The sequence below is a fragment of the Hippopotamus amphibius genome, chromosome 1 (assembly GCF_030028045.1).
Source record: "Hippopotamus amphibius kiboko isolate mHipAmp2 chromosome 1, mHipAmp2.hap2, whole genome shotgun sequence".
Taxonomy (NCBI): domain Eukaryota; kingdom Metazoa; phylum Chordata; class Mammalia; order Artiodactyla; family Hippopotamidae; genus Hippopotamus; species Hippopotamus amphibius.
The window spans coordinates 94,891,886-94,958,114 of record NC_080186.1 but is presented as its reverse complement, the minus strand read 5'-3'; the positions used below and the strand labels follow the sequence as shown (position 1 = coordinate 94,958,114).

The 66,229-nt window shown below is 38.5% G+C and overlaps 1 pseudogene; it reads left to right on the top strand.

Annotated features, from left to right (window-relative positions):
• The first annotated feature begins 19,269 nt into the window (after positions 1-19,269).
• LOC130831653 (mitochondrial adenyl nucleotide antiporter SLC25A24-like) lies at positions 19,270-63,071 on the top strand (annotated as a pseudogene).
• Positions 63,072-66,229: the final 3,158 nt, after the last annotated feature.

Sequence of the window (66,229 nt, the reverse complement as noted above, 5' to 3'; positions counted from 1 at the left end):
GTGGCAGAACCCCTGTCCACTGGGGTTTCCTAGATGAGGTTCACAACTATAATTGAGTCAAACTTGGAAGGCTTTCATGCCTGGAAGTGGTCTTTTTCTGCCTACATTCCATTGGCTAGAACTTAGTCACATGGCTGCCTCTAACTGCAGGGGAGGCTGGGAAATGCAGTCCAATTGTATCCCAGGAGGAAAGTAGAAATGCTTGGTAAATAGGTAAGCAGTCTCTGGACATATGGCAACAAACTAGTAAACACACAATTATGTAACTTGCGAGAAATGCTGTAAAGTAAAAATAATATACAAGGGTGAGTCAAAAGTTATCTGCACTCTGGCTGTAGAATTTATTTTAATTAACTTTTAGAAAAGACAAATATATCATTTTTTGACACAATCTCCTTGCTTTTCAATACACTTTGTCCATCTGTCAGCAAGCTTTCACTTCATCAGAAGTGAATCTTCGTTCTCGTAGGGCTGCTTTCAGGGGACCAAACAGGTGAAAGTCTGATGGAGCAAGATCAGAGCTATAGGGAAGATGCTTTAACACCTCAAAAGGAAGTTTTTGCAGTGTTGACAGCATGGGCAGAAATGTGGGGGCAAAGTCTTTGATAAATTACAGCACCAGGTATGCCCTCAGACCACAAAAAATGAATCACTGCACACTGCTCTTCTTTCATGCAAATCACAAGCGGGGCATCTATTTTTGCTCGCACCACAGTTACAAATGAACTGATGTAACAAACAGGTGAAAGTCTGATGGAGCAAGATCAGAACTATAGGGAAGATGCTTTAACACCTCAAAAGGAAGTTTTTGCAGAGTGTCGACAGCATGGGCAGAAGTGTGGGGGCCAAGTCTTCGATAAATTATGGCACCAGGTACACCCTCAGACCACAAAAAACAAATCACTGCATGCTGCTCTTCTTTCATGCAAATCACAAGTGGGGCATCCATTTTTGCTTGCGCCACAGTTACAAATGAACTGATGTAACATGTTCACACCTGCACAGCAGTGACTGGGGAGACAGTAGCCTTGAACAGAAAGCACTGATAAGACAGTGCGGCCAACAGAAGTTTTAATATAACTGGAGTGCGGATAATTTTTGACTCACTCTCGTTTGTGAGTGAGAATAATGGATTGGGGGTGGGAAGCTATTTCAGGAAAGTCCTTTGTAATGAGGTAATAATTAAACTCAGACCTGAAAAGTGAGAAAACAAAGAATGGTAGGAGAAAGAACATTCTAGGCATTTATGAAGGCTCTGAGGTAGGAAAGAGCTTAGAGAACCTAAGGACCTGCAAGCCCAGTGTGGCTGAGCCCAGGGAAGAGTGACAGGAGACAAGGCTGGAGAGGTAGGCAGGGGCCACATCACACAGCGCTCCATATAAAACGTTAAGGAGTTAGCATTTCATCCGAATAGCAATGCAAAGACAATAATATTTTACCAGATGTTAAAATGGGACTCTTTCTAACCCACTTTAAGCTGAAAGCCCCACTTATCACCATAGTTCAAAGTTCAGTGTTAGTTAGTATCAGATCATCCATGCCAGAATTACAAGAAGGTCTAAAAACCAGTTCTGTGGATACGTACTCCCCTGCCTATCTTAAGGCTATCCAAGGGCTAAAACTGGAGGGGTTAAGGAGCTAGTTGAGATTTGGAAGATTCTCATGGAGAGAATCTTCAGCATGTAACGAGTCTTCCCTACACCGCCAGGAGACTGGTAGGACAGGTTTTTTTACTTCGCCTCAGGCTTAGTGAGGAAGGCTTTAGGGAGACAACATGGAGAATCCGACTTGCATCCTCTGGATTCCATGGAACACAGAAATACCTGGAAAAGTTTGCCGGCATTAGAATAAAGAACTGTATTTGGAAAGTGACTTTAATCCTTTCGTTGGCATCTTAAAGGTAGAAACCCTTGGTGGGAATTTATGCCTGGGGTCATTTAAAAAGGATCATGCCTGAGACGCCTTCTGCCTAAACCAGCCAACCTTAGCAGAAAGAGGCTGGAGACGTGCAATCAGATTCAGAGGCTGAAGGTGAGGCTGGGGGTGGGGTGGGGGTAGAAGTGTCCAGCTTAGGTGGACACCTTGCCTGCTTCAAGGAAGCTGTGCTCAGAGTTCACAGCGGAATATCCAAGGTGCTCATAAAAACAACACTTAGAGCAAGAGTCAATTGTAAACATCTGCCTCAGCGAGAGTATACCAATGCTAGGTTATATCTGTGCCGGTCAAAGAAGAGCTTTCCTTATCTCTCTTCCTTCTCTGGCTCCTCTACCCCTGGCTGGCCTAAGGCCAGCTGAGAGAATGAAGAGGAAAAGGGCAAGAAGATAGGAGCTGATCCCCACAACCAAGGCCTCCAGCCCAAGCAGTTTGGGGGGTTGGTGGGAGGAAGCATTAACCGTAATGAAATTCAGGCTTTGACAAACACACTGGACTAGGTATTTTTATTATTGAAACGGGACTACTTTGTGACTAAAAAGAAGAATTTGTATTAACTGAGAGCACCAAAAAAGTCAAGGCACTTCTCCTAGGTACTAGGAAAGAACCTGTCCTGCAGAGCTGGTTTGATCAGGCTTTCAGGAAGAAAAGAATAAAGCTGTTTTCTGTTCTCACCTTAAGGGAGTTTCTGGTTCTGGTGAGAGTTAAGTGTTTCAGATAATCACACTGGCTGCTGACTGGACATCAGATCGATGGATGACAGGTGTGAATGGAACGTGTGACTTAGGAGGTGATTGCTGGCTTCTTAACTTTGCAGATGTGTGACTTTGGGCAAGTCACTGAACTTCTCTGTGCATGTTTCTTCATCCTGAAGTGGTTGGTGTACTAGAACATCTTATAGGGTTGTGAGAGGAATAAATGAGCTAATATATGTAAAGTGCTTAGAGGGGTGCTTGACCCATAGTAAGTATTATGAAATGTTTGTTACTATTTTCACTTCAAAAACTATTATTGTAACAGTGCAACTGAGAGATAGTGGTGAGCAGGTATATGTTTAACTAGAGAGCATGAAAAGGTTCACGATGTATGTTAGAATTACAGGCTAGGACTCTGTAGGGGGTGATCACACAGGAAGAGTAAGGTAGAGAGAGAGGGCAAGAATTGCTCCCAGGGTTCTAGTTTGGACACCTGGATAGAATTGAGATCACTGAGATTGAGGGCAGGAATTGCAAATAGGCTTCGTAGGGATTCCTGGTTACTGACGCTTTAAAAGGCTACATTTTAACAGCATTGAAAGATTTGGGCGTCACAGGAATAGGTAAATAATTATGTGATAATACGGTTTTTCTTTCAAGAACCAAGACTGACCTCAATCGGCAATCAATCCTTGTATAATAAACATTGTTAGGGGAAAAATGGCATAATATTAACACTTCTGAAACGAACATTGTTGTCTTTGACAGATGTCCTCCAAAATGTAATTGTGCCATGCGTAATAAACTTAATAAACTACATAATAAATTTACCCAGTGGGGGCTGCAATATGGTCTTCAGACCTTTTCTCAAAGCACACACAGAAATGCACAGATACAATATTAGCACTTACTGGTTTAAATGCCTTGAGTGGCGTGTCACCTTACCTTTGCTGCAGTAAGTTAATCTTTAACCAGGGTTAACAGCAAGATTCCCATTCTAAAGGCAAACTGTGGAGATAAAGGAACACTTTGTTCTTTGGTATTAACTCCTCGTGTTCTCTCCACCCCCACTTACCCCACCTCCAACCCCACCCCCGCCCTCTGGTGATACAATCAGTGCTGAGAACCAGAATTTCTCTTTTGCCTGAGGTCTGGCCAGGAACTGTCTTTATCTCCCCCTCCAGGCCTGCTAGGGATTGGGAGAATATTGGTATCAGATTCTAGGGCTGACCATAAGGGCCATTTTTCGTTTCAGCCCTTGAGTTTTGTAGAACCCTGTGTAGGTGTGTATATCCCCTCATCATCAGAACCTTCGTCCCAGTTCTCCTTCTTGACAGCACTCCAGAAGGAGAGGCTGCGTCCTTCAGGGCTCTGTGAGAGTGGGAAGAAGCAGGTTGTTCCCTGAGACCTTGGTGTCTAGGGTTACAACATCGGTCCGGGCTGGGCCTCATCTTGGTTTAATGATTACTCTATTTCTGTTCTAACAAACACTCTTTTAGGTAAAAGTAATAAATCTCCTGCTGCTAGTGACAAATGTTTGGTTTGGCGTGTTACTTTTGCTTTCGGCAAGGCAAAGCCAACCCACATGCTCCAGAAAGGAGAAAATAAGGTCAAATGCTAAAATACTGGACTAATTTCTCTAGCAGCTGTCAGGTGGATATGAGAGGAAGCCGTTGCTTTCAAATAGAGATTAATTAATTAATTAATTAATTAAAAAGTGAGAGAGTAGCATAGACATATATATACTACCAACTGTAAAATAGCCAGTGGGAAGTTGCTGTATAACAAAGGCAGATCAACTCGATGATGGGTGATGCCTTAGAGGGCCGGGTCGGGGAGGGTGGGGGGTAGTCACGGGAGGGAGGGGATACGGGGGTATGTGTATAAATACAGCTGACTGACTTTGGTGTACCTCATAAGCTGGTACAAGAGTGTAAAGCAATTATATTTCAATAAAGAGCTAAAAAATATATATATTTATTTATTTATTTGGCTGCATCGGGTCTTAGTTGCAGTACTCGGGGCCTTCACTGTGGCACGTTGGCTCTTTGTTATGGCGGCGGGCTTCTCTCTAGTTGTGGCACATGGGCTCCAGAGCACACTGGCTCCGTAGTTGAGGCATGCGGGCTCTTTAGTTGTGGTGTGAGGGCTCCAGAGTGTGCGGGCTCCAGAGTGTATGGGCTCAGTAGTTGCAGCATGTGGGCTGTCTGGTTGTGGGCTTTACAGTGCATGGGCTTAGTTGTCCCGTGCATGTGGGATCTTAGTTACCTGACCAGGGATTGAACCTGTGTCCCCTGCATTGAAAGGAGGATTCTTAACCACTGGATCACCAGGGAAGTCCCAAATAGAGACTATTTTAGATGAACATTTTAAAATCTATACAGGTATTATCAGAAAGTCAAAGTGCTGAAAATCAAATGTTTAGTGTTATTTCATCTCATTTTATTTTCTATAACCATGGTGACCAATTGGTAACATCTACTTTGAAAATTTCCAAGCCAGCCTTATCTTGGCCATGATGGTATTTGGGGAATCTACTGGGTATTTGTTTATGTGTTAGAGTGAACCTAGACCTGTTTATTCTTTTCCTTCTTTTTAAAATTAATTTCCTCTTTCAATTTTATCACAGTAATACATGTACATGGTAAAAGTAAAATATTATTGAAGAATTTATACTGAAAAACAATAGTTCTTTGCCCCACTTCTCAGTCCCACTTTTCAGAGGCAAACAACCCTCCTTTATTTGGTAAAAGGATTAAAACCATTTTTTAGTAATTACTGATTTTTACCCTTTTATTCCTTTTTATTTTATATCCCTTTATGTCCTGAGAGGTTACAATGGCTAGTAATCTGGTGTGTATCCTTCAACTCTTTGTTTCTGTGTTTGTACCAGACATATATATACACACATGGAGGTAGCAGCCACTTCTTAGTAACTTTTTATTTTTAGTATGCTAGTAATCATTTCCAAGCTTTTAATTATATGCTGTTGCTGCCACTTAGTTTCTCAATTTAAAAAACATTATCTATTCACTGCATGTAATAAAAATAAGAATTTAGCTATCCCTTCTGGATTTTGATTGTTACCATCACAGTTTTCTTTTCTGTTGCTTTTATATTTCTAAATAAAATACTTAAACCTTCAGGTTTTGTCCCGTCAGCCTTATATAATCTCTTGACTCCTATTTACTCATTTAAGGATTTACAGAACACCCACTATGGTAATAGGCACTATTCTAAGTGCTCAGTGGACAAAACAAAGATCCCAGCCTCATTGGCGCTGACATTCAAATGAGGAGAGGGATATTGAGACAAACTATACTGTAGATGTTAAGTTCAATGAAAAAGAAAAGTAGAACAAGGTAAAAAGGGATCAGGAATCAGGGAGGTGGGAGTGACAATTTTAAATAGGGTGGTCAGATTTGGCCTCATTGAGAGGTTACGTTTGAGCAAAGATTTAAAGGCAGAGAGGAAGTTATCCACGTGAATTGTTTTACAGAAGAGCGTTTCAGGCAGATGAAATAACAGAAGCCCCAAAGCTGGACTGTGCCCGGCACATTCAGGGCTTTGCATGGAGGCTAGTATGGCTGGAATGGAGTGAGCAAAGGCCCATGTGGCAGGCAATGAGGTCTGAGAGATAACAGCAGGTAAGATGATGTAGGGCCACATAGACCAATGTAAGGCGTTTCTCTGTGCTCTGAGTGCGATGGGAAGCCATTGCAAGGTTTTGAGCAGAGAAGTATACATGGTCTGACTTGTATTTAGAAGGATTTGTATAGCTTCTATGTGGAGAATAAGTGTAGGAAGGCATTGGTGGAAGTAGGAAGGTATTGGTGGAAGTAGGGAGGCTAGTTGGGAGGCTATTGCAGTAACCCAGACAGAGGTGATGGGAGTTCTGAGCAGGGAGAGCTCATGGAATTTGTGAGAAGCAGTCACATTCTGGACATACTTTGATGAGACCAGTAGCTCCTTTTTTCCCACCTTCCACTCTTCTACATACCATGTTTTGTCAACTATACTTTTGTTTTTACATTTTTAAGGTTAATGCCGAATTCATTCTTGTTTATAGGTTGATTCTGAAAGTTAAAAATCAACCTTTTCCCCAATTTATATTATTATGATTATTTAATTATTGTTCACTGCATTGCCAAATAATGTATACAAATTGTTTCTTTTTTTAGAGGTCCAAGGTCATAACCTCTGGGCTCTTTGAAGAAGAATGTTCTAGTATCCAAATTACATTCTCTTATAATTTCATAAATTGCTTAAAATTATGCCACATTTTAGCTGGCTTCATATTTGGTTATGAGTTTTTAGAAATGCAATTCTTGTTTGTCTCTCCTGGAATTTCCAATTGTCTTTTTTTTATCTTGTTGAAAAAAAATGTTTTCTTTACCGTATTGCTGATATCATCCATTTCCACAGTCATTCTATCTTTTGCAAAGACTAAATTTCATTTTCCTTCTTGAAGATATTGTACTCGAGGCCCATTAACTTCTTACTCTGATTTAGCTTGTTTTGTAAACTCAATGCACAGCCTCACCCTGGAATTGTTTTGCATTAGACTCCTGGGTTCATTCCACTCTTTTTTACATTCCATATCTTCCTCTTTGTTGGTTTGCACCTCACTTCTCTGGAACATATTTTTAAAAACCTGCATCATAAAAAACAGATGGGAGATGAAATTTCCGAGTGCTTGTAAATCTGAAAATGTCTTTAGTATGACTTCACGTCGATTTATAGTTTGGCAGAGCATGGAATTCTATATTCAAACACTTTCCCCCCATCAGAACTGTGAAGGTATTGCTCCACTGCCTTCTAGCGAAGACAATTACGGATAAGAAGTTAGATGTAAGTTTACTCCTGTTCTTTGGTTAGTGACCTTTTTTTCTCTTCCTCTCTAAAGGCTTTATAAAATCGTCTCCTCTCATGTTCATTGCAGCATTATTCACAATAGCCAAGATGTGGAAAGAACCTAAATGTACATCAATGGATTAATGGATTAAAAAAAAAAAAAAAAGAATACAATGGAATATTATTAAGCCATAAAAAAGAAGGAAATCCTGCCATATGTAACAATGTGAATGAACCTTGAGGACGTTATGCTAAGGGAAATAAGCCAGTCACAAAAGTTTAAAGTTTTTGTGATTTTAATGCTGTGTGATTCCACTTGCATTAGGTATCTAAAATAGTCAAATTCATAGAAGCAGAGAGTAAGATGGTGGTTACCAGGGGCTGGAGGGAGAGGAAAATGGGGAGTTGCTGTTCAGTGAGTATAAAGTTTCAGTTACTAAGATGAATGAATTCTAGAGATCTGCCTACAAGTGTGCCTATAAGTTTACAATTTGCCAAGAAGGCAGATCTTGCATTATGTGTTCTTACCATGATAAAACCCATTAATTAATAAATTAAAAAATCTCAATATTTGGTGTTCCAAAATTTCATAATGTTGTGTCTAGATGGTCTTTTTTCATTCCTCTTGCTTGGCACTCATTTAACTCCTTTACTAGGAATACTTATCTTATGATTTTCTTTAACTCTGGAGGAGATATATATATATATCTCCTCTCTCTATATATAGATATATATGTGCATGCACAAGGATGAGTCAAAAATTCTATAGCCAGAGTGTGGATAATCTTTGACTCACCTGTGTGTGTGTGTGTGTGTGTGTGTGTGTGTGTGTGTGTATGTGTGTGTGTGTAATTTATATATTATACACATACACACATATATATGGAAGCAAAACTTTAATTTTATATAACGTTATGAAGAGCTAAGAAAATTTAAGGACTACTTTTTAAAAATATTTATTTATTTATTTTTGGCTGCATCAGGTCTCAGTTGCGGCATGCGGTGCATGAGCTTCTCTCTAGTTGTGGCGCACGGGCGCTAGAGTTGTGGTGCATGGGCTTAGTTGCCCTGTGGCATGTGGGATCTTAGTTACCCGACCAGGGGATGGAACCCGCATCCCCTGCATTGGAAGGCAGATTCTCAACCACTGGACCACCAGGAAAATCCCAGGACTACTTGTTTTCTATTATTTTTTTTCCTTAACAAAATGGAATTCACTGTGTTGAAGACTAGATATTATGTGATTATCTAAACATTTTTTAAAAATTAGAATGAAATCTAGTGTGACCATGGTTATTGAATGGGTTTGTTTGGAAAGTTACATTTTATTTGTATTTTCAAAATATCAGGGTAATTATAATCTTGATTTTTGATCCAAATCCAAGCTACTCAGCATAACTGTATTTTTTTCTGAGAATATTAGTATATATCATCTTGACATTGCTCAGTAAACATTTTAATAAGTTCATTTAGTTACTGAAAGCCCTCTTTGCATTCACTGTGTGAGAATTAATCATCCACTGCTCCTAGGCAAATATATAGTGTGTGTATATATATATATATACACGTATTTCTGAATATAGATATTCATTCTTCCCTGGTTTTTTTTTTTTAAACTTCTGTTTGCTGGATGTTGGACCTTCTGGATTTTGTTTCATCTTTAAAGTTTTCTTTCATTTTTTCTTTTGTTTTATGTTCTATGAAAGGTCCTAGACTTTGTTTTCCAACTCCTACTGATTTTTAAAATTTCAGCAATCATATGATTAATTTCCAAGAAGTTTTCTCCTTTTGGATTTTTATTTTGGTGTGTGGGGGAGATTGGGGTGAGAGGTAAGAGTACCCAATTCTGACTTTGTGGAAGCAATATTTTTTCAAATCTCTCTGATGATGCTAATTTAAAATTTTTAATGTTTGTCTATTCCATAGATAATTTGTGCCTTTCCCCTAAGATCAGTACTATTTATATTGGTCTTTCTCTTTTAATTTTGCTTGTTTTCTTTCTTGTGATCTTGTGATATTTATTTGCCCATCATATTTATGAATGAGACTGTTCTAGATAGCTTTTAGGAGTTTCTTACTGTTGTATATATAGGGCTGTCTTCCTGTGGGATAGCTCTGTGCATATAGAAGGGATAATTGATTATTGGATTACCCAATAATTGTTATTGGGTTACCCAAAGAAACCTCCGGATTGCAATGGCTTTATGCCATAGATGTTTGTTTCTCATCTGTCACAAGTTTTTCTGATTGGCAGGTAGCTTTCTTGCATGTGGTGATTCAAGCCCCAGGCTCCTTCCACTGGTGCTGCCAGCATCACCTTGCGTCTTGGTGCCTTCTGCTTTCTGCTGCCAGAGATTAAACAAGAAACTGAAAAGGCACAACTGTTTTCTCAAAAGCTCTGGTCTGGAAGTGACACACGTCACTTCTACCCACATTTAGGTAGACTACACCCTGAGTGCAAGAGAGGCTGAAAAACGAAGTCCCTGGCTGGGCAGTCACTCCCCAGAAGAAGCATCACACTAAGGAATGAGGAGCACAAATTCTTGATAGACAGCCAGCTGCTGTCTCTATAAATAGACTTATCCACTGGTGCATTCATTTTAGGGTAAGAATGCTGGAGCCTTTTAGTTTTTGTGGGGGAGATTTGGCACTCCAACATGCAAGAATGGGGAGAGCTGTACTTGGGGCACTGGCATCCAGCCTTAGCATTTCTAATTCTCTGCAATCAGTTTATTCAATTTTTCAGGATAAGAAACCTTTTTTTTTTTTTTCGTGGTGGTGGTGGGAGCAGACGTCAAATGCTAGGTGGTATTCCATGTATTTAGGAATGGGTGAAGAGGGTAGGGAGTGTAGGCAGGTGTCTGAGGCAGTCATGTACTATGTACTAGACACATTTTCAAACATTCCCTCTGGTGTAGCCTCCTGTTTGCCTCCTGCCCCCAAGGTACCTGCTCACTCCGCCTGAAGCTTCTGCAGGTTTCTGCCGTGGAGACTGACCCTCTCTTCTTGCACATTCTGAGCTACCCATTCTTTCTTATCTAACCACAGGTTTCAGTTTCTTTCCATCTTCCACATATTTGTTTTAATCCCTCACCCAGTGGCAACTCTCCTGTTCCCTTTATCGTTCTGGGTTTGTTTCCATGTTATCATCAGGTCTCAGAAGGTAGAGAGGTAGAGAAGACACAGGTTTTCCCTGGGTTTACCGTATTGAACTTGACACCCCCAGAACCATTTCTTGAGGAAAATTCTGAGTTTCCTTGCAGGAACCATTGGAGTATTTGTCCTGCTTTCTATTTAGATTCTTTAATTTTCTTAAGAAATGTAACTTTACTATCTGCTCACTTGTTTTTTAAATCATGTGTAGATCTAGCCGCTCAGAATATTAGCTTCCTGGATTCTCTTCAGTGAGCATGCGCTGGGAAACTCTGCCATCCCGTACCTACCTAAATGCCAAGTGGTATTTGGGGAAGCGTGTTTGAAGGATGTTTGTTTCAGTTACTCTTCCAGTCACGTTAACTTCTCTCCTTGGAATATGCTGGAACAAGCAGCCGCTGTGCTTGTGTTATCTTAGCCCTTCGCAACTGCCTTGGCTGAGTTGTGTTTCAGCTTTTTGGCCTCCACTGTAACAAAACAACTGACAAGAAGCAGACTTTCCTGTTATTGCAATGACTTTAGGAATTTTTAAAGGACATTATTTTCTCCCTTCATTTACTCAGTGAGACATTTTTAAAAACAATTCACTGCTCCAAAAAGCTTGGGTTCTCCAGAGGAGCTGACGTGTTCTCTCCTTTCTGATAATGAGAATGGTGCAAGGGACCATATTTCCCTTTATCATCTGTGTCTTAGCATTATCTGGTCTTGACTGTCTATTCTATTTAAAAAATGTGACAGTGTCTCTGAGGTAATATGAATTCAAATAGAATTCAATTGTCAGTTGGTTCCCATCCTCCACCTGGCTGCAATCAACTAGGCATCCATCAAAGGTAGTATCTTCTGCAGGGTAATGGGCCACAAAATGACGACTTTATGATTATTTGGGGCTTTCTCAGTTCCGCATATGGTGCACATTTTCTAATAACTGGTTTATTTCTTACACATCTCAAAGACGAAGACAAGTAAATTCAAACACGTAGTAACTGGAAAACTAATTGAGAAGAGCTGTTTTCTTTAACATTGAAATAATGTGACCATGAATTCCACGTGATGGAACTTTTTGGCTTCTACTTATAGAAAGGGTTTTTCTATATCTTCCTTTATTACTAAATCGCTAATTCTACTGGGTTGCAGTAAAACGTGTACACTGTTTATTAACGGTGAACCATATATATTTTATGTTGTGCACATTACTATCTAAATGTTATTATAAAATAGCTTAAAACCATTACAGAACAAGGCAAGGTATAAATACATGAATATGAAAATAGTAAAAGTAAAATATGATAAAAATAAATTAAAAAAGATTCAGTTGCGTGTACTTTGGGATATGTCCATTTTGAATACAGTATATTCTGTTTCCATATTATTTCCGTAACAGAAAACCGTATTATTTTTTTCTCCTTTAAGATTTATTTAAAGACATTAAAAAAATAGCACAATAGCACTACTACTTGTACTGGGTTGAATAGTGCCCCCCCTCCCCCATTCATGTCCTCTCAGAATCTCAGAATGTGATCTTATTGGGAAGAGGGTCTTTGCAGATGTAATTATTTAAGATGAGGTCATCCTTGATTAGGAGGGCCCTAAATCCAATGACTTGTATCTTTATAAGAAGGCCGCGTGAAGACGCAGAGAGACACACAGAGGAGAAGTTCACGTGAAGATGGAGGCAGACGTTGGAGCAATACAGCTACGAGCCAAGGATTGCTGGCGACCTCCAGAAGCTAGGAGGGAGGCAAGGAAGGGAGTTTTTTCTCAGAGCCTCCAGAGGAAGCCAACCTTGCTTACACCTTGGCTTCAGAGTTCTGGCCTCCTGAATTGTGAGAGGGTGAATTTCTGTTGCTTAAGCCCCTCAGTTTTTGGTAATTTGTTAATTTGTTATGGCACATAAATTTAGTAGCTAATGGGAGCCCCATAAATAATTGCCAACTGATATCCTTCAAAAGGGAGAATAAAATTCTATAATAATTCAAACAAGAGAGGTATTTCTACAATAATTTTAAACAAAACACATTCTGATGAAGAAAAAAAAATTTGTTTTGGTAGAAAGCACACTGGTTTAACATAAAATGCTTTACCATAATTGCATTCTGAAAAGATCTCATTAACATTACATATATGAATTATAGCTAAAGAAACTGACTTAAATGAGGGGAATCAAATTTCATGCTTTAAAATATTACTCACAGATAATATCAAGATTTTTATCATTTATCTTCTGTCAACAGCCACAGCTGGCCCGGTGTGCCCACTGCATTGGGTGTCATTAGCTTGACCATTCTTAGAAAGATACCAAGACAGACAAACTGCATTTGCAACACTTATGAGAAAAAAAAATGATGCATTGTATCTCTTCAGTTGATAAGCTTTCATCATATTGTAGGACATAGAAGAAAAAAGTTTAAAAAAGAATGAAAAATAAAACATGAATAAGTGAAATTTGTTATTTCACGGTATTTTTTCCAAATCATAAATGTATTTTATTCAGAGTGAATTTATTTGCTTTGTATATTCACAGCAAAATATGTCAATGAGTCTGAGGAAAAGTATTTATTGAATAAATTGTGGAAAAATGCCTACAACATGGTCCATAAAGGCATTCTGAAGCTGTCATTCTGATGTTCTATCACCCTCTGCTGATCAGTGGGCCAAGTTACATTTAGCTTTCTCCCCAGTCCAAAGTGGATCTCTTCTCTAAAGACCAAAAGAAAAAAATTTGTTTATTGCTAAATCTACAAAATCTGTTCATGAATTTTAAAAAATATATTGAAACTAAGTATATCAAACATCATCTGTCTATGTCTCTGTCATCTGTCTGTGAGCTCCTCAAGGGAAGCCAGACTCTTTCATTTGTCTTCATGTCCCTAGTAGTTAGCATGCTGCTTAGCAGAGTATATACACTCAGTACATGGTAGGTTGAGGCAGTTACAGCGATTTCCATTTATCATTATTTGATAGACCTGTCTCATAAATATCATCAGTACATGGACTTATGTAAAATTAGTAAAACACTTTCCCCACACCCTGATTTCATTTAAAATGTGGAAGCGATTTTGACCTCAGCATATTTTCGTGGTTTTAAACCTGTGCTCGATGTCATGTTGCTTGTGATCTAACCTGGGCATTTTCCTGGTACTCGTGGCTCTGATTAGTTGTGTATTGTTCATTGAGGATTTTGGGGGTTAGAATTAGGATCAGCTGTGGGGGACAGAAGGCCTGAGATAATAATGGCTGAAGGGCTGAGTTTATTTCTGTTTCACATAAATACAGATAGTCCAGCGCTGACGTGAAGGCTCCAAGGATCCTCGCTCCTTTTGTCTCACTGCTCCATCATGCGCAAGCATGTACACGTCACGTATATTGAGTGGGTTGAGTAGGTGCAGAGCCTTTGGGCGAGTAGACTAGAATAAACTCCATGGCATGGCAGAGCGGAGGTTGGTATATTAGTAGTTCTGGCCAAAGGTGCTGATGTAATGGGCTGGGTCCATTACAACTATAATGAGACAGGTGCCCATTTCTGGGCAACATGATATGCACAGTAAGTTTCAGGAATGATATTCCGTAAATTCATGGCCACAAATTGGCACTCCAAGTGCCCCCAGATCTTAACCAGTTTCTCTTGTAACATAGCCTTCCCACTCTACAACAACTATCCCTTCTTCCATCTCTTCAAACTTCTGGCATCACATCCTCTGTTTCTGACCCTCTCTCCCTCATATCTTAACATCCTCATTTTCACCATTTCTTCATTCATTCATTGAAGAAATGGAAGTCATTCTTCAAAGAGCCTGGGCCCCCTTCATCTTTCCACCATTGTATCTACAAACGCTCAACAGAATTTGCACTTGTTTTTGTTGTTGTTGCATTATAGGAAGGGCATCTACAGCCATAGATAGGGGTGAAACCACAGAGAACATGGGAAGTTGAATTTACTCAAGGTTATGGTTTTGCCAAATGAATGAGGCAAAGAAAAAGGGACCAAAAATTTAAAGGGATATGAAAGATACTGATTGAGATGATGCATTATGGAATCTAAGTGGAAGTAAAGAGAGAAATGACACAATGGGGTGAGGACACTGACAAGGTGAAAATATTAATAGATTGTGGGTCCCGGTCAGATCCCTTTTCATATTATTGGTCCCCTTATTAGGTTGTCTTTTTCTTATTGATTTACAGCGTTCCTTACATATTCTGAATATGATTTTTTGTTGTTTATAAGCTTGTATCTTCTTTCTATCCGTAACTCATCTTTTTCACCTTTTAAGTGAATTTTGATGCATAGACGTTTTCAATTTTATCAAATTTGTGCTTTATGGTTTATGGTTTTTATGTCTTGTTTTGGAACTCCTTTTCGACACTGAGATCACAAAGATATTCTTCCAGATTTTCTTCATAACGTTTTAAGGTTTCACATTTTACTTTTATATCTACTTCACCTGGAATTTATTTTTGTGCATAGCATGAGGTGGAGATCCATTCAGTCTTTAACTCTCCCCAACCTGGTTTCTGCCTCACCAATTCACTAAAAATGCCGGTGAGTTTCTTGCCAAATCCAAAAGATAACTCTCAGTCCCAGCTTTTAATTTTACTCAAGTTTTCCATAGCATTTGACACTTTTGGCAGCTCTCTTTTTCTAAAAACAGCCTCTTCTTATGGTTTCTTTAACACTTGCCTGTTTTCCCCTACTTCTCTGAAGGCTCTTTTTCAGTCTCCTTTAATAAAAATAACAACTCTCATTTATAAAGTGCTTTTTTTATGTGCTGGGCCCTGTGTTAAGTATTTTTTTTTCTACTTAATCCTTACAACAGACTGTTGAGACAGAACTGGTACTGATGAGGAAACTGAGGCCCAGAGAAATGATGTAACTTGATGTAACTTGCTCCAGATGATTCAAATGCCGGCAGCTTGAATTTCAGCCTGAGCTTTGTACCACTGTGCCATGCTGGCTTTGTTTCCTGCAATTCATTTCTATATTTTAGAGTTTTCCAGAGCTTGGTCTAGGGCTTTCTTCTTACTCCATACTTCCCAAGTGATGTTCTTCTTTCCTACAGCTTTAAAAGCTATCTGTATGCCAATGACTTGCAAATTTATATTTCTAGCCTGGACCTCTTTTCTGAGCTGTGCATGCAATTGTGCCACTTGCTCGATTCACAGTCATCTTAAACTTAACATGTCTAAGATTGAACTCTTGATCTTATCCCCAGACACTCTCCTCCACCTCAGAGGTCGGCAATTCCATCTATAGGGTGTCTCATGCCAGAAACCCTAAAAGTTATTTTTGGTACTATCTTAGCCTGAGAGCGCTGCTATAACAGAATACCGTTGACCGGGTGTCTTGTAAACCACAGAAGTTCATTCCTTACAGTGTGGTGGCTGGGAAGTCTAAGATCAAGGCACTGGCAGATTCAGTGTCTAGTGAGGGCCCACTTCCTGGCTCATAGATGCTGTCTTCTTGCTGTGTCCTCACAAGGAGGAATGAGAGAGGGAGCTCTTTGGAATCTTTTTTATAAGGGCACTAATCCCATTCACGAGGCTTCCTTTCATGACCTAATCACCTCCGAAAAGCCCCACCTCCTAATACCATCACTTTGGGGGTTAGCATGTCAACATATGAGATTTTGGGGGACGTGAACATTCAGTCTATAGCAGGATCATTCTCTCCTTCATCCCATCATCCCCAAAGTTCTTTCAATTCTACCTCTAAAATATATCATGATCTGTCTGCTTCTCTCCTCTGCTGCAACCACCCTAGCTCAAGCTGACAGCTCCAAGAATCTCATGATTGCTCTCATTCCACTGAGTCTTCCCTTTTTTTCTCTTTCTCCACACAGCATCTAGAGGGATTTTTTTTCTTTCCACGCCGCGTGGCTTGTGGGATCTCAGTTCCCAGACCAAGGATTGAACCCAGGCCATGGCAGTGAAAGCCCTGAATCCTAACCATTAGGCCACCAGGGAACTCCCTAGAGGAATATTTTACATTGTGAATGAAATCATGTTTATGCTGCGGACCAAAATTCTGAAATAGTTCTTGGGTTAGACTGTAATATTGTTCACCACTATTCAACATCCTTCCCAGCAGGAGGACTTAAAGTCAGGAGAGCATGTCACTTGCTTTGGCCAATGAAATGTACACAGAAATTGAATATGTCACCTGTAGGCAGAAGTTTAAGAGCCACAGCATTCTTCTCCATTTTCTCTTTTCCCTTTGCCATGGCTACCAGTGACATTCCAGGTAGTGGCTGCTTCGGACCCAGAGTAAGGACAACATCCTAGGAGCAGAGCCCGCAGCTGACTTACGACGGATTGTACAAATGAGGCATTTACCCTGTGGCTCACTGAGATTCTAGAGTTGTCCTCACAGCATAACCTAATTTATCCTGACTGATACAGCTCTATATTGCTCTTGGGAAAAAACGTAGGATTTTTAACATGGCCTGTGTTTTCAGTCTCAGTTTATGCCATTCTTTCTGCTGTTCACTATTCTCCACTAATAGTAGCCTTCCTTTAGTTCTTTGAACTTTTCAAGTTCTTCTTCTTCTCAGAAATGTTAAAAGCCAGGGAATGCTATTTTCCTGTCTTCACTAGCCAACTCCTACTTATCCTTCAGGTCTTAGATTAAATATCTCCTAACCTCAGGATGCCTTCCCTCATTCCCTGATATGTATATATATTAGGGTCTCTGTTATGTTCTCATAGAATAATTACAAACTGAGAGTGATAAAGAGAATCACACTCCCTCCAGTTTATAATTATTCCACGAGTTATGATTTTTCTATGTTATGGTACTTTCAGCTGTGACAGACTATCCAACAAAAAGTGGCTTAAATAATAGAGCTTTAGTTTGTCTCCTGTCCAAAGAGGTTCAGAGGAAGCTGGTTCCAGAAGTGGTTCACTGGCTCGGTGGCAGTCAAGAATTTGGGTTCTTTCCATCCTCTGCTCTGTCATCCTAAGGTGTTGGCTTTCAGCTTCAGCCTTGTTGCCCAACATTAGTAGCGACCATAAAGAGACAATCAGCAGTATCAGGACACCGAGAGAGGACTTCAAAACACAGGTCCAGAAAAATACTAATGGGACAAAGTGTCCTAAATCTCAGCTCATATGAAATTCAGATATGTAGAGAAAATGTACTTTATTTGCCCAAACAGGTCTTTCTCCCGAGCCCCACCTGTTAGATAACAGGGAAAAAGAGTTAAGCAAATATCTAATTTATTTTAAAGCTTAGACTTAGCATTAGCTCCTTTAGATTGTATTTACTTCCTTTTGCTTACTAAATGCTCACTAATTCTCTCCCTAAGAGAGCATCCAGGGGTCTGAGGGAGGGATGTGGCTTACCTGTGACTTCTGCGGCATTGGAACTAAGGAAAAAACTGCCTGCACAGATTCTTAGAGCAGGCTGGTTGGTCTCCTGTCTGTGTTCAGTGCTGGTCTCCGCTGCTCCACTGCTGTGACTGGTCTTTGTTTGGTCTGAGCACTGCTTCTGGTGGCTTTCCTTGACTGCTGCTGATTTTCTCACCAATTTTTTCAACTAGCACACTGACCCACTGACCAGATGATCCCTTCTGTTACACAAGAGTAAATGTCTTTGTTCATCCACCCTCATTTTGGTTACATGTATTTAAATTTTGTATATATGTGCAATTGTCAATTCATGTTAAATATTAGAAAGCTTATTTTTTCACCTTACATTTATAAATATAAAAAGTCCTATTATTTTCTGCCTTGGTTACTAAGGGGTTTGGATTTCAACAATCCCATGAAAATGGGAGATGAAGCTTTGGCCTAGTAAGAGGAAGAGAGAGAACTGGCCCAGTGTAGCTTCATGGAAGCTGATCTACATCAACCTTGGCTCTGAGCACAAAACTGAAAAAAATCTCCCCTAAAAATTCACAACCATGGGGCTATCCTCAGCCCCTTTGGAGTTTGAATTAAGATGTGCTGTCTGGGAATCCCCATTCAAATATTAACCCGAAAAAAAAAAGAAAAGAAAAGAAGGTGGTTCCAAGCAGCCCCCAGCTAAGGCTGGCAGAAGCAAATCTGGAGCCAGCCTTGTTGCCCGATGAAGGGGACGTTCCTCGCCCTCTGGCACCGAAGCCAGGGGCATCGGACCACGCCTTCTAGGAGCAGTTGCTATGCAGCTGGCTGCAGCCGCTCCCTCGGCGGCTCCTTGGTGGCTCTGCCTGAGGGTGGGGCTTTCCCACTTTTCGGGGTCCCTTGGCGCTGCATGACCATGCTGTACGGCATAGGGGGCTTCCTGCTGCCCACTGTGGGGGGCCAGGAAAACGAATCTGATAGCCTTTTCGAAAAGCTCTTCCAGAAGCTGGACCGCCGAGGGGACGGGATGGTGGAAGTCATCGAACTGCAGAAATGACTGGAAGCTATGGGCATCCCTCCTGGCCCGGGGGGGGGGGGGGGGGGGGGGGGGGGAGGTGGGCCGCGGTGTGTTCAGGCCGCAGGGAGCGTGCGAGGCTGGAGGCCCTGCTGGGGTGATGTAGGGGTGAGGGCGAAGACCCCTTCAGCCCTTCGAGCTCCCTTCTGGGCTCAGACATTCTTTCTGTGTGAGCTGCTTCACTGGGAGTTACCTCGCTGTTGGCGCACTTTCCAAACGTCTGTGTCCTATGAGTGAACTGCTACGATGAAACATACAGAAGACTTTCCCATCTTGCCTACAAATGGGGTCCAAGCCATCAAAACGTACAAGGTCTGCTTGGCGTTACTGCAACGTTAACCAACCGCCCTGCAGTGAGCCGACTGCCTAGGCCTGGGCCCACATTCGTTTTTCTCTCTTGGAAACTCCAAGGGTCCGTCTGGATGGCTCCTCCTACACTCTCCCCAAGGGTATCGCATAGGTCGGGAAATGCGGCAGGCACTGCAGAGCTAGAGCTCATCGCGGAGCCCTTTGGGGCTTTCCTGTGTGTCCACTTGCTACTCTGGATGCAGGCACAGGGCGAGGGTGATGCTCTGATACTAACACACTGATTACAACCACGTAGTTTCAGTTTAACCTAACGCTGTAGAAGTCGTTATACTTATAACATTATACCCTACACTGCAGTGTGGAGTTATTCTTAAGCTTAACACATGACAATATCAATACTCGCTATTGTATTTTCAGAGGGTCCTCTTTGCCACAGCTGTACATTTAACCAGTTGACCCAGTGGAGTAAACAAAAAGTCTTTGTTTCACTTAAAGCTGCTCTAAGAGACTATCAGCTTTAGCAACAGCATGGGAACATGTGTGTTTGAAAAGGGGATGGGACACCAGGTTTTGTAGAAATCTTTCTCTTGTGAGGTGACTGAATTAAATTCGGTAAGAAAAAATAGTATTTAATAAGTTTCCCTCTGGCAGGTTTGAATTGAGTGATGGATGTGAGGGCACAGAACACTGAGTCCAGAAAAGCCAGGTAGTTAGCACAGTAACATGTAGTGTTCAGTCCATATTTCTTAGGATTCATAAAGTGTATGTCAGAGAAATGGGGGGGTGGAATATGCTATCTCACATTTTCGTGCTGGAAATTGATGATTTGTTCCCTGAGGCCCACCCAACCACAGACACTCGTCTTAATTATATATAACATGTATTGATTTCACTGGATTCTGTGTGTCCAAGGCTTTTTGTTGCAGTTACTGCATATTATACAGAATCAGCAAACGAACTGATGAAACTATGCTTTCCTTCAGAATGCAGCCCCAGAATCTTATTATTCCATCTCTCTTCTCAGTAAAGAGCTGGGTCTTCTGCTTAATCAGCCTGTCAGTTTTATCATCTATCCATTTATCCCAGTGGTTCTCAACTGGGGGTGATTTTGTCCCTCAGAGACATTTGACATTTTTGATGGTTGTGACAGTGGGGGATGTGTGTATACGATGTGAAGGATGTAGAGAGTAGAGGCCAGGGATAGTGCTAAACATTCTAGAATGCACAGGACAACAAAGAATTATCTGGTCTCAAACGTCAGTAGCGTTGGGGTTGAGAAACCCCACTTATCCCAACCACATGTTCCTTGCTGCTGCCTTCCAGGAGCCTACCATGCCCTTTACCTCACTGAATAAACAGAGGTGAGCTGGCACGAACTCCCTCAGATTTCTGACCCTTTCATAATGTGTCCTAAGCTGTGAAATAGGGATAATATTAGTGCCGGTCTCATAGGATCATTAGACTAATGATCAAATAAATGAAAAATGCTTAAAATTGTTTACGGAGCTTCAGGCTCCTCAGTGACGCTAACACATCAACTATAACCCTACCTTCATTCATACTCAGGCCCAGTTTCTTTCCTCCAGTCTCAGAGGGGGAGGTGTCGTTCGTCCTTTTCAAAGCTGGTTTTTCCACTTACATTTCTGACCTTACGTCCTTTCATCTCCTTTAAAAAAGGAAAAGCACACTTTTACTATTCCTTTTCTTTGTTCTGTATTTTCAGACCTTTCCTCTCTAATAACAGTGTTGGCTCCTCCGACCCCCACCCATCTAGATATTGTCCTATGATTCTCCTCCCTGTGCAATCAAGGCCTTTGATGGAGCCAAGTCTGCACTTTCTGCCTTGACTTCTCTCACTCTTCGGTTGTCTGTCTGACGTGAGGTTTCTGCCTCCACTCTTCCCCTCTGTGAAAGGTCACTAAAGACTTCTGCCTTGCTGCACCCAGTGGGCTCTTCCCAGTTATTTGTTTGGCCTTTCCGCAGCACGGAATACTGATGAAGGCGCGCAGATCTCCTCCTTTTGGCCCTTGCTCTCAGCTCTCCCACTGCTGCTTTTTAGATCCCTTTATGACTCTTTTTTTGGCTCACCTCTCAAATGTGAGTGAGCTCCAAGATTCGTTTTCAAGGCTCTAACTATCATCTTAGTGGGTGACTCACAAATTGAGAGCTATCCCCAGCTTCTGAGGCTCTCTACTTCCCTCTGTGATCAATGTCTTGGCTATGTGTTCCACTAACAAGTCATTCTAGATGCCTCCTTTGTCCTACCCCAACATCGAGTTAATCACAGGGTCCTGTGTAATTCCTTAATATAGCTCATAACCAGTTTCCTTCCCTCCACACCCATTGCTTCTGGTAAGCCCCGGCCTCTACCATGTCTCACCTAAGTTACTGTAACAATCTTACAACCAGTCTGCCTGCCCTTACCTCTCACCATTTCTTCTTCCACACTGCCACCATATGACATTTCTAAAAGTACATCTGATAATTTCATAACCCTCCTGAACGTTCTTCAGGGGCTGACATTGTCCGTGGGAAAAGTCCAAACCTCTTAGCACGGTATTGAAGGTTCTTCATGATTTCTTTGTGGGTGTTGAGGTTGGTGGGGTAGTTCTCCACCTTGCAGTTATTCAGGGATCCAGGTTCTGTCTCTCTTGTGGCTCTATCCTCCTCAAGGGTCTCATCATCATCTGCATTCAGCTGGTGAAAGGAATGAGCATGGAGGATTATATGTGAGAAGATTTTTAACCGGGTCTAGAAGTGGTTCACATTACTTTCACTCACATACTTTGTTGGAGAGATGTTGGTCACATGACCATGCTTACTAACTGCAAGGGAGACTGAGAAATGTCATCTAGCTGTGTGTCCCTAGAAGGCGATGAGGAATTTTGGTGGACAGCTGCTGGTCTCTGCTACATTTCCCACACCCTTGCTTCTTTGTTTGCCCACCTTTTGCTATTTATTTTTAAGATATTCAAGTAGAGTCCCTTCTGTGAAGATTTCCTTCACCTTTGTCCCTCCTTCAGAGCACCCGCATCTTTGTTGCCCGCCGATCCCTGAACATTTTCTATCACGGTGGTTTTGGTGTCTTCCCTATCAGCCTGTAAACTTCTCGAGGGCTGGGACTATAGCTGATTCATCTGTGTTTCTCAAGCATTTAGAACAGTTCCTTACATATTTGTTGAGTGAATGAATAAACGCATGACTGTTGAGTATGAGAGAAGACTAGGCAATTGCTAAAGTTCTTTTAAATTCTAATATTCAAAGATTCTATGTTTTTGGTATTAGAAATTTTACTCTAAAACTAAGGCACTGGTAATTTATGGCAGACTATCTAATTTACATGTGATAAATATACAAATGCTTAAACACTGTAATTTGTAATCTACCTTGTCTGAATCTGTGTCTCTAATATCATTTTTTCTCTCTTATAGATAATTTCAAAATCTGTTGATGCCAGCAAGCATAGTCTGCTGGACCTTGGCACGTTTATGCAGTACCTTAAAGATAATGAGATGAAAATGAAGTTGACTTTTAAGAGTTTGGACACAAATAATGATGGTTTGTTTTTATACAGTTAGCAATTTTATCCAAGAATTAACTATGTTTTAGTAAAGGTTTATTATTAAGTGTTTGGCTTCCCTGAAAGGTTATTAAAAACTCACTTATTTAATTCTGTCATTTGTTTTATTGTTATTACTTCTAAGGAATATTTTTAAATGATGTAGTTTTTATTTACACACTATCTTTTAAAAATAAAACCACCAACAAAAAGGTTATACCCTTTGAATAATATACTTTTTAGCTAAGGATCTAAGAAATATTTATAACACTTTGATAAGGTTTTTATATGAGGCAATGGTGGTGAAGCTGAATCTGGAAAGATCGGTAAAAGTTAGCTAAGTGAAGGGTGGAGAAGAGTGTTCCAGGCTGGGGAAATAGCTTGTTGGGAGGCTGTGGTCACCTCAGGGGAGCAGGTCATGTCCGAGGAACTAGAGGAAGACCAGTGAGTCTGAAGCTCAGAGCAAGGGCAAGTGTCAGAGATGAGGCTGGGAGGCTGGCACAGGCGGGATCATGGAGGGCCTTGGGGTTTGTGAAAGTTTCTGGACTTGATCCTGAGGAGGAATGAGGTGGGAAGCCTCTGAAGAGTCTTCAGTGGGGGGATAATAACACCATCATATTTGTGTGGAGCATGGACTGGCATCTGAGCCATGATGGGACTGTGGTGATGGGAATAAATGATTTGGGAGATATTTAGGCACAGAACAGACCACAACTGGTGGTTGAATGTGCAGGATGAGGGAAAGGAAAGAAGCAAGAAAGACTGATTGAGCAAAAAAAAAAAAAAAAAAAAGACTGACTGAGCAATATTGGAGGGTAAATATTTTATTTATTGACACAGGAAATACCATATGGGCTTTCCAGTCTTTTCATCTTGGCAAGTAGAAGAAATAACTGGGATGTTGATGTTTGATGGAATGTTGTGATGATGTGCTAAACACTGCTTGACTATTTGCTTCTGCATCATTTTAAAGCTTCCAGTTGATGCTTACTTTCTTTATTCCTTTAAAGGAGTAATTGATACTTCAGAAATTATCAATATTCTCAACTTAATAGGTATACATATTTCTGAAAAAGAAGCAATGAAGATTCTTGAAAGGTCAGCTCTTACATATGTATATACATTTTAAAATTAAGTTTTATTTACTTTAAAACCTTTTTTGGGACTTCTCTGGCAGTCCAGTGGTTAAGACTCTGAGCTTCCACTGCAGGGGGAATGGGTTCCATCTCTAGTCAAGGAACTAAGATCCACATGTTGCGCAGTGTGGCCAAAAAAAAAAAAAAAAAAAAAGCAAACAAAAAACCAAACCAAAAACCTTTTTCATTATGAAAGTGACTATGGAAACTTTATGGAAACATGAATAATAGCTCAAAATCATCTGTTTGCTATCACTCTTCTAAGTACTTCACATATATTATCTCCTTGAATTCCTACAAGACTTTAGAGGCAAAGTCTATTATTTTCCTAATTTCACAGATGAGGAAATTATTGAATAGTGAGGTTAAGTAACTTGCCCAAGGTCACCATAATCCACTACTGTGATATTAACCCACTGATATAATTTTATATCTTTTATACTTATGCATGTATCTATTATTTTTTGTAAAATCATATACTTTATACTATTAGTCAATCCATCAGTCATCCAATCAAGTTACCTATCAATCAGATACTGATTGATGCGTTTTGCCAGGCGCGTAGTAGCCAGTGAGGATTCAGTGGTGAGTAGGATGGTCCTGGTGCCTAGCCTTGCAGAGCTAGCAGTCTATGGGGCTGAGGGGAGTTCAGTTGCATCGTGGCAAACGTTATGATGGGACACGTAGGAAAACATGGAAGAAAAGTATCTTTTACCAGGAAAGAGAGCTGAATGTTATCAAACTATACTGCTTTTTTCGTTTGACCTATTTATATAAGGTGTTATAGTCGTAGATTTTCTGACATTAAACATTCATGAGATAAACATTCAAGAAAGAGGATTATATGACAAACAGCCATACCATCGCTGCGTTTGTCACATGTAACATCTTGTCATATTTGGTTCAGGTTTTTTCAAATACATAAAACATTACAGACCACTGAAGTTTTCAGTGTCTTTAAACCCATTTCCTCCTCTTCTGCCAGAAGAAACTACTATTCTGAATTTATCATTTCCATGCAGGTTTTTACCTCTGTGTGTATTTTACTACAGACAGATTCTTAAAATATGATATTGTTTCTCATGTTTTGAGACTAAGTGGTGGGATACAGCATATTTTTAAAATGACACTTTCCTAAACCTTCTGTTTTTGAGATTTGTTGATGTTGATGCTTACAGCTCTAGGTCAATTGGTTTAGTCAATGTACAGTTTCTATTTAATGAGTATAATTCAATTTACTTATGATTCTCCGGATGATGAGAGAATTTAGGTTTTTAAAAAAATTTTGTTTTGTTACTAGTACAAAACAGTGCTGGAATGAATAGTCTTGCATACATCTTCTTGTATATTACTTGCAGTCGAGGTGCCTGACTGTAGGGTATGCAGACATTTAACTTTAATTTCATATTCCAAATTGTTCTCCAAAGTGGTTGTACCAATTTAGTGTTCTACTAGAAATGTATTGCCGAGACCAGCTCGGCGACTTGGGGCAAATGATGGGTGCCGCAAGCTTAAAGAAACACAGACACAGATTTAAGAGAAAGATGGAACCCGGGGACTCAAGACCTCTAGGATCAAGAGCCACGCTGATTCATCCCACGTTGCTTTTATTGCACTCTTGGCGTTCCAGAAGCAAGATAGCCTAAGGTTCTCACACTCCCAGTTTGGTCCCACAATCAAGGTTATCTTTGAAGTAAACAAACAAAGGCCTCACATGATTGGGGGAAGTGATCTTTGTTTGCCTCCTGGGTCCTGATCTGAGCTGGGCGTGGAAAGCAAAGCAGCCCTGGGGGCAGGAGACCTCTCTCAGAAGGAGTAAGGGTCTGTGCCCCACCCCTGTTGGCCCCTCTGCGACTGTGCCTGTCTTAGGTTGGTCCTCCCCTGAGGAATCTTACCGTCTCTGGCTAACCAGCCATCCTCCGGGGCCAAACAGGGTGATATGAGGTGTGCAAGTGAGGAAGGGGCTGCGCCCCCAGAGAGGGTCAATTTTCTGTTTCCTCGGTAGCCTATGCCCCCATGGGCTCCACGCCCAGCACCCTTAGTTCCTCCGCTGCTCAAGCAGGACATCCTGCATCCAGCTGCTTGGCCCACATACTTTAATTACTTTTTGTAACATTTTCAAGGTTTCAGAAAGACTTCTGAATGTTTTCCCACAATGTATCACTTGATACTTTAATCTTCTAATATTTAAATATTTTCCAAATCCATGGGTCAGAAATATTGTCCTGTTGTTTTAATAATTTGATTTAATATGCTTGTATTCCTCATTATTAGTGAGTCAATATCTTTTCATATTAGCCATTTGTATATCATCTTCCCGTGAATTACCTGTTATGTCTTTTGCCTACTTTTCAGCTGAACTAGTCATCTTTTTCTTAATGGCTTGTAGGTGTTCTTTCTAAATTCAGGATGTTAATCTTATGTTGGCTATATGCACTGCAAATGTCTTTTCCCAGCTTGCTGCTTATTCTAAATTCATTTTTAGTTTTTTTTTTTATCATCGTGCAGAACATTTACATTTTAATGTAGCTTATTTGTCCATCCTTTTCTTTTACAGATGTGCTTCTAACATCTTGAGAAATTCTTCCTTACCCTGAGATATAAAAATGTTAATCTATATCTTATTTTAAAAATTTTATGTTTTACGTTTAGTTCTTTAATTCATCTGTAACTGATGTTTGTGTATGTTATGAAATTGGGTGCCCAGTTTCATTTTTTTCTATATGGTCGGTTGTTCTGTCACCTGTGTTGGGTCTTCACTGCTGTGCAGGCTCTCTCTAGTTGTAGTGGGGGCTACCCCGTTGCAGTGCACAGGCTTCTGATTACAGTGGCGTCTCATGTTGCAGAGCACGGGCTCTAGGCATGGGGGCTTCAGTAATTGTGGCACATGGGCTCAGCAGTTGTGGCTCTCTGGCTCTAGAGCGCAGGCTCAGTAGTTGTGGTGCATGGGCTTAGTTGCTCCGCGGCATGTGGGACCTTCCCAGCTCAGGGGTGGAACCCGTGTCCTCTGCATTGGCAGGTGGATTCTTAACCACTGTGCCACCAGAGAAGCCCCTGTTCCATGAATATTATGTATGTCTTCATGTTTTGGATCCTCTTTAACGTCTTTTAATAAAGCGTTATATATTCTCTATAAAGGTCTTATATAACTTTTATTGGATTTATTCATAGAAACATAGTTTTTGTTGCTCTTCTAAGTATACAGATGAATTTGATTTGCTATCACTTCATTTGGAATTTTCATATCCATGTTAATAATCGATGCTATTCCAAGAGTTAAGATGGAACTTTGTCTCCTTTGCATAGTCTACAGGACTTCCCGTGGTCTGGCCTGCATCTCTAGCTTCATCATCTTGAACTCTCCTTCCACTCTGTGCTCCAGGCCAACTGAACTTCTTTCAGTCTAAAAAAAAAACCAACCAACCAAACAAAAACACCAAACCCCAAAAACATGATGTCTCATTCCTCCAATCCTTGTACAAACTGTTCTCTCTGTCTGGGAGACCCATCCCAGCTCCTTCACTTGAATATCTCCTACTTATTCTTTAGGTCTCAGTTTAGATGTAACTCTAACCTCTGAAACTTTTTTGGTTTTGCTCGTATTTGCTTTTATGACAACTTTACAGAGGCTCGTTTGTCATACTCTCTGTTCCCACTAGACTGCAAGCTTCATGAAGACAGGGACAAAAGTATATTATTTATTATTTTATAGTCAATGCCTGTAACATACTAACAGAGCAATACATGTTTTCTGACTGATTTGTCACAAAAGCCAAGGGTGGAGAGTATCAAATTTAACAGGAAGGACCAGCAACATAAATATTGAAAAAATCCATTGGATCTGCTCATTGGGGAGATTCCTGGGCATCTCAATGAAAGCAGTTTCAGTAGGGTGGTAAAGGGTTAAGTCAGATTGCATAGGGCTATTGAAGGAATCGGAAGTGAGGATGTGGGTACTATGAATGTGGTTTACTGATTTGGGAAGTTTAGATAAGAAGGAGAATTCAACTAAAGTCGTTTTAAATTTTACTTTTATTATTTTCTGAAGAATAGGAGGGATTTGTGGAGAAGTAGCCATCAGAGAGAGAAAGCTGTTGCATATGTTGTAGAGAAAGGAGATTAATGATTGAGAGGGAATGGGACCACCAGCTCAAGAGAGGGAGAGGGTCCTTGAATAAGAGCCAATGTTTCATTCTCTGAGTCTAGAACCTAGGAGGTGGGTAGAGAGAAATTTAGTCATTCACCCTACAAATATTTACTGAGTGCCTCACATTCATCTAGATGCTAGGGATGTAGCAGTCAAGAAAACAGGCTAAAATTCCTGCTCTATGAAACACATGATAAACAAGAGGAGAAAATAGTAAGCTAGATAGACAAATTATGTTAGATGGTGATAAGTGGAAAAATAATGCAGGGGAGGAAGACAGTATGGGTGTGTGAGTGGTAGGGAGGCTGCAGTTTTAGATATGGTGAGTTGGGAAGGCCTTGAAGGTGACATTTGAGTACAGGTCTGAAGAAGTGAGGAAGGAGTCATAATGGTCTTTGGGAGACGAGCAGTCTAGGCAAAGTAGATAGCATGAGCAAAGTCCCCAGGAAGGCAGTGTATCTGACAAGGGTAGTACATTGAGAGGAGGCCAGTGTGTTTGGAATAGAGTCAATGAGGAAGAGGGTAGCAGATGAGCTCTAGGAAATAACAGGAGTCAGATCACATATGATCTTGTGGGAAACTGTAAGGACTTTGGCTTTTCCTCTGATAAGTCACTGGACAGTTTTAAACAGAGGTATGACATGATCTAACAAAGATTTTAGTAGTCTCATTCTGGCTGATGTGTGGAGAACGTTTGTAGGGGACAAGGGTGAAAGCAAGGAGGACAGTTATGCATTAATACAGACAGCATTTGAGGGTGGCTTATACCAGGATGGAGGAGGTAAGTAGCGATTGGATTCTGGATATGTTTTGAAATGCTGACAGGATTTACTGCTGGATTGTGAGTGGGGAGTAAAAGAAAGAGTAGTCAAAGATAATGTCAAGATTTTTGGCCTAAGCATCTAGCAGAATGGAGTTGCCATATATTGAGAGGGGTAAAATTGTGAGAAAAGCAGGTTTGGGATAGGGTAGATATCAGAATTGAGGTTTGTTCTTGCTAAGTTTCAGATGCTAACCGAAGTAGAGATGTTAACTGGGCAAACTGAAATAGGAATCTGGAGCTCAGAGGAAAACTCAGGCGAGGGATTTGGGAGTCATGGGCCTATAGATGATATTTAAAGCCATGAGACTGGAAGAGATAACCAAGGAAAGAGTATAGTACGCTGAGTCCTGGCATTCCCTAACGTTCAGAGGCGGGGGAGATGAGGAGACTGAGAAAGAGTAGCCAGAGAGAAAGAAGGAGGGCTAGAACACTCTGTTTTAGAAGCCAAGTGAAGAAAATGTTTCAAGGAGGGCACAACTATCTTTGTCAAATGCTGCTGACAGGCTACAGAGGAGGATGGAGAATGTGGACCGCTGATTTAGTGCTGTGGAAGCTACTGGTGGAGTAACAGTGGTGAGAGCCTGATGGGAGTGGGTTCAAGAGAGAGTGAGGAGAAACTGGAGACAGAAGGTAGACAACTCTCTAAAGAGTGTTACTGCAAAGGCAAAGAGAGATCAGGGGTGATAGTAGGGAAGGTGGAGTTAAGAGATTTTATTTTAAGATGAGAATACTTAAACACTCATGTTTTAGGGAGCAATGGGGGACAACATGGCCTGAGAGTGAGTGTCAGAAATTCATTTGGTGGCTTGTGGAGATGTATGAAAATTGTCAGTAGTCACTGAGGAAAATGAAAAAGGGAGCTACCTGAGACAAGTAACTTGAAATTTGGGGAAGCTCACATTTCGAAGCAATATATTTTATTATCTTCCTTCACATTCTTAATTTCATTCAATGATTGAGAAATTCCCTGATGAGAAGTCTTAAAATTCTTAAAATTGGTTTGATTATTATTTCATATTAATGAAAATTATATTTCCATGGATATTTGAGTTTCTTATGATATTTTTGATATTAGATATTTTATACCCACAAAGATGAAAATTGTCCTTTAAGATCCATAACCAAAAAGGGTAATTGTCAGCCATCATTCTGATTGCTAGAGAAGTTACAAGATGAACTTAGAAATGGGAAGGAGGGGAAATGTTTAAAGGAGAAATACTAGAAGGGTGGGATGCAGTAATACTGACCTACAGTTTGCCAGCTCTTTGTAATTTACAAGGTCTCTGTACATATAATCCCATTTAATACTCTATTAGCTCTGTGTTCTAGGAATTATTCCCATATAAACAGAAGTTTAGAGATGTAAGATGCACTCTCTACATCACAAAAATAACAATGGGCAGAGCTCAACTATAGTCCAAATTTTCTGACTTTGAGAATATGAGATGTCATTTTGATAATGCTTTTTAAAATTTATGAACCGTAATTTGTATTTGAGCATATTCTTTGTTTTAATATACAGTATGGATACTGATGGGTCACTGACAGTGGACTGGGACGAGTGGAGGAAGTATTTTTTATTTAAACCTACAAGAAATATTGAGGAAATTGCCCATTACTGGAGCCGTTTTACTGTAAGTGGTCTGTTTTAAAATATTTGTATATTTTATTCCATGAATCATGGGTGTAAATGTAATGCATTATATACTGTCAGAAAATTATCTAGTGAGGTTTTGTTGATTAAAAAAGTGATGCTATAGAATGCTGTTTTCTCAGAAATTTGTATGATGCCAAAAATCTGAATTGACTATAATATCTAGTTCAGCCAAAGTTTCAACCTGCAAAAGGCATACATCTGTTGAGAGTAACTACTCTTAAAAGTTGATTACTCCTACTCAGCACCATCATTTTGTATTATAGTTGCTTATTTTCTTGTCTGAAAAGTAGGGAGTGTGAACTGCAGACTGCGGTGTCATAAAGTACTTTACTGATAAATATTTAAATATTTGTTGGATAAATGAATAAACAGAATTTTTTGAAAGAGTGCCAAAATTCTAGTTTTTTTCATATTCATATATACATTATAGTCGGTATAGTTCTTGTCTCTCAGTGTACTTAAAAATCTAAGCTTCATAATTTCTTAAAGTTCTCAAAATGTCTTAAAATATCTTTAAATTTTTGCTTAGTAACTACAAATTATAATCTACACCATTCTCCTATGTTCCATGATTATATGTATACAGTTGAACCTTGAACAATGCAGGTCTGAACTTCACAGGTCTACATATATGCAGATTTTCTTCCGATAAATACATACTAAAGTACTACATGATCTGTGGTTAACCTTGGATTTGGAGGGTTGACTGTAAAGTTATACATGGGTTTTCTACTGTACTTGGTGATCAGTGCCCCTAACCCGTGTTTTATTCGAGTCAAATATATACATACATACATATGTCCTGTCTCTCTGAGAAAGGGAGATCACCGGTAGGATCACATTACTATTGATGGGTAGAATAACCTTACTGCCTTAGCTGTAATAGGGTGCCTTCTCTACTCTTAACGTGACCCTTATGAAACTCTTTAGTTGCCAACATTCTTTTAATAGATATGTAATCATTAAAAAGAGATTTTATCCTTTTGGAAGTGTTCATTCTGTACCTTCCCTTTAGAGGTGATTAAAGGAAATTCAAGTCAATGAAAAACACATTTATTGTATGCCTGCTATAGGATAAGTTTTCTGTTTTATAATGAGATAAAGAGCAAACAGAAATGGAAAATACCTGTTTTGAAAATTAAATGATATAGTGTCTATGATAACCTAATAAAGTAATTTAAAATGAACTCAATGAACTTCCCTTTTGGGTACAGTGCTAACAAAGGGTGCTTCATTGGTCCTAGTGGCAGGTCCACTGTTTGGCTTATAGTAATTTCACAGGGAACAAATATGCTTGGCACTAAAACTGTATGACCCAGAGGTAGGACACAGCCAGTTCTGCAGGGTGGAAACAGAGTGTAACTCTAGTTCAAATCCCAACGCTGCCATTTACTGTCTGGGTGAGTTGGGGTAAATAATCTAATCTCTCTAGGCCTCAGTTTTCTTAACTGTAAAACTGGGATAATAATACTTACCTCTCTTAGGGTTAATATAAAAATTGAAGATGACACTTAAAACTGTTTAATACAGCACTGGCTTTGCTCTGTAAATATTAGTTTTTATTTCTCAAACAGACATTGAGCTATTTCCGAGACTTGTTATTGCTAATGACTAAGCACAGTCAAATACTTGGAGGCCTAATTGCTATCAAGCACTCTATGTTTTACAACTAATAATATCAGTAACTAACATTCACTGAGTGCTTTTTAGTGCCAAGCATTATGCTGAGTGCTTTACACGCTCTAAGTTATTTAATCTTAACAAGCCTACCCAGTTAGGTATTAGTATTGTTCCCCTTTGCATTCGAGGAAACTAAGTCCCAGAGAGTTCATTCAATTAGGAGCTAGGGAAGTTAGGATTTGAATCCCACTTGACTCCTGAGCCAAGGTCCTTAATCATGACATATGTGATCAAACTTCTAGACCCTCAGAAAGCTCCTACTTGTAATCTATGTACCAGAGAACTGATTATCGGCTCTGTGCACTACATGGGAAGGCCCAGGTTTTTGTCAATTTCACTGTAGGTAAAGATGTGAAAGGAAACTGCTTCTAAGTGTATGTCATACATTTTATATTTGTTTTGTTAGAGGTGAAGAGTCTGACTGAACATCGGGGTCCACTAGATCTTGAACACTGAAGATACTTTTACATCATTGCCACTTAAATGACAATTCTATTTTTGTTTGTTTGTTTTTGGCCATGCCACGTGGACTCCATCTTTCACTAGTAGTTTGCGTGGCCTGTATTTCACTATAGCTAAAAGTATTTATTAGAACTTAGATTTTTCTTCTTGTATTCAATCCTAGACAAATAATTTTATATTGAAAATGGTATATAGATTTTGAAATGGGAAATGTAAAATTATCCTAAATGTGAGTTACTATTAATTTAAAATTGACAGTATTTCAAGCTAATTTATGAGTTATTTAAAATTATACTAGTTGGTAAAGTACAAAATTCTAGGATAGGCTGATATTAATTTGCTGTGGAGCTGAGATATATAAAACATTTAGATTTTATAAGGAGTTAACATTTCCATTTGAGATCTGCTAATTATAATGTTCCTTATTTTAAAATTTATTTTGTTTTAATAGGGAATTGATATGGGAGATAGATGGACTTTTCATAATTTAATTAATGAAAAGAGAAAATCTGGCCATCTATGGAAATACCTGTTGGCGGGAGGCACAGTGGGTACTTGTGCTCGAACATGCACAGCGCCATTAGAGCGTCTGAAAACCCTAATGCAGGTGTGTTGCGTAGTTCATGTGCATGTTTTTGAGAAATGTGAATAACATTTGATGCTTTTAAAAACAACTACTTCAGAGGTCTTAACACTATTTCTTGATACTCTCATGTGCAAATTACGTCATCGCTGTAATCTCCTAGACTCATTTATTCAATAAGTTCCCAGGCACTCAACTCACCTTGAGGGTACAACAACCAAGTACTACACCATTCATATGCATTTTGGAGTTTAGTGATGGAGAGAGGTATGTAAATAAATAATTAAGCACAACCTAATGATCTAGTACTGGTGTTCTAGGGAGGGCAAAAATCAGGGAAATCTTTTTTTTTTTTGCAGGGCCGGGGAAGGGAGGGCTACACAATGCTCTTGATTCTCTCCACGGGTTGGAAATCGTGACAGCAAGAGACAGAGACTACTCAGAGTTGCACTCCCTCTTTATCACATTCGGGGCTCTGTACGTGCAATTCTTCAATTTCTTGAAAAGTTTTGGGTCCCTTTCACATTGGTGCAGGCAATGAAGAGCTTGCCTGAGCCTGGTGGCCACTTCTCTGGCTATGGCTGTACAACGGAAACAAGGTGAGAAGGGTGTCCACCCTTTTCATTGTTCTATCCAAGGCAGAAGTGATGGGCCTATGACAACATTCAGTCACTATCTCCTTTTACCTTTTCTGGGTCACCAAAGAACAAACATCTCTCTAATTTTTATAGAAATACACAAAGCAAGGGAACATGTCTGGCTGCGGGTATTCTGGGTTCAAAGCAGGGGGAAGGGGCAGGAGGCCTACTGTCCATTGTGCACATTTCTGCACTCAATCCGTTTTCAGTCCTGTGCCTCACTGAATTCTTGAATTCTGTATTCCTGGGTCAAGATCCTCTTTGCTTTCTGCAGAGAATGAAGCCTCATGGATTTTTAAGGGAAGCTGACTTCTGTGTGCATTCTGCTCCTGGGATACTTACGTTGTAGCTGCTACTCTGCTAAATGAGTTATCACTGTTTCATTAGCTTTCCGCCTCCCCCAAACCTGCCGACATCACTAGTGCACTTTCTCCTTGCAGGTAAGTCATGAGGTGGACGGACAATTTTCATTTGAACCAAGACACTTCTAAAAGGGAAAGAGGGTGCTTAATAATCATGGAGGGACAGCTTTTGGGCAAACTGGGATATATGGCTGCCCTAGTTATTGCCTTCTTTGTTATTTTGCTATCCTTTTTGTGTGGTTTTGTGAGGATGAGGGAATAAACACGCGTGGTCATTCTACCACTTTTACTGAAAGTCAGTTTCTTACACGTCTACAATTATTTTATTTTTCTTTTCTCCTTGATTGGCAGTCTGGCTGAATGTGGCCACCAAGGTCAAAAATGCTTTCCCTCAGAACTTTTTGAAGGCATTACCCTATTATTTTCTAGCATCTAGTGTCACTTCTGAGAAGTCTGATGCCATTTTGATTTTTGGTAGATGACCTGGTTTTCCTCTCTGGAAGCAGTTAGTTATCCCCCTATCCTGGGTGTTCTGAAAGTATACGATGTAAGTTTAGGTAGGTTCTTTTTGATCCATTATGCTTGACTACTGGTGGGCTCTTCCTAACTGTAAACTTATGTCTTTTCTCAGCATTAGTGTATTCCAGCATTTCCTCCTTAATTTTTTTTCACTTTATTCTCTCTCTCTGGAATTCTTTTTGGTTGGATGTTGTACCTCCTAGATTGACCTCTATGCGTCTTATCTTTCCATAAAGATTTTCTATCACTATGTCATTTTACTCAACATTCTGGGACATTTCTTCAATACTATTTTTCAACCTCCTATTGAACTTTTCATTTTAGCAATCACACTTTAAATTTCCAAGAGCTCTTTTTATCCCTTTGATTGTTCCTTTTTCATAGTATCTTTTTCTTGTTTGGTATGTTTTAAAATTGATTCAGTACCATCTTGATTCTTTCTGAGGATATTAGAGGGTTCTTTATGTTGTTTTAGTTTACTGTAGTTTCCTAACTTGTCACTGTTTTCCCTGGGTTTAGTTATTCTGTTTCCCTTAGTTTTGGTTTTTATGCTGCCATTCCTCCTCCATATATATGATGATGCTTTATTGTTCTTTCATATTAAAAATGAAGGACTGGGGACTTCCTAGGTGGCGCAGTGGTAAAGAATCCGCCTGACATTGCAGGGGACACGGGTTTGAGCCCTGCCCTGGGAAGATTCCACATGCCACGGAGCAACTAAGCCCGTGCGCCACAACTATTGAGCCTGTGCTCTAGAGCCCGTGAGCCACAACTACTGAGCCCATGTGCTGCAACTATTGAGGCCCACGCGCCTAGGGCCCATGCTCCACAACAAGAGAAACCACTGCAGTGGGGAGCCTGTGCACCACAATGAAGAGTAGCTCCCAATCGCAGCAACTAGAGAGAGCCCGTGTGCAGCAACAAAGACCCAATGCAGCCAATAAAAAAAAAAAAAAAAAAGGACTGGATATTTTAGGTAGTTGGTATAGATTTCTTCTGAAGCTAGTTGTGTTTTCTAGCTATGTTTCTCCCATAGATTTTTTACAGATTGATAAATAATTGACTTATAACATTATATTAGTTTCAGGTGCACAATATAATTATTCGATACATGTATGCAATGCACAGTGATCACTGCAATAAGTGAACATCCATCACCACATATAGTTACATTTTTTTTCCTTGTGATAAGAAGTTTTAAAATTTACTCTTAGCAAATTAGAATTTTTGTTGTAAGAGGAATTTACACATCTGTTTATTTGCATTGTCTTCCTGTCACCAAGAGAATAAGAAATAAATTCCCTGTGAATCAATCTCCTGAAAACTCCACAAGTTTTTTGGTAGTCTTGTTTCTTTTGCCAGCTTCTCTTTTCCTCTATGCAAGACAGGCTTAAGCTTCTGCACTCCACACTCCCCACCTCCCATTCTGTCCTGGAGGCTGAGATAGAGGGCCAGGGTGCAGGTACCCTTCCCAGGCCTTGCCCTCCTTTCCTTGTAACACTGTTGCTTTTCCTTTATACATATTGAGATTAAAAATTTGAATACTCTAGGTGAATTGAACCTTTTATCATTGTGAAGTGACCTTCTTTACCTCTGTAAATGCCTTTAGTCCTCTTTTGCCTGACATTAATATAGACACACTCCCTACTCTTAAACTTGGGATTTGCATGATATATCTATTGTCATTTTTTAACTTGTTTTCAAGGTTTCTGTATTTGTATCTTTTAGGTAAGTTATTTGTAAATGGCATATAGATGGATTTTGTTACATTTTATTTATTCTTCATTTTTTTTTGACTGCGCTGAGTGGCTTGCAGGATCTTAATTCTTTGACCAGGGATTGAACCTGGACCCTCGGCAGTGAAAGTGTGGAAGTCCTAACCACTGCACCGCCAGGGAATTCCCTGGAGTTTGTTATATTTTAAACAGGAAGGCTCATTCCATTTACAGTTAATGTACTAACTGATATTTTTGCTCAAAGCTACCATCTTATTTTATGCTATTTGTCCTGCATGGTCTAAGATTTTCTCCTTTCTCCTTTCTCACCTTCTGCTATATTTTAAAAAGTCATTCTACTTTTTTTTCCCCTCCATTAGTTTTTGTTGTTGTTTTTTAAAATATCACTTGGAGTGATAACTTGAGGGCTAAGATGATGATACCTAACTTCAGGTGAGACTTTTGTTTGTTTCTGCTAGATGCTTGGGAACACTGTCAAGCTGGGATCACTTTAATTCAAGTTTGAGTCTTGAAGTTCCCTGGACTACACAGGTGATACAAAGCCATGCTCTTAAGTCCTTGCAGAAGCTAGATTCTTCTGGTTTACCCTTACCATGAGGGGACAGACCTGCAAAGTCCCAGTTTAAAGTGGAGGTGGTTTGTCAGAGACCTATAGCTTCAGTGAGCCCTGGGCTTTGTCTTTTGTTCTTTGTTAACCCTGTGAGGTTACAAAACAATTTAATTTCACAATTGTTTCTTCCGGATCCAGAAATACACTTGAGTGCTAATCTTACCTTTCTGGATATTCTCCTTATCTCCTAGATAATGGCCCTGGAATATGTCTCTGTCTTGTTAGCTCATGGATACCTTCAGGAAACCTTAAGAAATAAATATGTCATCAGCTTTTGCAGTTATCCTTAGTAGGAAGTTCATTCCTAATTACACAGCCTGCCATTACCACAAGTGGAATTCTACATGTATTTTAAAGCTTTTGATATGTTGTCATATTTCCCTCCAGAAAGGTAATACCAATTGGTAATACCAATTTATCATACATTACTTTCCCTAATACTGTATGATATTACCTGTTCTGCCGAGACCAGCTCAGCGACTCGAGGCGAGTGACGGATGCCGCAAGCTTGAAGAAAACACAGACACAGACTGAAGAAAACACAGACACAGACTGAAGAGAAAGATGGGACCGGGGGACTCAAGACCTCTAGGATCAAGAGCCTTGCTGATTCATCCCACGTTGCTTTTATTGAGTTCTTAGCTAACACTCCCAGGTTAATCCCATAAACAATCAAAGGCCTCACATGACTGGGGCAATGATCTTTGTTTGCCTCCTGGGTCCGATTTGAGCAGGTGTGGATCTGAGCAGGGTGAGGATTTGAGCTGGGCGTGGAAAGCAAAGCAGCCCTGGGGGCAGGAGACCTCTCTCAGAAGGATTAAGGGTCTGTGCCCCACCCCTGTTGGCCCCTCTGCAACTGTGCCTGCCTTACGTTGTTCCTCTCCTGAGGCATCTTACCCGTCTCTGGCTAACCAGCCATCCTCCAGGGCCAAACAGGGTGATATGAGGTGTGCAAGTGAGAAAGGGGCTGCGCCCCCAGAGAGGGTCAACTTTCTGCCTATGCCCCCATAGTCTCCACGCCCAGCACCCTTAGCTCCTCCACTGCTCAAGCAAGACATTCTGCATCCAGTCGCTCGGCCCACATACTTTAATTACTTTTAGTAACATTTTCAAGGTTTCAGAAAGACTCCTGAATGTCTTCCCACACTGTTCCCCTGTATCCTCACAAATACCAGGTAATATTATTTTATAAAAGATCTTGCTGGCAAGATAGACAATAATTATTGCACCAAAATTTCCAAAAGGATCTAAATACTGGAATGAATCTTGTCACTTGTATTTTTATCTTACTAATGCATTTTTGACTAAGTATATCCTTTTCAATACTACCAAGTTTGTTAACATTACATTCTGTTCTATAATCATATTTATATTCTCTATGTAAATATGTCTATAGGATGATTTTAAAAGTTTAAAATCAACATTTACATTCTCATGATGATATAAATGTTATTTATTGTCAAGCCAAGTGGTATGCTAGCACTGCATTTCTTTCTCTACTGATCTAGTGCCATACCTCCTTGTGGTAGATTGTGTGCAAAGATCACTCCATAATTCTTCCCATCCTTGTAAGCACACCCTTTTGCAATGTGACTTTGCTCCTCCTCCCATCAAGAAGTCGAGTTTATTTCTCCATCCCTTGATTCTGGGCTGACTTTGTCCAGTGACACTGTGGGACTTCCAAGCCTAGGCTTCAAGCAGTCTTGAAGTTTTTGCTCTTGCCTTCTTAATGCCCTGAGACAATCATGTAAAGAAGCCTGGACTAACCAACTTGAAAATAAGAAACCACGTGGAGAGAGAAAGGCTCAGTTAACAGCCAGAACTAACCACCAGCCATATGCTTGGAGACATCTTGGACCATCCAACCCCAGCCAAACTGCCAGATGACTGACTACAGCCACATAAGTAACCACAGGAAAGAATAGCAGAAGAACCACCTAGTTGAGTCTGGTATAAATTGCTAATCCACAGAATCACAAGTAAATACATTGGTTGTTGTTTCAAGCCACTTAGTTTTGTAGAGTAGTTTGTTACACAGTAGTAGTTAACTAATGTACCTTTTTATGTCACTCAAAGCAGAATATTTGAGAAAAACCAAATTATATTATGACTTGATTATAGTAGGAGTGACTTAAAGAATATTTAACAATGTGTGTAGACTAAAGAATGCCACAGAGGCTGCAGTATGAATAAATGTGAAGGTAATGTGAGGGTAACTTTTGGCGTGCCCTGGTTGTCACAGCCTCTGGGGTAAGATGGATACCTAGCATTTGCCTGTCTGGGTGCAAATATTACGATCTGAGGTACTGTCTTCCTTGTCTTGGTCTGGACTTGCTCTGGACAGAGAAGCCCAGGGATGACACGAGAGGGCAGTTCGCTGGTAGGAGGGCAGATATGTAGACTGGTTAATGGTCACCTGGGCGGGCACTCCTTTAATGTGGAGCCCACCTGGGATTCCCTGCAGCTGAAGTGACTGGTGCAGTAGGGGGTGGGTATACAAGGGCTTAGCTCAGTGACTGTGGACTAGCCAGTTCAGAAATATTTCCTTATTTATATATTGGCTGAATATCAGCTCTTTTATAGATTTACTGCACAATTAAAGCAAACATATTTATTATTAAGGCTATAAAATATAGGCATCATTCTGAGTTTAAGTGTCTTTTTCTCCTCAATAGAGAGTTGGTAATTGTCTTCTAGTTGCAACTGACTTAGTGATTATCCTCATACTGGTTCTGGTTTGTTTTTTATTTTTGATATGAACTTATTTCTATTTCTTGATCACATTGTATATGTATTTTATGACAATGTTTCAAATGAACTTTTAGAAAGAATGAGGCTATAAATATACATAAATATAGATGCAACTGCCTCCCAACATATCAACTCAAAGTGTCAACTTTTACATATTTTTAAGAATATTTAACACTGCATGATCCTTTAAATATAAGTATTATTTATACCATTATTAGTTCTTGGGGTTTTTTTGCTTGTTCGTCTGTATTTTCATTTTTTGGTCAGTTTTTCCTCCTTTTCTTTTCATATATGTATTACAATGAGCCTGCTAATCCCCTCCACATTTACTAGGAATCCAATCATCATACTGTAAGGGCTGCCAGTCCCCTAAAAACAAATGGCTCTTTAATACCTCTTATTTTTAAACCACTTTTGCAGCTTCTCTTACTGGACTATATTTGGTGAATTTATTTTTTATTTTTCCTGTTCTCTTCACTCACATGCTGAATCACATTGTCCTGGGTTTAACTTTTCTTGTGCTACATGCAAGATAGTCAATGTCCAGGACACATTCTCTGATACTGTCTTAAAGCTAAACTGAACATCTCTTTTCTAATACATGCCCTGGGGAAAGGTCTCAGATCTCGGCCACAGAATCTCGGCTGGATTCCACCTTTTTTCTCTGCTCCTACTGACCATACCGATCACCCTCATTAAAGGCCTCATGGCCACTTGTTAGCAATAAATGCTCCGAGTTTCAGCGGACCTCACTTTTCAGGAATGTTGCTTCCGCGATCCTTCTCTTGAAATTTACACCTGATTCACTCTTTTCATAACGGGAGAGCCATTTGTTCATCCCCTTGAGGAGGAGGAAACAAAGCAACCATGTCTGTGGCATGTTCGTCTGTGTCCCATGTGAAAGGTGTCCCCTTCTCAAGCTATAGTGCAGAGATTAAAATAAACACGCTTCCGAAGCTGTCTGATCACCCGAACAGCTGCTGCTTCCCCAACAGGAGAGACTTTCGGTATTTTAGGAACTTTCACTCTCTCCTGCCAACCACATGAATATTACAGTGTGTGATTTTCAAAGTTCTTCTTTCCCTTTTCAAGGCTCAGAGTTCAGAAACAAAGACGGTGAAGATAATAAGCCATTTAACAGAGATGAGGAAAGAGGGCGGAGTCATTTCTTTGCGGAGAGGACAGGGTGTGAATGCGCCCAAGCTTGCTCCTGAAACAGCTGTTAAAGTCCGGTCTTAGCAACAGGGAAAGCTGCACTGCCTGTGACATTCATTAACAAAGGGAAGCCATTCAATTTCATTTTAAAAATGTCACTTGGGGTTATTACAAAACAAAGGGAAATCGTTGTTAATATCTATGTTGGAAAGTTATTATGGAGCCATCTAATTATAATGCTGTTATTTTATCTTAATGCTGTTTTTAAAAGAAATTTCTTCTTTATGGTCTTAATATTTCCTCCGTAAGAGTTATTTTAGATCATTCATTTGGGCTTTTACATGGAACTTCACAATAGTGTACTAAATTCACTGAATTCTAACAGGAATATGGTTGAATCAAGGGAGACAAAATGAAGGGATGGACAGAGCTGGGCTTTAGAGACCACACTTGTATTTGGCACATTCTAGCTGTATGGACTTGGGCAAGTTCCCATAATGTCTCTGAACTTCAGTTGTCTCATCTATACAATATGGTAAACAGTATCTACCTTGCAAGTAGCTTGGCACATTGTAAGCATTCAATAAACAGTGGTCCCAAGTATTATATGAAGTGTAATACAGGATACTGTGGGAAAATGATACAGAGGGACGCTAACTAGGTTGAGGGACTAGGGAAGGCCTCCTCAAGGAAATGACATTTAAGTTGAAATCCAAAGGGTACGTGGAAAATTTCTAGTGGAAAGACAGAGAAAAGAATTTTCCAGGCAGAGGGAGCGATATGTTTAAAGCCCTGGAGGTTAAAGAGTAAGTTGTGTCTGAGGTACTAAAAGCTCAGGATGTCTAGAGTGGAGATTGTGGTTAAAGACGAGGCTGAAGAGATAGGCAGGCAGAAGGGAAGAAGGGCATGAGCTTGAGCAGGGAGAACTGCTGTGACAGTATGCTATAACCCAGGCACGAGATGACAGTGATGTCAGTAGAGAGAGACAAGTGGACAGACTCCAAAGATATTTAGGAAGTAGATAAGATTTTGTTATACTTGTGGAGCACAAGAGAGATACAGGAGTTTCTAGTTTGTTTAACTGGGGACATTTATTGTGATGAGGAACGACCAGGTAGAACTTCCATGTCACACATCTCTAGAAGCACCATTCACAGTATATTATTTGGTAAATAGCATCTGTCCTTTAGGAAGATTACAAGATTTTTTTGAGGGGGAAGATGTATGTTTAGTTTTGGGCATGTGGAGCTTGAGGTGCCCAAATCAGTCAAGAATCTTTAGGTCATAAATAACAGAAAGTGTGACTCAAACTGGCTTACTCAATAAAGGGAATTTACTATCTCACATTCAGAAATAAGGTGTACTTCTAATGAGGCTTTATTTTGCAGTTCAACAGTGTCACCAAAGCCTGAATTTTACCCCATCTTTTTCTCTCTGACTTCCTCCAAGTGCGTCATCCTATGATTTGTTTCCTTTGTGATGAAAGATCATGCCAGAAGCTTCTAGGGGTTCATGTTTCTTTGTGTGTAGCAGGAAGAGAGCTGACTCTCCTTGTAGTTCCCTCAGAAGAGCAAGGAAGCTTCTTTTAAGAAGTTGCCCTAAAACATTTCCTTGGGTCTCATTGGTCAGGGTTGTGTCATATATTCATTGATGAACTAATCACTATTTGCAGATGATAGGATGTACTGATTGGCTTGGAACGAGAAGCTAAAATAAAGATCACAGAGGCCAAGGAAATATTCTACTGAAAATCTGTTCTGTAAGAAAAAAATTATTGTTATTAATATATGTAATAATAATGACTGCTTCCTTAGTTTCTACGTGGCAAACATTTTACATGAGTGCATTATTGTATTTGTTTAATCTTCATAACAGTCTTGCAAAGTAGGGACTGCAGGTGTAATGGTGACTAGCATAGACAAGGCTCTTGCCTTCATTTTCCAGATGAAGAAACTGGGTTATCAGAGAAGTTAAGTAATTTGTCCTGGATCACTCAGTAAATGACCAGGCCAAGATTGATCCTGGGTTTGTTTGTCATGTTGTGTTGCTTCATGAAAATTTGACACAGTTGCCATCAGAACTTATTGCATAAAGTTCTCAGTTGTTTCCATCTTAAAGTTTTTCATTTTCATTCCTTATCATAATCAACACTTGCTGAATGTCTGCTATATACCAGGTCTTATTCTAGGCAAAAAAATGTACAAGATGAAGTCTCTACCATTAAGGCTGAGGTCTCCTATCAAATGTACATGACTATATTTAGGTACTAGGTAATGTGCTTTATAGCTTTTAACTATATATTAAATGCCCGGTATTCATTGATATTGAATAAATTACATGCCCTCTGGGACTTCTCAGTGTTAACATACCTTTGAACTCTTGTTAATATAGTATAAGAAGTATCTTTCTTCTGAAGGAGCCAAATTAGGAACAATTGAGAAATTTGCTTCTGCTGCTTTGGCTGGTGTTACTGCTCAGTCTTTTATTTACCCCTTAGAGGTAAGTGCTGTTGAAAAAAGATTTGTTATCTTTAATGAAAATTATGGCTAATTTTTTTTTCAAATGAGCCACAATCATCTGATCATTAGCAGTTATTGAGTAGGGAAAATCTGGTGCTAGGGCATCGTCACCAGAGCTGTGATATCTAAATTGGCATTTCTGTTGCTTTTTTTAAAAAAATTTTATTGAAGTATAATTGATTTACAATGTTGTGTTAAATTCTTATGTAAAGGAAAGTGATTCAGATACACACACACACATATTATATTATTTTTCATATTCTTTTCCATTATGGTTTGTCACAGAATATTGAATATAGCTCCCTGTGCACTAAGACCTTGTTGTTTATCCATCCTATATATGAGTTTGCCTCTGTTAACCCCAAACTCCCATTCCTTCCCTCCCCTCCCCCCATCCCCTTTGGCAACCACAAGTCTGTTCTCTATGTCTGAGTCTGTTTCTGTTAGATAGGTTCATTTGTGCCATATTAGATTCCACATATTTGATAACATATGGTATTTGTCTTTTTCTGACTTACTTTGCTTGGTATGATAAACTCTTGTTATCTGCTGTCTTTTTGATGATAGTCATTCTGACAGCTGTGAGGTGATATCTCATTATGGTTTTGATTTGCATTTCTCTGATGATTCGTGATGTTGAGCATCCTTTCATGTTTGTTGTCTTCTTTGGAAAAATGTCTATTCAAGTCCTCTGTCCATTTTTTAATTGGGTTGTTTGGTTCTTTTTGATGTTGAGTTGTATGAGTTCTTTATATATTTTGGATATTAACCCCTTATCAAATATATCATTTGCAAATATTTTCTCCAATTCAGTAGGCTGCCTTTTTGTTTTGTTGATAGTTTCCTTTGTTGTGAAAAAGCCTTTTATTTTGATGTAGTTCCATTTATTTATTTTTGCTTTTGTTTCCTTTGCCTGAGGAGATATATACAAAAAAATATTGCTAAGACAGATGTCAAAGTCTTAGCTTTGTTTTCTGCCTATGTTTTCTCCTAGGAGTTTTATGGTTTCAAGTCTTCATTTAAATCTTTAATCCATTTTGAGGTTTTTTTTTGTAAATGGTGTGAGAAGGTAGTCCTGTTTGATTCTTTTGCATGTAACTGTCCAATTTTTCCAACACCATTTATTGAGGAGGCTGTCTTTTCCCCATTGTAACTCCAACATTCTTAATTGGCCATATAAGTATGGGTTCATTTATTGGCTCTTTATTCTGTTCCATTGGTTTATGTGTCTGTTTTTGTGCCAGCACCATACTGTTTTAATTACTGTAGTTTTGTAGTATAGTTTGAAATCAGGGGGTGTGTTAACTCTAGTTTTCTTATTCTTTCTCAAGACTGTTTTGGCTATTTGGGGTCTTTTGTGTTCCCATACAAATTTTAAAATTATTTGTTCTAGTTTTGTGAAAAATGCCATTGGTATTTTGATAGGGATTGCACTGAACCTATAGATTGCCTTGGGTAATATAGTCATATTAATAATGTTAATTTTTCTAATCCATGAACATAGTATATCTTTCCATTTGTTTGTGTTGTCTTCAGTTTCTTTCATCAATGTCTTATAGTTTTTTGAGTAGAAGCCTTTTATCTTCTTGGTTAGATTTATTCCTAGGTATTTTATTCTTTTTGATGCAATAGTAAATGGGTTTGTTTTCCTATTTTCTCTTTCTGATAGTTCATTGTTTGTGTATGGAAACACCAACAATGATGTTTCTGTTTGTTAATTTTGTATTCTGAAACTTTACTGAATTCATTTACTAGTTTGAATAGTTTTCTGGAGGCAACTTTTTAGGAGTTTCTGTATAGTATCATCTCATCTGCAAATAGTGACAATTTTACTTCTTCCTTTCCAATTTGGATTCATTTTATTTCTTTTTCTTGTCTGGTTACTGTGGCTGGGACTTCCAATACTATGTTGAATAAAAGTGGCGAGAGAGGGCATCTTTGTCTTGTTCATGATCTTAGGCTTTTCACCATTGAGTATGATATTGGTTGTAGGTTTGTCTTATATGGTCATTATTATGTTGAAGTATATTCCCTCTATACCCACTTTCTTGAGAGTTTTATCATAAATGAATGTTGAATTTTGTCAAAAGTTTTTTCTGCACCTTGAAATGATCATATGATTTTTATTATTCAATTTGTTGATGTGATGTGTCACATCGATTTGCAAATATTGAACCATCCTCCTACATGCAATACACTCCTGAATTCCTCTGAGGATTTTAATTTTACTTGTTCTAAAGTCTTCAGTTTGTTTTGTTGTTATTCATTTTTTCTTAATTCCAAATTAATGAATACAGAGACCCTGGGATAAACATGAAAGTGATTCATTTTAGAGCTATGTGTCAGAGCAGATGTATGTAATTTAAATATATTTTGAATATGTTTTTCTGCAATGTTGATAATTTTTTACTCCTTTGTAATTATAAGAATGAAACATCCAATTTTTAAAAACGATATAGATTTCCCATGTAGTTTTTATTTTTTAATTTTTTAAAAATAAATTTATTTATTTACTTATTTTTATTTATTGGCTGTGTTGGGTCTTCGTTGCTGTGCGCAGGCTTTTTGTAGTTGTGGAGAGCAGGGGCAACTCTTTGTTGCCGTGTGCAGGTTTCTCATTGCAGTGGCTTCTCTTGTTGCAGAGCACAGGCTTTAGGTATGCAGACTTCCGTAGTTGTGGAGCATGGGCTCATTGGTTGTGGCTCACAGGCTCTAGAGCACAGGCTCAGTAGTTGTGGCACATAGGCTTAATTGCTTCGAGGCATGTGGGATCTTCCCAGACCAGGGCTCAAACCTGTGTCCCCTGCATTGGCAGGCGGATTCTTAACCACTATTCTTAACCACTATGCTACTAAAGCCCTCCATGTAGTTTTTAAATTTTAAGATTGTTTTCTCTTCAGAGTCTAAACTGACCCGTGTATTTGTCTGACAGTATTTATATGTGATCTAGGATAAGCAGTACTTCTTTCAGATTGTGTAGCTTTACATTTGCACACTGAAGAAGCAACTGATTTAGTAGAAGATAAGATTTCTGCAAATACATTTCTATAACAGCATTTCTCAGTGAAAAAGGAATAAATAGTATAAAATTAAGACCCACATACTTGGTAAAGAGATATAGCTCATTCTCTCATACTAAACTTCAGTGTCAGCAGAGTTTTCTGTATGCTTTCCTTTAGTCCAAGGAAATCCTGGATACTCTACACAAATTTCCAATAAACATTTTGCCTCATTTGCACATTCTCTCTCCATACGTGTGTGTGGGGTGTGTGTGTGTGTAGAGAGTGAGCAAGTTGGAAACATTGTGCCCCTTTACCTTTAAAAATTTCAGTGTGAATTTCCTAAGAACAAGGAATTTTCTTTTATATATTATCAAAATCAGGAAATTTAACAATACAATACTATTGTCTAATCCACAGTCCTTTTTCAAATGTCATTAATTGTTAATTGTTCTAATAACATAGTAATTTCTTTTTAAGTGGCGTCGGATCCAATTCAGGATCATGTATCAGATCTCTTTAACATCATTTTATATGGATAAGTTCCTTAGCCTTTCTTTTCTATTGTTTTGGCCTTTCTTTATGTTGGTATTTGTGTGTGTGCTCTTATATACATACACATATATATCAAATTTAAAAAACTGCCATTCACAAGTTGTGCGTATATGTAAACGTGTATTGATGTTTGTGAAATCCTAATATCATTTTATTAGGATATTTACGTTGGGGATGGAGGTTGTAGGAGCTTCTTTTTTCTTTCAGGTTCTTTTTTGAATATATTTGACATATAATATGGTGTAAATTTAAGGTGTACAACATGTTAATTTGATACATTTATATATTATAGCAATACTTAGCACTTTCAATCACGTTCATAATTATCCTTTCTTTTTAGTGGTTGGAATAAATAAGTTCTAGTCTCTTAGCAAGACAGTTGATTATAGCACAAGATTGTTGTCTGTATTCACTATACTGTGTTAGATCTCTAGTGCTTATTTATTACTTGTTGCAAGTTTGTACCCTTAAATAGAATCTATCTTATCTGCCCCACCTCCAATGCCCTGGTAACCACCATTTTCCTCTCTGTTTTTGCAAGTTTGGCTTTTTAGATTCAATATATAAGTGATACCATATTATACTTGTCTTTCTCTGTCTGATTTATTTCACTTAGCACAGTGTGCTTGAAGTCCATCCATGTTACCGCAAATGACAGGATGTCCTCCTTTCTCATGGCTGAATAACATTCCAGTGTGTGTGTGTGTGTATCTCTCACATCTTTGTCCATTCATCTGTTGATGAGCATTTAGCTTGTTTCCATATCTTGGTTATTGTGAATACTGCTACAATAAACATAGACGTGCATATATGTCTTTGAAATCCTGTTTTCATTTCTTTTGGGTATTATACCCAGAAATGGAATTGCTGGGTCATAGGGTAGATCGACTTTTAATTTTTTGAGGAAACTCCTACTTGTTTTCCATAGAGGTTGGACCAATTATATTCTCTTTTGGGTTCCTTATTTGAGTGCAATAGCCATGGCTATACTATTTCATAATTTGGATAAAAAGAAGACAGAACTGGATTCAGACACTCTATCTTCCTGCAAAGTAACATTCAGAAATTTGGTAAAAGCATTTAAGCACTGTAGTTGTAACATATTAGTATGCAAAAGTAAAATATTCCAGGGAACAGTAGGAAAATGATAGTAGATATATTGTTATTGAAAATACAGTTTGACCTAAGGTTGTTTTCTCTTTTTAATTCTAAAACAATGGATGAGTTCTGTAGCTCGCAATTTATAGGACTGCCCTGGGTTGGATAACTGATCAATGACCCTATAATATTCTTTCATATTCAGGTTTTAAAAACTAATTTGGCTGTAAGTAAAACTGGGCAGTACTCTGGATTATTGGATTGTGCCAGGAAGATCTGGAAGCTTGAAAAGATTACTGGCTTTTACAAAGGCTACATTCCTAGTCTTCTGACTTCTCATACCATATGCAGGCATAGATATCACTCTCTATGAGGTGAGTTTGTTTCCATGATGGACTTACAACAGATTTATTACATCTGAAAATATAATACAGTTGAAAAAATTTTAAATCAAAAATATATTTAAAACTGAGTGATTAGAAAACATATTTTTTTATAGCCTGTTTTGCTGGCTTCTCTTCCTCAGGATTGCAAGCTAGTTTCCTGTAAGTATTGACCTCAACCTTCCCTCTTCTCTCCCTACACACAACCCACTCTCCCTTGGTGACTCCATCTGTTGCTGGGTTTCAGTATAGGTGGTATACCAGTAACTTGCAGATCTGTTTTTAAAACCTCTTTCCTGATCTTCAGATCACTGAGGAGATTGAATGATATTGTTTTGCTTTCCATTTTTTCCCTAGTGTCAGAAGTCTGACTTGGCTCATGTTACTTTTGTTCTGGGGTTCCTTGTGAATAATCTCTGGTTAAAATAATTATCTACTCCAAATCAATTACAGTCACTTGATTCAGAAAAAAGGAAGGGAAGAATGTAAATTTTTTTTGGGGGGAGTATAAAATAATAATGACCTTTTTTCTGTTAGTAGTGTCCATTTTCACTTTGGTCATTCTCTGTAGCTGATACTGACAGACCATCAAGCATGACATTCCTTGTCCAACTCCCTTCGTTTTTGGTAATCCTGAGTACCTTCACCCCATCAGACTTCTTAATTCTTATCAGTGGTTAGGATAGCAGTTAGGATCATGGACTCAGACTGCCTGAGTACAGATTATGGCTTCACAGCTTGCTTAACCTCTCTGTGCCTGAATCCTCTCACCTTAAAAATGAAGATTTACTCATTCAATAAATAATTATTGAGTTGCATGTTCTAGGTTCACCAAACAAAAGAGACAGAAAGTCCTATCCTTAGGGAGCTCAACATTCTTTCATTGGGAGACAAACAATAAACAATTGAAATGTGTAATGTGTTAGTAATAGAGCTGTGGAGAAAAAACAGGGAAGGAGAATAGATAGTGTCAGGGACTGAAAGGCCTTCCTGAAAAGATACCTTTTGAGTAAAGACCAGAGGAAGTGAGGGCTTAAGCCAGGCATACACCTACAGGGAGAACATTTAGGGTGGACGCATGTCTGTGCAGCTGGAGTAGAGTAAGCCTAAAGAGACTAGTAGGAGATGAGGTCAGAGAGTGAGTGGGGGGCCAGATTTATCAGGGTCTTGCAGATCATAAAAGGGACTTTAATTTTTGCTCTAGGTGAAATGGGAAACCGTTGGAGGGCTCTCAGCAGAGGACAAGATATTTTTTATCATAAAATTTTTTTGAGATATAATTCATATACCATATAATTTACCATTTTAAAGTGTACAGTTTAGTATATTCACAGGGTTGTGCAACAATCTCTACTAATTCAAGAACATTTTCATCACTCCAAAAACAAATCCTGCACTCATTAGCAATTACTCCCCATTCCCAACTCCTCCACTTCCTGGAAACCACTAATCTACTTTCTGTCTCTATAGATTTGTCTAGTCAGGACATTTAATATAAATGCAATTATACAGTATGTGGTCTTTCATGATTAGCTTCCTTTCACTCAGCAAAATGGTGTCAAGGTTCATCCATCTTGTAGCATGTATCAGTATTTCATTCGTTTTTTTTCTGAATATTATTCCATTATGTGGATATACTATCTTTTGTCTGCCCATTCACAAGTTAATGGACAGCTGGGCTGTTTCCATCTTCTGAGTATTATGAATAATGCCACTATGAAATTGAGTACAATGGACATGTTTTCATTCTCTTGGGTATATATCTAGGAGTGGAATTGCTGGGTCATTAGATAAATCTATGTTTAACCTCTTGATAAACTGCCAAACTGTTTTCCAAAATGGCTACACCATTTTATTTCCACAAGCAGTGAATGAGGGTTCTGAGTTCTCCACCTCCTTGCCAACACTTGTTATTATCTGTCTTCTTGATTTTGTCATCCTTGTTGATAGAAAGTGGTACTATTGTCTATCATTAATTGGTTTATTTGTCTTTTTATTGTTAAGTTGTAGGAATTCTTTGCATATAATAGATATGTCCCTTAGATATTTGACTTGCAAATATTTTCTCCCATTCAATGGGTTGTCTTTTATTTATTTATTTTTTTTAATGGAATATAATTGCTCTACACTCTTGTATCAGTTCTTGAGGCACACCAAGGTCAATCATCTGCATTTATACACATATCCCCGTATTCCCTCCCTCCCTCGACTCCCCTCCACCCTCCCCGTCCCAGTCCTCTAAGGCATCACCCATCACTGAGTTGATCTCCCTTTGCTATACAGCAACTTCCCACTGGCTATCCACTTTATGGTTGGTAGCATATATATGTCGATGCCACTCTCTCACCTCGTCTCAGCTTCCCCCTCATCCCCCGCCACCCCAAACCTCGAGATCTCCAGTCCATTCTCTGCATCTGCGTCCCCATTCTTGTCCTGTCACTGAGTTCATCAGTATCTTTTTTAGATTCCGTATATATGAGTTAGCATACAATATTTGTCCTTCTCTTTCTGGCTCACTTCACTCTGTATGACAGACTCTAGGTCTATCCACCTCATTACATATAGCTCCATCTCATTCCTTTTTTTATTTTATTTTATTTTATTTTTTTTTGGGGGGTACACCAGGTTCAATCATCTGTTTCCATACACACATCCCCGTATTCCCTCCCTTCCCCGACCCCCCCCCCTCGAGTCCCCCCCACCCTCCCTGCCCCAGTCCTCCAAGGCATCTTCCATCCTCAAGCTGGACTCCTTTTGTTATACAACTTCCCACTGACTATTTTACAGTTGGTAGTATATATATGTCTGTGCTACTCTCTCGCTTCATCTCAGTTTCCCCTTCACCCCCCGCCCCCTCCCATACCTCGAGTTCTCCAGTCCATTCTCTGTATCTGCATCCTTATTCTTGTCACTGAGTTCACCAGTACCATTTTCAGATTCCGTATATGTGAGTTAGCATACAATATTTGTCCTTCTCTTTCTGACTTACTTCACTATGTATGACAGATTGTAGTTCTATCCACCACATTACATATAGCTCCATCTCATCCCTTTTCATAGCTGAGTAATATTCCATTGTATATATATGCCACATCTTCTGTATCCATTCATTTGTTGATGGGCATTTAGGTTGCTTTCATGTCCTGGCTATTGTAAATAGTGCTGCAATAAACATTATGGTACATATTTCTTTTGGGATTATGGTTTTCTCTGGGTATATGCCCAGGAGTGGGATTACTGGATCATATGGTAGTTCTATTTGTAGTTTTTTAAGGAACCTCCAAATTGTTTTCCATTGTGGCTGTACCAACTTATATTCCCACCAACAGTGCAGGAGAGTTCCTTTTTCTCCACATCCTCTCCAATATTTGTTGTTTCCAGATTTTGTGATGATGGCCATTCTGATTGGTGTGAGGTGATACCTCATTGTGGCTGTGACTTGCATTTCTCTGATGATTAGTGATGTTGAACATCTTTTCATGTGTTTGTTGGCCATCTGTATGTCTTCTTTGGAGAAATGTCTATTTAGGTCTTCTGCCCATTTGTGGATTGGGTTATTTGCTTTTTTGGTATTAAGCTGCATGAGATGCTTGTATATTTTGGGGGTTAATCCTTTTTCCGTTGTTTTGTTGGCAACTATTTTCTCACATTCTGGGGGTTGTCTTCTTGTCTTATGGTTTCTTTCACTGTGCAAAAGCTTTTAAGTTTCATTAGGTTCCATTTGTTTAGTCTTGATTTTATTTCCATGATTCTAGGAGATGGGTCAAAAAGGATCTTGCTTTGATTTTGTCATAGAGTGTTCTGCCTATGTTTTCCTCTAGGAGATTTATAGTGTCTGGCCTTACATTTAGGTCTTTAATCCATTTGGAGTTTATTTTTGTGTATGGTGTTAGGAATTGTTCTAATTTCATACTTTTACATGTAGCTGTCCAATTTTCCCAGCACCACTTATTGAAGAGGCTGTGTTTTTTCCATGGTATATTCGTGCCTCCTTTGTCAAAGATAAGGTGCCCATATGTGTTTGGGCTTACCTCTGAGTTCTCTATTCTATTCCATTGATCTTCCTGTCTGTTTTTGTGCCAGTACCATACTGTCTTGATCACTATGGCCTTGTAGTACAGTTTGAAGTCAGGAGCCTGATTCCACCAACTCCATTTTTCCTTCTCAAGATTGCTTTGGCTATTTGGGGTCTTTTGTGTTTCCATACAAATCGTAAGATTTCTTGCTCTAGTTCTGTGAAAAATGCCATTGGTAATTTGGAAGGGTTTGCACTGAATCTGTAAATTGTTTTGGACAGTACAATCATTTTCACTATGTTGATTCTTCCAGTCCAAGAACATGGTATGTCCCTCCATCTGTTTGTGTCGTCTTTGATTTCTTTCATCAGTGTCTTAAAGTTTTCTGCATACAGATCTTTTGCCTCCTAGGTATTTTATTCTTTTTGTTGCAAGTGTGAATGGGAGAGTTTCCTTAATTTCTCTTTCTGCTTTTCCATTGATAGTGTATAGGAATGTAAGAGATTTCTGTGCATTAATTTTGTATCCTGCTACTTTACTAAACTCATCAATTAGTGATAGCAGTTTTCTGGTAGAGTCTTTAGGGTTTTCTATGTATAATATCATGTCACCTACAAAGAGTGACAATTTTACTTCTTCTTTTCCAATGTGGATTCCTTTTATTTCTTTTTCTTCTCTGATTGCTGTGGCTAAAACTTCCAAAACTATGTTGAATAATAATGGTGAGAGTGGACACCCTTGTCCTGTTCCTGTTCTAAGAGGGAATTCTTTCAGTTTTTCCCCATTTAGAACAATGTTGGCTTTTGATTTCTCATATATGGCTTTTATTATGTTGAGGTAATTTCCTACTATGCCCATTTTCTGGAGAGCTTTTATCATAAATTGATGTTGAATTTTGTCAAAAGCTTTTTCTGCATCTATTGAGATTATCATATGCTTTTTATCCTTCAATTTGCTGATATGATGTATCACGCTGATTGATTTGTGTATATTGAAGAATCCTTGCATCCTAGGGATAAACCCCACTTGATCATGGTGTATGACTTTTTTTAATGTGCTGTTGGATTCTGTTAGCTAGTATTTTGTTGAGGATTTTTGCATCTATATTCATCAGTGATTTTGGTCTGTAATTTTCCTTTTTTGTGACATCTTTGCCTGGCTTTGCTATCAGGATGATAGTGGCCTCGTAGAATGAGTTTGGGAGTGTTCCTCCTTCTGCTATATTGTGGAAGAGTTTGAGAAGGATAGGTGTTAGCTCTTCTCTAAACGTTTGATAGAATTTACCTGTGAAGCCATCTGGCCCTGGGCTTTTATGTGTTGGGAGATTTTTAACCACTGCCTCAATTTCTGTACTTGTGATTGGTCTGTTCATGGTTTCTATTTCTTCCTGGTTCAGTCTTGGAAGATTGTATTTTTCTAAGAATGTATCCATTTCTTCCAGGTTATCCAATTTATTGGCATATAGTTGCTTGTAGTAGTCTCTTGTGATCTTTTGTATTTCTGCGGTTTCCATTGTTACTTCTCCTTTTTCATTTCTAATTCTGTTGATTTGCATCTTCTCCGTCTTTTTCTTGATGAGTCTGGCTAATAGTTTATCAATTTTTTTTTTATCTTCTCAAAGAACCAGCTTTTAGTTTCATTTATTTTTGCTATTGCTTTCTTCCTTTCTTTTTCATTTATTTCTGCTCTGATCTTTATGATTTCTTTCCTTCTGCTCACTTTGGGGTTTCTTTGTTTTTCTTTCTCTGGTTGTTTTAGGTGTAAGGTTAGGTTGTTTATTCGATATTTTTCTTGTTTCTTAAGGTAGGACTGTATTGCTATAAACTTCCCTCTTAGAACTGCTTTTGCGGCATCCCATAGGTTTTGGGTTGTTGTGTTTTCATTGTCGTTTGTTTCTAGATATTTTTTGATTTCCTCTTTGATTTCTTTAATGATTTCTTGGTTGTTTAATAGTGTATTGTTTCGCCTCCATGTGTTTGAATTTTTTGCAGTTTTTTTCCTGTAATCGATATCTAGTCTCATGGTGTTGTGGTCTGAGAAGATGCTTAATATGATTTCAATTTTCTTGAATTTACTGAGGTTTGATTTGTGACCCAAGATGTGATCTATCCTGGAAAATGTTCTGTGTGCACTTGAGAAGAAAGTGTATTCTGTCGTTTTTGGATGGAATGTCCTATAAATATCAATTAAGTTGAGATGGCCTAATGTGTCATTTAAAGCTTGTATGTCCTTATTTTCTGTTTGGATGATCTGTCCATTGATGTAAGTGGGGTGTTCAAGTCTCCCACTATTATTGTGTTACTGTCGATGTTCCCTTTTATGGCTGTTAGCATTTGCCTTATGTATTGAGGTGCTCCTATGTTGGGGGCATAGATATTTACAATTGTTATATGTTCTTCTTGGATGGATCCCTTGATCAATATGGAGCGTCCTTCCTTGTCTCTTGTAATATTCTTTAAAGTCTAATTTGTCTGATATGAGTCTTGCTACTCCAGCTTTCTTTTGACTTCCATTTGCATGGAATATCTTTTTCCATCCCTTTACTTTCAGTCTATATGTATCCCTTGGTCTGAAGTGGGTTTCTTGCAGGCAGCACATAGAAGGGTTGTGTTTTTGTATTCATTCAGCCAGACTGTGTCTTTTGGTTGGAGCATTTAATCGATTTACATTTAAGGTGATTATTGACATGTGTGTTCCAGTTACCATTTTCTGAATTTTTTTGGGTTTGTATTTGTAGGTGTTTTCCTTTTCTTGTGTTTCCTTTAGCAATTGTTGTAAGGCTGGTTTGGTGGTACTGAATTCTCTTAACTTTTGCTTGTCTGGAAAGCTTTTGATTTCTCCATTGAATCTGAATGAGATTCTTGCTGGGTAGAGTATTCATGGCTGTAGGTTTTTCTCTTTCAGGACTTTTGGTATATCCTGCCATTCCCCTCTGGCCTGCAGAGTTTCTGTAGAAAGGTCAGCTGTTATCCTTATGGGTTTTCCCTTATATGTTATTTGTTGCTTTTCTCTTGCTGCTTTTAAAATTTTTTCTTTGTGTTTAATTGTCATTAGTTTGATTAACATGTGCCTTGATGTATTTCTCCTCGGGTTTATTCTGTATGGAACTCTCTGCACTTCTTGGACTTGGTTAATTATTTCCTTTCCCATGTTGGGGAAGTTTTCCACTATAACCTCTTCAAATATTTTCTCAGACCCTTTCTTTTCTTCTTCTTCTGGGATGCCTATGATTCGAATGTTGGTATGCTTAATGTTATCACTGAGGTCTCTGAGACTGTCTTCTATTCTTTTTATTCTTTTTTCTTTTTCCTGCTCTGTGGCAGTTATTTCCCCCATTCTATCTTCCAACTCACTTATTCGTTCTTCTGCCTCAGTTATTCTGCTGGTTATATCATCTAGAGTATTTTTAATTTCAGTTATTTTGTTATCCATTGATGTTTGTTTGTTCTTTAGTTCTTCTGAGTTCTTATGAACTGTTTCTTGTACTTTCTGTATTTTGTTATTGAGATTTTGTATCATTTTTACTATCATTACTCTGAATTCTTTTTCAGGCATTTTTCCTATTTGCTCCTCATTTATTTGGTCTTCTGGGTTTTTTTCCTGCTCCTTTGCCTGCATGGTGTTTCTTTGTTTCCTCATAGTAGTCCAAACTTCAGGGGTTGCTTGTCCCAGCAATAGAGGGGTTTATAGAAGACTGACCAAGCCCCAGACTAATGTCTGAGTGTTGGGTTAAACAAATACTAAGTCTAGGAAACACATACATGTATAAGACACACCATTACTGAATCCATTAGGACATAAGGCACTAGAAAGACCTGACAGAAGAACCCCAGTATGCTATCAGATATTCAAAGAGAAACCCAACAAAAATTGAAAACTAAAACAGAAACAAAAGCAAAAACAAACAAACAAACAAACAACACCTTACACACACAAACAGAAATCCAGGGAGATATTGAAAGCTAGGATCAAATATAGAAAAGAGCTAGAGTACCACCAGACAGAATGGAGATTCTCAGAATGAAATTAGACAATTATACTAAGAACTAAGATAAAGACAAAATCCTAATGTTAAATACCAAGGCAGTATGTCATCTGGAGAATAGAGCAAGGAGTCTGAGCAGATCGATAGTGTTGCTTATAAGTACGTGAAGATGAAATAAACTAAAAATGGATGGAAGACAGGGGAACAGAAGAGCGTAGTGTGACTGTAAATATGCAAATAAAAAGAAAGGAATAGAAATGTATAAAAGATAGAGATGAAAAGAAGGTAGGAGCGATATATAGTCCCTACTACAAAAGCTTAGCTAGAAATAGAAGTATATAAAAAGGCTGAAAATAAAAATAGAATAAAAAATAGAATAAAAAATGTTATAAAACTTGTAGATCCCTTAGGACTAAGATCGTAATTAATAAGGAAAAAAAAAAAAAACCCAAAAGCTAGAACTGATCCCAGAATGGACCATTTCAATAGAATTGATACTAATATTTGTTTCCTTAGAGTCTCAACTGTAAGTATCCTTCTACTCGCCTTGGGTTTTTTGTATTATTCTGTGACCAGCAGAGCTTCCTTTATTGTTCGTCTGTAAGCACTGGTATGTGGGGAGGGAGAGGGTACAATAGTGGCTCATTCTCCTGGGAGTGAGTGAGCAGTGGTGCACTGTCATTTCAGTCGGGCTTGGAGGTGCCTGTTGCAGAGGGATGCCGGTGGCTCAGGTGTAAACAGAATGCCTCATAGTTGGGCCTCTCTCTGGGTTTTTTTGTTCTCAGCTGCCTCCCTGTTGCTGGTCTCTAAGCCTGCTCTCGGCTGCCTGCTGGGGCTTTAAGCTAACTCTGCCCGAGGGCCTGAGGGTCCTTCTTATCCCTGAGTGCCTTAGATGGCCCACAGGGGTCCCTCCTCTGCCCATTGCAGGCGCTGAAAGAGAGAGAGAGAGGCTATGCCCAAGGATCCCCCCCCACCGCCCATGAGCCAGCAGCATCCAGCTGCCATCATGGCCGGGAAGCTCTCAGGGGCAGGCCCTCCTCGCTGCGGACCTCTTCCCTCCTGTCCTCTCAGTCTGTCTCCTTACTGGCAACAATGTTTCTCACCCTGAACCAGCTCTCCGGTTCCCATGCTTCCACTTCTGGACCCTCTGTTCAGCTGTGAATCGACGTCTCAGTCCAGGAACGCTGAATTGTGGTGCGGACCCTCCGTGTGTTTCTCACTCCCTCCTGTCTGCCACAGCTCAGCCGCTTCACCCTCTTTGAGCCATTGTAGATGCCTCCCTACCGGTTATGTTGGGATCATTGCAGTCCTTTCTGGTGTCCGAGGTCATCTGCTGGTGTTCAGTTGGTTTTCTGTGGGAATTATTGCATCTTTTGGTGCATTCCCAATGCATCTGTGGAGAGGGATGCATTCCACGTCCCTATAGTTCGCTGTCATCTTTTCTCCCCTCCAATGGGTTGTCTTTTACACAAAAGTTTTAAATTTTGTTGAAGTCCAATTTATTTATTTTTTTTCTTTTGTTACTGCTGTATTTGATGTCATATATAAGAAACCACTGCCTAATCCAAGAACATAGAATATTTACATCTATGTTTTCTTCTAAGGGTTTTATAGTTTTAGCTCTTACTTTAGGTCTATCATGCATTTTGAATTAATTTTTGAATATGGTGTTAGAGATTTAACTTCATTCTTTTGCATGTGCATATCCAGTTGTATCAATACCATTTGTTGAAAAGACTATTTTCTCCATTGGATGGTCTTGGCTCCATTCTTGAAATTAACTATACATGTTAAGGGTTTATTTCTGGATATCAGATTCTATTTCACTTATCAGTATGTCTGTCCTTATGCCAGTACCACAACTGTCTTGATTGGTGTGGTTCTGTAATAAGTTTAAAATTAGAAAATGTGACTCCTCTAGCTTTTTTCTTTTTTTCGCTCGGCATTGTTTTGGCTATCCTGAGTCCCTTGCATTTCCACATGAATTTTAGGATCATCTAGTGTTAGAAGTTTAGGACAGTGGACAAAGTATGAAAAAATGACTTTTGGTATGTTGGGAGAGTAAATGGTCAAGGGAACTATGGTATTCTAGGGAATAATTAAAGGCTCACTTAAGATTTTATGATCATGAATTTAAAATGAGACCAATCAGTATGGGTGTGTTCTCTTCAGCCATGTTTAGCTGTATGGCAGCAGACATGGAGTTGGCTGAGTTAGTTTTAGGCAGGGTGGTTCTGTCATACTAACATGATGAAGGGAGAAAAAATAAACAAGGGAATTGTAAGATACTAGTAGGACCTACCTCATGGGGTTTTTATGAGTACTAAATTAATATATGTGAAATGGTTAGATCTGCCCCAGCACATGAAAAGTGCTATGTAAGTGTAAGATATCATCATTATTATCAGTTATGTCCCAGATATAGTGTCTTTTTTAATGAGGCTGAGTGTTCTACCTTGGCTCTTGATCCAAGTCCTTGCTCTACAGTACTCCCCTTTGACATTGGTAATCACCTTCAAGTCTCTTTTTCAAAACAGAACAAACACCTAAACCAAAAAGATACAAATTTTCTCTCTAACTCTTCCTCCTTCACTAGTGACTGCTATCAATTTCTCAGTCCTTTACTACCAAAGGATGTGAAGTCTCATCTATACTTTTATTTCCTCATTGTTTATTTTTTCCTTAACCTACTATAATTTGCTTTCTGACCTTTGATCTGCAGTTGAAGAGTTAAGTAAAAGTCTTAAGTGAATATATGCTGAGAATTATAAAACATTAATAAATGAAATTAAAGGTGGTTCAAAGAAATGGAAAGATACCCCATACTCTTCAATTGGAAGAATTAATATTGTTAAAATGGCAGTACTAATCAAAGCAATCTCCAGATTTCATGTGATCCCTATCAAATTACCCATGACATTTTTCACAGAACTAGAACAAACAATCGTAAATTTTATATGGAACCATAAAAGACCCAGAATTGCCAAAGCAATCCTTAGGATAAAGAACAAAGCAGGAGTCAAGCCTCACAGACTTCAGGCAATACTACAAAACTACAGTAATCAAAACAGTGTGGCATTGGCACAATACCAGACACACAGATCAATGGAACAGAACAGAGAGCCCAGAAATAAACCCACACACCTATGGCCAATTAATTTTAGACAAAGGAGGCAAGAATATAAAATGGGAAAAAGACAGTCTCTTCAGCAAGTGGTGCTGGGAAAGTTGGACAGCTACATGTAAATCAGTGAAGTTAGAACACATCCTTATACCATGCACAAAAATAAACTCAAAATGGCTTAAAGACTTAAACATAACATATACAACATAAAACTACTAGAGACTGTAGATTGTGGGCAAAACATTCTCTGACATAAATCGTACCAATGTTTTCTTAGGTCAGTCTCCCAAGGCAATAGAAATAAAAACAAAAATAAACAAATGGGACCTAATCAAACTTACAAGTTTTGCACAGCAAAGGAAACCATCAACAAAACAAAAATGCAGCTTACAGAATGGGAGAAAATATTTGCAAATGATGTGACTGACAGGGGCTTAATTTCCAAAATATACAAATAGCTCATTCAACTCAACAACAAAAAAACAAACAACCCAATTGAGAAATGCACAGAAGACCTAAATAGACATTTCTCCAAAAAAGACATACAGGTGGCCAACAGCCACATGAAAAAGTGCTCAATATCACTAATTATTAGAGAAAGGCAAATCAAAACTACAATGATGTATCACCTCACACCGGCCAGAATGCCCGTCATTAAAAAGTCTACAAATAATAAATGCTGGAAAGGATGCAGAGAAAAGGGAATCCTCCTACACCATTGGGAATGTAAGCTGGTGCAGCCACTATGGAGAACAGTATGGAGGTTCCTCAGAAAACTAAAAATAGAATGACCATACCATCCAGAAATCCCACTCCTGGGCATATATCTGAACAAAATTATAATTCAAAAAGATACATGCACCCCTATGTTCATAGCAGCACTATTTACAAGAGCCAAGACATGCAAACGACCTAAATGTCCATCAAAAGATGAATGTGGTACATATATACAACGGAATACTACTCAGCCATTAAAAAGAACAATTTGCAGCCATTTGCAGCAACATGGATGCAACTAGAGATTATCATGCTAAATGAAGTAAGCCAGAAAGATAAAGACAAATACCATATGATATCACTTATATGTGGAATCTAAAATATGGCACAAATGAACCTGTCTATGAAATAGAAACAGACTCACAGACATAGGGAGCAGACTTGTGCCAAGGGGGAGGGAGGGTGGAGGAGGGTTGGACTGGGAGTTTGGGGTTAGTAGATGCAAACTATTATACATAGAATGGATAAACAACAAGCTCCTACTGTTATAGCACATATATTCAATATCCTGGGATAAATCATAATGAAAAGAATATAAAAAAGAATGTATAGGACTTCCTAGGTGGCGCAGTGGTAAAGAATCCGCCTGCCAATGCCGGGCACACGGGTTCAAACCCTGCCCTGGGAAGATTCCACATGCCATGGAGCAACTAAGCCCGTGTGCCACAACTATTCAGCCTGTGCTCTAGAGCCCGTAAGCCACAACTACTGAGCTCATGTGCTGCAACTATTGAAGCCCACATGCCTAGGGCCCGTGCTCCACAACAAGAGAAGCCACTACAATGAGAAGCTTGTGCACCACAATGAAGAGCAGCCCCCGCTCGCAGCAGCTAGAGAAAGCCTGCGTGCAGCAACGAAGACCCAATGCAGCCAATAAATAAATAAATTTATTAAAAAAAGAGACAAAAAATTAAAAAAAGAGTGTATACATTTGTATAACTGAGTCACTTTGCTGTACAGCAGAAATTAATACAACATTGTAAATCGACACTTTGATAAAAAAAATAAATTAAAAAAATCCCAAGTAAATCTGATAACTAGTCAAGTTTGAGAATCACTAAATGAGGAAAGGCCTTAAAAGCACTGCACTAGTTTGCCATAACAAAATACCACAGACTAGGTGACTTAAACAAGAGAAGTTATTTTCTCACAGTTCTGGAGGCTAGAAGTTCAAGATCAAGGTGTCAGCAGTTTGGTTTCTCTGAGACCTCTGCCCTTGGCTTGCAGATAGGCACCTTCTCCCTCTGCCCTCATATGGTTTCCTCTGTGTGCAAGCACATCTATATCTAAATTTCTTCTACTTACTAGAACACCAGACATACTGGAATAGGGTCCACTCCGAATACCTCATTAAGTTAACTCAACTGCCTCTTTAGAGACCTTATCCAAATATGGTTACATTCTGAAGTCCTGGCAGTTGGGGCTTCAACATAAGAATTTTGGTGGTAGAAGACACAATTCAGCCCATCACAAGTAGTCAGTGACATCGTCTAGTACCTTTAGATTAAAAATAAGTATTTCGCTATTTCAAAACCATTTAATCAGTCATCTAAAGCATGATCTGGAGACTCTGGGGGTGGGTTCCTGAGACCTGTCTGAGGATCCTTGAAGTCTAAACTAGTTTCATAATATGAAGATGTTATTTACCTTTGTCATTCTCATTTTCTTGTGATGAAAGAGTTTGTTCACATTTGTGATGACATCATTGCTCTGCAGCCATATTCTTGTGTTTAAAATTTTTCTGTTTTAATGTCTAATATGATAGATAATATTGATATAACCCACATGAACAAAAAATTTTGGTGTCCTCAAGAATACTTAAGAGTATAAAGAGGAAAAAAAAAAAGAGTATAAAGGAGTGCTGAAACAAAAATATTGCTGTTAAAAGAAATGCAATTTGACATAGTAAGCTTCCTTAAAGATTAGGCAATCAGGGCTCTAAAGTCCAGAGTCAGTTTCCATTATTAAGGTTCTCTGATTTCTGATTTTATGTACATAGAGAACACCTCTGGATAATTCTAATTGCTAGGATGGTGCTTAGGAAAAGAGATAATATTTAGATAATTTGAGTCTTTGAAATATTGAGGGCTTTATTAACTTTACATTAAATTACATGAAAAATTAGCAGTTTAAAAATGTATATCCTATGGCCTTTGCTACTCTGCATTGGATTACTGCATTCTGCATTTGATATACAACACTATAATGTAACACAGAAGATAGAAAGGAGTGTATTCCTATGGTGAGAAAAGATATTAACATTTTATTGTTTTGATTCTTCTTTAACAGCTGTTAAAGTGTATTATTACTTTGCTCTCTGTCAGCTTTTGAAGACTCATTGGCTAAACACTCATGCAGAAGATCCTGGGTTGGTGATTTTGATGGGATGTTGTGCCTTGTCTAACTTTTGTGGTCAGTTTGTCAGCTACCCTCTGAACCTAGTGAGAACTCACATGCAGGTTTAAGGTGAGTTTTTGTGAGAAGGCTGATAGTTACAAAGCCCCACGTGATTTAGGACTTTTTACTTTCTGCTCTGAAGAACGTCTTAGAATCCTCCTCATTACCATCATTCAGTGTTTGCTCTCTTGAAAAGACACAATTAGCAAATCTTTCTCATATGAGTTTTAATGGTGCTATTTATTTAAAATTGAGTTTTAAAGGTCAAATCTATACTTTATAGCCACATGAAGATGGCATATTATGCCTTGGGTGGTAGAATTAATGTCTCCACAGTGGAGGTGTCCAGTCTATTCACAAGATTGTGATAATGAAGGATTCAAGATTTAGATATTTGTCTAAATGACTTTTAAAGGATTTTTGCAAGATGATGTACAGTTATTCAACTTCACTTAAAGAGAAGTCGATAAAATAACTGCCGATTACTAGAAAAATTTACCTATTGAATTCAGAAAAGGAAGATTCTATCTTTCAGTTCACAGTAGTTGACTGTACCTAGATTAAGACATAGAACATTTTAAGCATTCCTGAAGGCTCCTTTATGCCTCTTCCAGTTAATAACCATCCCATCCCAAGGTAATTATTATTCTGAATTTTATCACCATTTATTAGTTTGCCTGTTTTTGAAAACTGTGTACTGTCTTGGAGAGTCATTATTACATGTTGTCTTTTTCTTTGCTGTGTAATATTTCACAATATGAACACCACACTTTATCCATTGTACTATTGATGGCCATCTGGGTTGTTTCTAGTTTGGGGCTATTATGAATAAAGTTGCTATGAATATTCATGTACTTGTTTTTTGAAAAATATAAACATCTTTTTTGATTATAGAATAAATGCATATTCAGTTTTAGTACATATTGTCAAATTTGTTTTCCAAAATGCTTATTTCAATTTGCATTATAAAACAGTCTATAAGTCCCAGTTGCTTTACATCTTGCTTAGCCTTTGTTATTGTCAGTATTTTAGATATTCTGATGCATAATAAAATCTCATTGTGACTTTAATTTGCATTTCTCAGTGTCTAGTGATGTTGAACATCTTTTTACATGCTTATTTGCCATTTGGATATCCTCTTCTATAAAGTGTTTTTGCTCATCAAAAAATAATTAGGTTTTTTTTTTCCCTGATTTGTAGGAGTTCTTAATATATTCTGGATACAAGTGGTTTGTCAAATTTGTATATTGCAAATATCTTCTTCAAGTTTATGGCTTGCATTACAGTCTTTTAATGGTATCTTTTGATGAACAGACATTCTTAATTTTATTGAACTCCAAATTACTAATCTTTTCTTTCAGTATTCTGTTTAAAAAACTTTGCCTAACCCAAGATCACAAAATTTTTCTGTTTTCTTCTAGAATATTTATCATCTTATCTTTTCATATTTAGGTCTACAACCCACTTAGGATATTTTGTGTGTATTTACAGTGGTGAAGGTAAAAAGTTATTTTTTCTCATATAGATATTAGTTGAGCACAATTTACTGAAAGGATCATTCTTTCTTCATTGCTTTGTGGTAAACCACATTACTCTAGTTGTATGGTCCTGTTTCTGAATTCTCTACTCTGTTCCACTGGACTACTTATATTAATAAGTATACTGTCTTAATTATTGTAGCTTTGTAAGAAGTCTTCATATCATGTATTTTAAGTTCTTTGATGTTGTTGCTTTTCAAGATTATCTTGGAAATTTTTGGCTCTTTGCATTTTAACATAAATTTTAAGACCATCTTGTTATTCTCACACCAAAAAATCCTGCTAAAATTTTCATTGAGATTATTTTTAATCTTTAGATCAATTTAGGAATAATTTACATCTTAGAAATCCATGAACATGTTATATCCCTTCATTTATTTATTTAGGGCTTCTTTAATTTCTCATAGTAATATTTTGTATTTTTCAGTGTAGAGGTGATGTGTATCTTTTGTTAGGTGTATTACTAAACATTTGACTTTTTTGTGTGATAACAAATGGAACTTTATATAAATTTATTTCCTAAGTGTTTGCTTTTGCCAGTTTTTAGAAATACAGTTGGTTCTAGAACATTAATCTTACATCCAGCAACCTTGTTAAATATATGTATTAATTGTAATAGTTTATCTGTGAATTTTTCTTTTCATTTTGGATTTTACATGCACACATGCCTTCTGTGACTACAATAGTTTGGTTTCTTCCCTTCCAGCTTTTATAATTTTCACCTCTTTTTCTCGCCTCATGGCACTGGTTGAGACCTTCAGTACAATGCTATAATGGTAATGGTAAGAGTGAACACCTTTATCTCATTCCTACTCAGAGGAAAAAACTGTTCAATATTTTACAATTGAGTATGGTGTTTGCTGTAGGTTTTTTGAATATACCCTTTGTGAGATTAAGAAAGTTCCCTTCTATTCCTAGTTTGCTGAAAGTATTTTTTAAATTATGAATAGGTATTGAATTTTATCAATTGCTTTTTCTGTGTCTATCAAAATAATACTATGATTTCTCTCCTTTCTTCTGTAAATGACATTATGATTTTCAAATATTAACCTTGAAATCATGGAAAAAACAACTTGGTCATGTTGCATTACCATTTTGTATAATGTTTGATTGATAATATTTTGATTAGGATTTTTATATCTACATTCATGAGAAGCTTTGGTTGTAATTTTCCTTCCTTATAATGTTCTTATCAGGGTTTGGTATTGTGGACACATTGGTCCCATAAAGACAGGAAATGTTCCTTCTTTTTCTATGCTTTAGAAGAATTTGTATACAATTAGAATTATTTTTTCCTTAAATAGTTGGAAGAATTCACCAGTGAAGCCAATTTTGTCTGGATATTTTTGATGAAAAGTTTTTTTTGTTTTTTGTTTTCCTGTATTTTAATTACAGATTTGAGGTCTTTAAAAGGTATGGCATATTCAGGCTTCTTATTTCTTCTTTTCCCAGTTTTGAAATATTGTGTTTTTCTAAGAATTTGTCTATTTCATCTGAATGTTTAAATTTATTAGTATAAGGTCATTAATGATGTCCTTTTATTAAAACTTTAATAATGACTGTAGGTCTTAAAATGATGTCTCCTTTTTCATTTCTGACATAAGCAATTTGTTAGTTTTCCTTTCTTTTTCTTAATCAGATTTGTTGGGGTTTATTGATTTTATTATCTTTTGACTTTATTGATTTTT